Raw genomic sequence first — 72089 nt, 5'->3', positions numbered from 1 at the left:
GCGCTCAGATCCATCATCGAGTACGGCATAGGTGTCCAAACTCTGCCCGTTGTGCTCCAGGACAACCCTAACCACCTTCAAAAGGACTCGTTTAGAACTTGGGGGTCTGTCCAAGTGTAGTGGTTTTGTAGTAGAGCTCACCAGACAAGTACCCTCATTTGCTGTCTTAACGTTGACGTCGTGTAAGATTTGTAAGTGTTTGCCATTACACCTGTGGCAGGGCTTCTTTAAAGTACATTGCGCAGATCTATGTGAGCGTGCACACTTCCAGCATCTGTTGTTTGTCTTTATCCAGTCTATGATTTGGTCTTTAGTGAGTGCTTGGAATGTGGTGCACTGGCTCAGATAATGGTCTCTGTTATCACAGTATGGACAGAATGCATTACTCTTCCCAAATTTATTTGCTGGTTGCCGTATCATCTCAGCTGAAGTTGTCTGATCTGCTCCATGAAGGATTGTAGCTGGTCTGGACTTGAATCTGGGTTCTCTGCTTAAGTCAACTTTGTGCCTGACTCGGTCTCTCTGGGTTTTGTTTCCCCCAAAGCTATCATGGTCTTGACACCATGACTCAAACTTCAGCCACTTTGCCAGATCAATAAGTGTGTACACGGTACCAGGTTCATTGCTGATGCTCCTTCTAAAGGCTGCGCGTAGCTCTGAAGGTAATTTAGTGAGAAGTCGCGCCACGTGGGAACCACAGCGTAGTTCAACTTCTCCCTCTGACCCCAATGTCCTGAGGAGGCCTACTAGTGCTTGGACTTGGAGAGCAAAGCGTTCAAAGCTAACTGTGTCACCAGGCTGGATATCTGCAGAATCCATAACAGCTGCTATCTTGTTTAGAGCCAGTTGATGAGGACGGCCATATCTCTCAGTTAATGCCACCATGGTGTCTGTATATGGGGTAATCGAGTTCAGGAACGAGTCTGCTATCAGACGTGCCTCCATTAGTTTCAAGTGGTCAACGAGCACCTGATATTTAAACAGTTCAGTTGCATCCTCTGGCAACAAGTTACCCAAAGCTAACTTTAACCGGGTAAATTCACCTGGGTCTCGATGGATGAAGTCGGGTATGGATGGCTGTGGACCCCTATAAGTTGTCTCCTGTCTAGTTGAACTGGAATGCCACGCCACTGGGTTTGCTGGTGGTCCATAAGGTTGAGAATGGGAAGGAACAGTAGGCATTAGAGGTGTAGATGATGTCAGTTTTGTTTCCACCTGCCGTGACATCTGTTGGTTTCTAAAGGGGTTAGGCATGTTTGAAGGAACATGAGTCAATCCATCACTAGTAAAGCTGTCTGGGTAATGACTCCAGGCTGGGGATGAAACAAGGTGAGCCTCAATATCTGTAGCATCCAGATGTTCTTTCCTATGTGGGGTAGGAAGTCTGCGTGGGGCTGGTACCGGATGGACTTGAGGGACTGGTCTAGGAACAGATTGCTCAATCTCTCTGTAGACAGTTCTAGGTGAAGGTAATGGAGGTGTTGGAGCTAAGGGCTGTGGTTTAGGAAGTGGAGGAGCTAAACTGGTTTGGTTTCTCATTAGCATTTCTTGCATACCTTTCTGGATCTCCAACAGTTGTCCGATTTCCTCCTTCATTGTTTCCTGTGCTTGACGAAGCTGTCTGTTCTCTCTTTCAAGGTCATACAATCTTTCCCTGGATCCCCTGGGTATTGAATAGGTCTCCATCTGTGGTGAATACTCATCTCTTTCCCTCCACTGATCTTTGATGAGATACCAGGACTTTCTGTCTGGGTCTCCTGCATCTAACGAATCAGGTGTTCGGCTGCCAGGTTCCTCGTCTATACTTTGGTGACTGAAATCGTGCCCGTGTGCCATCCTTCTATCACTGTGCTGATAATTATCTTGCCCATGTGACTGCTGTGCCGTCATAGAAGCTCTAGTTTGATTTGGATACTGAACTTCAAATTCTTCCAAGTAGGCTGGATGGCGGACTGAACGTCTAGGACGTGCACCTTGAGTCTGATATTCATCCATTCTAGTCCAGTGTAAGCACAATCATCCGGCTCGAAGGACCAAATGTTAATTTGTTTACTTAGGACTGTATTGCACTGGTTCAAACTAGCTGTGCTCGCACTGGTGTGTCGGTCAGAACACAGAAGGCAGGAATCAGAAGTAACAATTTAATTAAGTCCAGCATGAATAATCAGCACAATGAACGGCACAGTCAGACCACAAGGCATTGCACAGAATTATCTTATCAGATGTGGTATCTGAGGTAGTATGTTGTGTGGTCTGAAACAGTGAATAATAAACAATAATTAGCTAATATCAAACATTTCCATCATCATTAACCACTGCCATTTATCCTAATATCGTTATATTATAAACATAACATTACTTACAGTAATACCGATTTTTACCACTAGGTGGCGCATAGCGCTCATAAACGGAATTATCCGAAATGTCCTTTGCTAAGTCATTACACAATAAGCTAACACATATATATAATTACAGAACGACGATCTATACATTATTCAAACATACATTTATACACAGGGAAAGCATTAATCAGTGATCAGTATTATACTGAACTAATATGTATTTGGAATATACATATTAAGTGAACATCTTAGGCTAGACTCTAGGATAGTCGTCACCTCAGAGACAAACGAACTCACGATGTTTTGATTATTCATCGTATGTAACACTCAATAGAAACACTCATTAAATTACTTACATGGTATCATTGACGCACAACTTAAACATATCCACTTTGACCATGACATTTAAGTTCAGCGCTGGAGGAACGCATTGTCGGCCCATCAGGAACAGAAAGTGACTGACGCAATTGAGTAACAACTGATCTGATTGGTTGTTCCTTCCCAACAATAATTATGTTTATTTTAATTTATTTGAGTAAAAACCATTGTTGCAATTACAAATGTTCTTTTTTTCTTTTTATATATTTTATTCATTAGTTGTAAAACAAGCACTTTTGGAATGTATACATGAAGTGATTTTTTTTTGTTTCACTGTTTTTGCTATTAGAATTGTTCAAAATAAAGAGTATTTTGTTAAAATGTTAAAATGTTGTGCTGAAATCATTTTTTCTTGTGTAGTTTGATAGGCAGAATAGTTCTGAATTGATATACATGCATGTAGTATGTAGTGTTTACTCCTTATGTCATTTGGTAACCAGGTGTCCATTTGGAGTCTCCAAGTGGCCTTTTGGAAAGGACGCCTAGACTTTTCTTGAATAAAAGCTTACAGGAACTACATTTTTGGGAGTATCATCCTCAAATTTGAATCAAAACATGGTCAGACATTCAGTTTTATCTTTATGGTGTTTTCAGGCCTTTAACATAAAATTCTGATAAATGTTTCCCTAAGTGAAGTTTATTCAAAGAAATCGTGAGTCACTTTCATGTATGTGTTACCTTGTTTTACTCTGTTCCTATGCTACTTTGAGTTATAATGACTCTTGGGTAACAAAGTTTCAAGTGTCTAGTTTAAAAAAATATCAGAGTTATGAATGTGGACCATAGAGTTCAAGAGCTACAGCCATTTGTATTTGGGTATGTCGTTTTCAGAAAATTCTCAAAAATAGGGGCGCTGGTTAAGAGGTTAAATGATGTAGACAACATAGTTTAGCCTTTTTTCACAGAATTTAATAAATTTAGTATTTATTGTATTGTTTGTTGAATATTGATTTGTATGGCAATAAATTAAAATCCAACAAACAGGTCAGATCTTAGTCTATTTGACTCTCTAAAACACATTTCATCAATTTAATTAGCAATATCTGTCTGTTTGTAAAGGTTGTTCCAGTGTTCGAAAGACCGACTTTTTGAAGAGTTTAATAGAAGCATTTCAGCAGGAAGTTGAAAGTGTTGCTCCATCTTCTCCTTACAGGTTAGAAACACACACATCGATTACAGTTGTTAGACATAAAGACAAGCAGATATTGAGTTATCAGAAGAAACGGTCACTCTTTCAACAGATGAATCAACAAGGTTTTGTTTAAATGTTTTCACATCTTTACGTGTTTTGTTAACCTTTACAACCATTCAGCATGAAACTTTCTTTCAGCATTAAAACAACACCTGTTTTTGTTGAAAAACCTGAAAACCTGAAAGTTGAAATACTTAAATTACTGAAACTCAAACAAAATATAAAATAAAGCTAAATCGAAAAAAAAAAAAAAAAAAAAATTCACATAAACAGGGCCTAAAACTAACAAGCGCACGATGGCCGGTAACATTTTTATGAATTCTAACAATGCATGAACATTAACAAATGTGAACGACACTTGGGACTGAGCTCTCTTTCACGTCTTCTTGCATTTGAGCGGACAATTTCACACAAAATTATGTAAAAAAAATTGCGAGTATACTAGTAAACGTTTTAAGTGAACGTTAACAGTTGAAAAAGTAAACGCATGTGTATCAGTATATTAGATCCGTGCATTCACTCTGTGTTTTTAATGTTAATCAAACAACAAAAGGACAAAGAAGAAAATCACACTGCTCTTGACTGAATAACCTTTGTTACTTTAATAAGGATTCATTAATAATGATGTTTAATTCATACAGTGAAGACAATGCAGTGCTATGTTACATTTGATCACTTTATTACATTTCTGTCGCTGAAAACTACTGTTAGACCTACCTGAAAAACCTGAAAAGCACTGTTTATTTCATTTGCATCTTTGTTATATTGTATTTATTTGTGCTGGTGCTTGTAATTTTATTATTTGTTCTTATTTTATTACGGACTGTCTTATGTTTTCCATTTATATTAGTTGGGCTAGTAGTTTTAGCTGTGGTATATTGGAATAGAGAATAGTGAAATTTCACTGGTATCTAAAATTTTGGTGTCATTACCGCCTGTTTTTGCAAAAACAGTTTCATGGCAGGTAAAAAATAATATTTATGGCTGGTAAATTTTAAGTCACGGACCATTTTCAGGTGTGGCAAAAAGTTAGTTTTAGGCCCTGCATAAGCACATAACAAAATTTCTAAAACTGAAAATATAAAAAAATAAAAGCTAATTCATTAGTATATAAATAATACTAAAATTACACTGCTTTAGAGAAATCGCTAAATGTTCATTCATTAATTTATGCATGCATTAATTTGATCTTTCTAATGATTATCAGTGTATTTCTACATTGTCATTTCTGTGGCGTTGATCCAGAGCTTCCATCATTGACTGATTCTTCTGGTCTTTCAGGACACCCGAGTCCCGTCTTCACGTCCCCACCTCTCCTCCCTCTGTTCACACTCTCCGTCTGTACTTTATGCTGCTGGACACAGATGGTGATGGTGTTCTCAGCGAGCGAGAAGCTCGTCCGTTACGGCTCCTGCTTCGCGGAAGTCTGCGTCCTCGCCGCTGTGCCAAGACATTCATGCAATCCTGTGATCGTAACGCAGACCGTCGCCTCAGCTCTCAAGAACTCACTTCCTGTCTTGGCATTTGAGGCCCAAATCCATAAATATTGTGCAGGATGAAGGATCTTTGGAAATGGTTTCAGACATCAGTTTGACCTTCATCTCTCCACAGCTCCTTTGAGTCTGTGACTGCAGCGTTCAATCACTTCACTCTGGGTTTTTGAATCTGTTTCAGCTCTCGCCGGCACTCTGACCTTTTCACTTATGCAAGTCCAAACGCTGTGCCTTTCAAATAAAGGACTCGTTATTGGTTTTGTAAAAATATCCACGGGTGAGCCTTTCTGACCGCTGGAGCTCTCAAGTGTGTGTGAGTGTATCTGAGTGTCTGAGAGTGAGTTTGGACACAGTACAGTACATGAACATTGTAACAATTCAGTATTATGATGACCAGGGTTATTGTAGTTAACTGAAACTAAAACCATACAAAAATGCTTGAAATAAGATAAATGTTAACTGAAATAAAATAAAATACAGAAAAACTTTAACTTGTTTTATTTCAGCTAGTTGCCAATGCAACATTTCACATGTTTGTTTGTTAACTTTTAAAACCACAATGTGAAAACTAAGTGCTGTACAGAAAGAATAAATAAAAGAATGAATACATAGAACTGATAAAACATATACCACACAACAACAACAAAAAATAACTAAAACTGAAATAAAAACTATATAGACATATTTAAAAAAAAAAAAAAACGTATAAAAATGACAAAAACATAAAATTTCTAAAACTCCAACTAAAATTAAAATGAGAAATTAAAATATAAAAGTAAAAACTATAATAGTATAAATGATACTAAAATAAAATGTAAATAAAAATTATTCATTTTCATTTAAACCCTGGAAATAACCAGATTTTAGGACCTAATACTACGTAATACAAAAGCAACACAAAAAAACCTACATCCTGATAGAAATCTACATGTTTTTAATTCATTCTTCAACCAAAATAGTTTTTCACTGATTTTCACTGATCTCAGATTTCGAACCTCATTTTATGTCAAAGTACTACTGTACCTTAGTAACAGATTTTGGTAACACTTTATTTTGCAGTGTCATTGTTATATCCAGGCTACATGTAGTTACTACCCTAATAAGTACATTAATATTATCATACTCAGCTACCTACTTAAATCTCTAATTACACTGTAACAACCACACCTTAAAAAATAAAGTGTAACCCAGATATTTTGTATTAAAGCAAAATAAAGCTGTTTCTCTCGAGTTTCGTGTTTCTTCAGTGCTGACAGGCCTTGAGAAGGTCTAATCTACAGTAAGTCCTTGAATATGAGAGTGAGTGTGAATGGAAGATTCATTATAATGTGGCCCAAACACCCTTGACAGGTGTAAAGAAGGGTTTAATCCACCTTTATTATACAGCAGTCAGATCACACCCCATTGACCCCAGTGTGTTTGTTTCACCTTGTAGCAACGCTGAAGTATGCTATTTTCTGTAGGCTTTGTGTGGTCACATCCAAATCTGCTGGTCTGGAAAATAACAAAATGCAGTCAAATAAGTTGTGCTACAAACCAGTGTGTTAATGATTACTAATTGAAATAATATGATAACAAATATCAAGCAGCAACAGTTTTTATAGAGCTAAAATAAACGGAATTGGATGAGACCGGAAGTTGCCCGCGCCCTCACTTACGTTGAGAATAGGGTGAATATAGTGCTCGTGTTTACATGTTGTTTGTGTGTTTGCTTGACTTAATGTGCTTCTTTTGATCTTAAACACCGTTTGACCTGCAAGCTTCTGCTTCTGTGGATAATATAACCACCAGCAACACCAAAGGACACCCCTAGGTGTCAGTGTAACTCCAATCCAGATCTGAGTGAATCTGCGTCGAACGGTTGGCGGTCTTTGGCTGTTGTTGACTATCAATTTACTTCTTCATACAACACAACTGCAATCATTCATTTTGAAGGTAGGTTTGTGTTAGACACGTAATAGTGCAGGAAGTGAGATATCATTGAGCACACTGTATATTTCACTTTGTTCTCACTTATATAGCCAACACTTTCCACAGATTGTTTTTTCCACAATTAGCCTATTAACATCGCACATCTAGGTAGACAGCAAAGGTTTTTATATTTTCTGTTTAATATATATTATATATATATATATTTATGACACAATATCCTAATTTGTGTTATGTTACGTTACGTTGGCTTTAAATGACACAACACTGCTGTGAGGCTGTTTCTAACTGCCGAGGGAGCCCTTGTGAAAAAGAAGTGCACTTAATTGTATTGAGTGTGCCTTTGTAGTCTTCAAATCTTAAATGTATATTTTTTAAATACTGTATTTGCAGATAATATAATATTAATGAACTAAAGGCCACTTAGGTGTGCTTAAAGAAAGTACACACTTGAGTGCATTTTGTAATGTCACATTTAAAATGTTACATTTACATTTTAAATCATTACGTTTTCACATCTTTTGTCATGCTTTTAAAAGAAGTACACTTGTTTTGATGTGTTGACTAACATACTAAAGCTCATGTAAAATAGGCTACTTGATTTACTGAGGTGTGTTATTTGATAAGTTAATATGTATTATTTTATTTTTTTTTATTATCATTTAGGCCAATTTATTCATTTATCATCATCATTATTATTATTATTATTGGAGCAATTAGAAACACAGGTTTACCCATCTATGAAGACTTATGCTTTTTACCGGCGGAAATGGGAAAAAGGTCCATTTCAGATTTACTGGCCCATAAACATTACATCACTTGACAAGTAGGCAGCTGTTGTACAGAATATGTTACAATCTCTGGTTAGAGGAGAACGTTTACTCAAGTTAGTGGATATACACTCACCTAAAGGATTATTAGGAACACCTGTTCAATTTCTCATTAATGCAATTATCTAATCAACCAATCACATGGCAGTTGCTTCAATGCATTTAGGGGTGTGGTCCTGGTCAAGACAATCTCCTGAACTCCAAACTGAATGTCAGAATGGGAAAGAAAGGGGATTTAAGCAATTTTGAGCGTGGCATGGTTGTTGGTGCCAGACAGGCCGGTCTGAGTATTTCACAATCTGCTCAGTTACTGGGATTTTCACGCACAACCATTTCTAGGGTTTACAAAGAATGGTGTGAAAAGGGAAAAACATCCAGTATGCGGCAGTCCTGTGGGCGAAAATGCCTTGTTGATGCTAGAGGTCAGAGGAGAATGGGCCGACTGATTCAAGCTGATAGAAGAGCAACTTTGACTGAAATAACCACTTGTTACAACCGAGGTATGCAGCAAAGCATTTGTGAAGCCACAACACGCACAACCTTGAGGCGGATGGGCTACAACAGCAGAAGACCCCACCGGGTACCACTCATCTCCACTACAAATAGGAAAAAGAGGCTACAATTTGCACGAGCTCACCAAAATTGGACAGTTGAAGACTGGAAAAATGTTGCCTGGTCTGATGAGTCTCGATTTCTGTTGAGACATTCAGATGGTAGAGTCAGAATTTGGCGTAAACAGAATGAGAACATGGATCCATCATGCCTTGTTACCACTGTGCAGGCTGGTGGTGGTGGTGTAATGGTGTGGGTGATGTATTCTTGGCACACTTTAGGCCCCTTAGTGCCAATTGGGCATCGTTTAAATGCCACGGCCTACCTGAGCATTGTTTCTGACCATGTCCATCCCTTTATGACCACATGCTTGATCCTCTGATGGCTACTTCCAGCAGGATAATGCTAGCCTGGTAATACCAGACTCTGCTACTTCACTTTGCTTCGTAGATAGAGTCTGGAATGGCATAATAGAGAAGTGTTTTCTCTCGCGCGGGGGGCGCTTGTCTGAAGTTTAAAATCATTGGTTACCCGTAAGCCAATCACATAACGTTTGGTTATGGCGTGTGTTATGCGCATGCTCAGCAGCATCTAACTTCCACTGTAAACACATGTATGATGCGAAAACAAAACCATCGAGCGAAATACCGGAGTGAACATGGCTGTGCGCGACTTTTGCAGATTATGTGAAGTAAAAATCTACGCATCCACGGTACAATCAGCATCTACGTCACGGCTCTCAGCCCGCCCTCTGTTCGTTGATTGGCCCGGCTGTTTTCAGGCCGGTGGAAAACTGAAAGATACGCTGCTATCTCAGACTGACTACAGAAGCGAAATGAAATTGAGCGGAAGTAGGAAGTCTGACGTAGTCAGGCTAGGATAATGCACCATGTCACAAAGCTCGAATCATTTCAAATTGGTTTCTTGAACATGACAATGAGTTCACTGTACTAAAATGGCCCCCACAGTCACCAGATCTCAACCCAATAGAGCATCTTTGGGATGTGGTGGAACGGGAGCTTCGTGCCCTGGATGTGCATCCCACAAATCTCCATCAACTGCAAGATGCTATCCTATCAATATGGGCCAACATTTCTAAAGAATGCTTTCAGCACCTTGTTGAATCAATGCCACGGAGAATTAAGGCAGTTCTGAAGGCGAAAGGGGGTCAAACACAGTATTAGTATGGTGTTCCTAATAATCCTTTAGGTGAGTGTACATAAATAATGTGTATTTGTTTGGATCCGGAGAATCATCTACTCTGTTTCTCCATCTACACTGTGAAATCCATCTCTCTCCGTCTCTATATCACCCCAACATTATTAGATCTGTCCTGTAGGTGTGCAGCGGGTAGAAATTGGACATTAATAAATCATAAATCTACTTCATTTCTGAAGATGGATTCAGTCTCTCCATTAGGATTAGGATAATAAGCGTGTTGAAGGAGTAAATTAAATCAAGTTTGTGATAAAGGGATTTTCAGCCATTCCTGTTGGAAAAACCAGTTTACTCCTGTGTAATGTGCTCAATTGGTTCTTGAAATTAGTAACAACCAATAACTGTTTCTGCTGCTTGGACACAACAGTTTGCAGTTTAGAGGAAGAACTAGTCACTGGTTTTGCCAGATCAGGGTAAACAGATCTTTGAAAAGTATAGTAACATGCAAAAAACTTTGCAAATGCTGTTGAACCATGTTTTATGTAGAATTGTAACTGTTCAATATATCCTCACTCTTTTCTTCTGACTTCTTTTGGAGGTCCATGGTTCGACCTAATTAATGTCCTCATTTGTCCAAACTAATTTAAAGTCACTGGCGGCATCCAAAATCGAAAACTTAAATAGTAGGCGAAAAATAGTATTTCCAAATTCACAATACTCATAAAAGAGTTGGCAAAAAGTACTCAGATGATTTACTACTTCCAGTGAGAATCTGAAGTATAGGATGGACACTTAACTATCCCATAAGGCCACAGGAAAGGATTTATGAATGACAGTGAAGCGACACAACTGAGGCTGAAAGGTTACATGATAATGACAACATGGCGTATGTAGTACGTCCGGATTACATTTGTACACACATTCGTACTATAGAGAATGTGCATTGTTAGTGGTCACCAAGTAAGTAGTTATTCAAAATAAGTACCTACTCAAGAGAGTATGCGATTTCCAACGCAGCCACTATAATCAGAGCAATAGCAATCCACAACGATCAAATCAATTCCACATGGACAAAATCAAGTCCCGCCCTACATTTATTCTTGTTCGAGAAGATGTTTCACTCATGGACTGTAAAAAAAAAAAAAAAAAGATGGACGATATGTCCCCAATTCCTTCCACTACAGAAAAACGGAGCAAAAATATCCCAGAAATGGTCATTGTCGATTACGTTATTTGAAGCCCAAATCTGTGCATTAGTGATCCTGAGGTGGAGCCGCGGCATCAATGTCCCGCCATCCTCTCACTCCCACAGACTCAATCGCTAGCACAGCTGTCAATCATGATAACACCCCATTTTATAGCATCATAACTAACTAAAACCAAACGTCTTGGAAAAACGAACACTTGAACATACGTCTGTGTGATAAGAACTACCTAAAATGACAGAAACCATCTTTGGAAAGAACTACCTAAAATGACAGAAACCATCTTTGGAAAAAACGTATTAGTGTAATTGGATTTTTGGCTTGCGTCCCATTCGATTACATGGAGAGGGAGGGGTTTATGACCTGCAGCCAGACAGCAGGGGGCGATTAAAATGCTTTGGCTTCACCTGCGTCTCAATCAGCTCACTAGTTCAGTAGTCAGGGCACTGATCAGGGAGTCAGCCATTTTAAGGGCTGTCTCAATCGGAAAATCCTTCCAGTGCACTGAAAGGACCCCGCGAAAACCAGGGAGCATTGATGCTCACTATGTTAGCTCTGAAGCGTGAAACGAAACATAAATTGCGTGAGGCAACTCACCACACAAAATTACTTATGATAGATGTTTTTAAAAAAAATAAACCATTATTTAGCCTAATTGCCATGTGGCAAATATCTATAGTCACCCAAAACTGCTCCATTATTCAAAAGGCAGTTTGAACAGCGTTCGACTTTCTAGTGGTCTTTTTCCTCCACTGTGGTCTCTGTTCAAAGGGAGAAGGAAAATGAAGTGGACTCACAAAGGCTTGTGATGGAAAAAAGAAGGGATTAAACAAGTGTCAAAGCACTTTTGCCGCTCAGTATTGGATGTGTTGACATGTCGTCACTGTCCTCAATTACGGCCTCTTTATGAAACCTCACTCTGTGTTGTGAGAGGATTTTAGCATAGGTCTTTAAAATCTGAAGTCATTTATGAATGGAAAGAATGAAGTACTATTGACGAGAGAGACATGAAATCTCTGCGGCATTGTGAGGCCTTAACTCTAAAAACCCGCTCAAGTATAGAAACGCGCCCACACACACACACACACACACACACACACACACACACTCTCCTCATGTGAATGGTGTGTGTATTGTCTGGCTAAATCCATCATCTTTTGTCACCTTCCCTTCATGCTTGATGCTTGAGTGGTTATGAAATTGGCTGTCAGTATTCCAGTGCAGGACTCGAAGTTTCTAATGGAATAAATTGGTTCCAAGGTGTTCAATTTAACTGTGACCTAACACCTCGGAAAGATGATTCATCTGATATGCAAACCAGAGCATGACCAACAGGCAAGAAACTGCAAATGAACTGCTCTCACTCTCTCTCTCTCTCTCTCACACACACGCACACACACACGAGCTCGCAGACGATGAGGTGGTTTAGTGTGTATACAGCTACATGGTTTCACTAATTTGCTGATTGGTCTCGGAAGAATATGAATGTCTTCAATGCATAGAAACAATGATGTTACTGATAGTTCACCTGCCGTAATATTGTTTACTGACCTAAATAAATGTAAACAGTCACTGGCCACTTTATTAGGTTCAGTGTGCTAGTACTGGGTTGCCTCTGGTTCACACAGGACGCCGAAGCGGCGCGGAAGCGGCGCGGAACGGAGGCCGCTTCCTTTCGGCGCCCATGTTAACCTATGGTGTCGTTCACACCAGACGCGGTGCGCCGCGGCGCGTCGCGGCCGGCCCGCGCCGTGAAGCGCCAGTTTCGGCGTCTGGTCTATTTTTTGCGCAAGCCGCGAGTGATCCGCGTCCATTCCGGCAGGAAGTCACACCAAGAAACACGAGACATCCGGTCAATTGTCAAAATATAAGCAATTTTCAAATTAAAATACCGCGAGTATTAACAAAAAGTATACAAGAAGTGTACAAACTTCTTGGTTACAGAAACATGGTGTATTCATTTTATGAAGTTATTTACTTACCCATGATGTAAAAAAATAGCTCTGAATAAACAACAACTGAGCAGAAGTGCTTGTCGACCGCCGCAGAGAATACGCGTCTAGTGTGAACAGGCAGGCGCCGGACCGCGCGTGATTTTCCGTTCCGCGCCGCTTCTGCATCCGGTGTGAACCAGGCGTTAGACCCCCTTTTGCCTTTAGAACTGCCTTAATTCTTTGTGTCATAGATTCAATAAGGTGGTGGAAACATTTATTTTTAGGTCCATATTGACATGAGAGTATCACACAGTTGCTGCAGATTTTTTCGGCTGCACATCCATGATCCGAATCTCCCGTTCCTCCACATCCCAAAGCTGCTCTATTGGATTGAGATCTGGTGACTGTGGAGCCATTTTAGTTTAGTGAACTCATTGTCATGATCAAGAAACCAGTTTGAGATGATTTGAGCTTTGTGGCGGCATGTTTTTCTGCTGGAAGTAGCCATCAGAAGATGATACACTGTGGTCATAAAGGGATGGACATGGTCAGCAACAATACTCAGGTAGACTGTGGTGTTTAAATGATGCTCAATTGGTATTAAGAGACACAAAGTGTGCCAAGAAAATATCCCACACACCATTACACCTGCAGCAGCCTAAACCATTGAGACGAGGCAGGATGATCAATGCTTTCATGCTGTTCACGTCAAATTCTGACCCTCCATCTGTATGTCACAGCAGAAATCGACACTCATCAGACCAGGCAACGTTTTTCCAATCTTCTATTGTCCAGATTTGGTTTGCCGTGTGAATTGTCTCGATCTGCAGACCTCGGTTGTATCGATTGGTTATATGAGTTACTTTCTATCAGCTGGAACCGGTCTGGCAGTTGTCCTCTGACCTCTGGCATCAACCAGGCATTTCACCCACAGAATGCTTTACGCTCACTGTAAACCATAGAGATGGTTGTGTGTGAAAATCCCAGTAGATCAGCAGTTTCTGAAATACTCAGACCAGCTCGTCCCCATTCTGACGCTCAGTCAGTCTGAACTTTGACCATGGCTGCATCCAAAATTATATATTCTCTTGAGTAGGTACTTATTTTGAATAAGCAATTACTTCACGATTGTTAAAAAATTGTTCTATATAAGGGGTGCCCAATCCTGCTCCTGCCGATCGACTGTCCTGCACAGTTCATCCAACCCTAATCAAACACAGCTGCCTTTCATTTTGAAGTGATCCTGAAGACCTTAATTGGTTCAGGTGTGTTTGATTAGGGTTGGAGATTAACTGTGCAGGGCTGCGTTCCAGTCCAAAATTGTCATGCCATTCACTCGCTAACTTCCCTCCGTCTCGTTCACTCGGATGTACGTCATTGCTTACGATGCACGAGTGCCCACTACTGGCGGAAACTGCAATGGGCTGAACTAGAACGCCCTAAGCCCTTGATCACTTGGAATCAGCTGTGGAGTTGATTTATTATTTACATTTTTTCCCTTTAAGAATTTGTTTAATGCAGCATCCAAATGTATATAGGTGTGTGTGGGTTGTTTTAAATTAAAAAAATATAATTTATTTATTATAGAGTTGTTTGTTGTGGTGGTGATTAGACGAGATTTGTGGTGACGTCACAATCGTACTGCATTGTGGGACATATAGGTGCCTGAAGTGTACATATGAAGTAGACTCACTCCCTCTGTCAAAATCGAGGGAGCGAGGGTCTGTCCATATAAACTTCCCTCGTCCACTTCACGAAGTGGAACGCACTTCAAAATGGCGGCGGGGATTACCCCGAGGGGAAGTGCTTAGGGAAGTTCGCAAGTGCGTGTCTAAAAGTGGACTGGAACGCAGCACAGGACAGGTGATCGGCAGGAGCAGGATTGGGCAAACCTGTTCTATATAGTATCTGGACGTACTACATCCGCCATGTTGTGTTTATCATGTGACCTTCCAGCGTCAGTTGCGTCACTTCACTGCCATTCATAAATCCTTTCCCGTGGCCTCATGGGATAGTAAAGTGTCCATCATATACACACTTCAGAATCTCACTTGAAGAAGTAGGTCATCCTCGGGTACTTTTTACCTACTTTTAGTCCTGTGAAGCCGGACATACTTCTTTTGTCACACACTGTTTTTCGCCTACTATATAGTATGGAAGTATGCAATTTCAGATGCAGCCCAATAAATGGTGGTGACGCGAAGCAACTGACGCTGGTAGGTCACAATGATGATGGCAACATGGTGAATGTAGTATCCAGATTACAGAACATACTTATTCAAAACATGTACCTACTTGAGAAAGTATGCGATTTCAGACGCGTGCCTAAATGCATTGAGTTGTTGGCATGTGATTGGCTGATTAGATATTTGCATTAACAAGTGTTGAACAAGTGTACCTAATAAAGTGGCCATTGAGTATGTGTGTGTGTTATCTTTTTGAATATCAATGTTAAAAGCAGTTGTGCTGCTTCATATTTTTGTGGAAACTGTGATATATATATATTTTTTAGGATTCTTTGATGAATAGAAAGAACAGCATTTATTTGAAATAGAAATCTTTTGCATTATAAAATGTCTTTACTGTCACTTTACTGTCAATTTAATGCATCCTTGCTGAATAAAGGTAATAATGTTAGTCTATGTTTAAGAGGTCAGGTATTGGTTCTGGTCTACAGTTGGTTTGGGGGGTTTGGTCTTGGCTCCAATTCTGCTATACGCTTATGAAAACTATAAATCATCACATTCTCAGGTGAACATTAATTTAGAGAATATAATGAGAATCATTACTGTAATAACTGCCAGTAATGATTACAGTCCTTCACTGTACCCGCATTTGTACGTACCCAATATGAACCTCCATAACACCCAGTTGCCAGCAATCGATAGTTGTTTCTGACCCCCAAATTTACAAATTCAAATACTGTACTTGTGCTGTCTTGATTTACCAAACCTGTCCGAGATTGATAAAGCCAAGAGATGTATGTTATGCTTTAGTTTTCTCTCTCTAATCGCGCTCGTATGGTCTGACCAGATGACTTATCGCCGGCTCGAGGAGAGGTGTTTTCTCCTGAATGAGGAATCAGAAGCACATTATTAAAGACAGAAACACAGCTGGGTCCAGACCATCACCTCTGCCCGTCCTCCAGCCGAACTGATGAGAACGCAGGAGGGAACAACACAAGAAAGGTCAAAGAAATTTAGTTTTTTTTTTCTGTCTCCATGCCCATCCTTCTTTCTCTCTCGCTGTCTGTCCTTCTGTCTCTCTGCACTGTCCCTTTCACTGAACGCTGCTCAGTTTAATCTTTCTCGTGAACGTCCTGGTGCTCCTGTGTTTCCAGTGAGGATTTATACTGGATTCCACTGATTGTTTGAATTGCAGATTTGGCATTTTTATTTCACCATCTGCCTGGCGTGCTTTGCCTCTCAGTTCATTAACTGTTCATTTACACACTCCCTTTTCATTCTGTCCGCTTCTCCCCAGTCTGTGAATGATTGTTTATTATCTCTGAATCAGTTTTTTTAATTAAAATACTCCTCTGCTGAAGCTGCGGAGAGAAGAACCCTGAGGGACATGCGCTGCTTATATCAGACAATCTACATTATATTACTTATTATTATTGGTTTATCCAAATGAAATGCAAAATTTGTGTTGTTTACATTTGTGTTTGTGGGTTAAGCCTCACATAGTCAGACTTTTCACAATAACCGTAATAGTTCAGCTTATTCTGGGTCAAGAAAACGTGTAAAGTGACCAAATACAGTTATGGTGTAATTTGTATGTGACATTTAGTGGTGTGAAACTATTTTATAAAACAGGTTTGTGAGTTGCTGAAGAGATAATAATTAAACAGAGCAATGAAAAGTATGTGACCATTAAACTGACATTAGACAACTGTGAACATGCAAATGTGTTAAGTTATTGAAATATTAATGTATTTTAAGTTATTTAAAGTATGTACTGTCAAAGGGCTTCAGCTATATAAAAGCTGAATTTTCAGCATCATTACTCCAGTCTTCAGTGTCACATGATCCTTCAGAAATCAGTATTATATGATGATTTGCTGCTCAAGAAACATTTACAAAGAAACATTATTCATGTTGAAAACAGTTGTGCTGCTTGTATTTTTGTGGAAAACATGATACATTTTTCAGAGTTCTTTAATAAGTAAAAAAATAAATAAAAAAAGTTAAGTAAAATTAACAAAGAAAATAAGTAACTTTAACTTGGCCAGTTAAAGTTTGTTGAGTAATTTCTACTTAGTTGAATTTTACTTTGCAAGTAGGCTACATTTTACTCAAACAATTTAACGCTGAATTAAGCCATGCTTTTAAAGTGTATGCTTTACTTAGAACAATAATACAGTAGATATTGTGTAGACAACATATCTACATAATAGAAGTAACATGGTACCCACCCGAACACAGAGATAACATCAATATTTGGTACACAATAACGGTAACATTCAATGGATCATTTTTGGAGTATGAATGTCATTTTGAGTAGGAAATGAACTCCAAATGTCACAAAAAAGCAAGTTACTAAACCTAACAACAAAAGCACTGATAAAACATTGCAAATACAGCTGGAAAAACATATTAATTATTCATGCCTAGGATTATCATAATCATAGACCAGCATGCAAAAACTTTAAATAGCTTGTGTATAACCTAATTAAATATTTCCACATGTTAATTCTTGGACGTGTTCAGTTTTTTAACTTGTAAGCATAACTTGTAATTGTGTAAAGTCAGCAAATCAGTTGATTTCCGTTAACTTTTGTCATTTATGTGCACAGTCCTTTGATGAACCACATGATCCTAATGGCCGTATCATCATCATGATTGTTTTTATGACCGGGCTGGAAGTGTATTATTTATGATTGTGAACATGACACTGTCTATTACTAATGTGAATTCATCAATTTGCCTGACCGAATTAAATCATGCTGATCTCACCGAGAGAAAGAGAGATAAATGATTGCCGCGTAGTTAATTAAAGCGTTTTAATAGTCAAACTGACAAAATCCATAAAGTCTGTCTGGGATAGAGCTGCGCGGGCGCCAGCGGCGCATAATAGTATTTTCCAGGCCACGACAGAAGATTAAATATCAGACGAGCATCTCAGAAGACCCGAGTCTTTGATAAAATGCCACTAGTAAAATAAAGCCCTGAAAATGACTGGAGACTCATTATCAGACGTTATCCTCAGAGCAGGAGGATTTACAGAGAGAATAAAGAGAGATCTGGGGAGGTGAGACGTCTTCCACATATGGCCTTTGTAAGACGCACAGCTGTTTGATGGAGGGACACTCTGGCATCTGTCCTGTTTTCTCCTGGTGTCACTCGTTTGATGCCCTGAGAGAATACTAGGCCAGATGTGCTGCATGTCTTCGCACAGCTGTCCTTCACCACCCAACGTCACAGACTATGATGGGACGCTGTTTCAAGTGTATAGGTTTATAGACCTTATGAATACCATCTTTAGAATATTGTCTTTGAACTTCCGACGGGTTGGCGACCCCTGTTTTAGATAATGACCCATGGCGTTAAACTGCATCTCTGTCAGCACGTGATGTGATTAACATTTATGTTTGATCCATTTCATACAATCTTCCTACACACCTTTGATGTGTCTGGGACAGTTTTAAATTGGTTTAAATCCTAATTTACTGACCGTTTATGTATATGGGTGGTTACTGGTCTGAATTAGGGGAATCCACTTGAAACATTTGTTCTGTTGAGCTGTTTCAATTACTTTTGTTTGATATGTTCACTGCAAACAGCTGAAAGTCTGTACATTTTGCCAGTAAACCTGATTTGCGATGCGATGAATTTTGATTACAACTGTATATAAATGTTTTTAAATCAACATCCATTGTGACATTATTGAGACTGCTTTTATCATTTCTGTGCATAAACTAGTGAGTATTTGATCGTTCAATTGACTACTTTATAGTCGTCTTTCCCAAGTGCAATGCATATCAAATATTTGTGAATGGTACAGGGCCGTACACACCGGGACGAATATCGGTGCACGTTATTCGCCAGCGTTTTTCAACGCGTTTTTTCTGTTCACACCCAAGCGATTTTCGCTGACGATGAGCCGAGTGAACATGCAAATTCATTCCCTGACATTAGACAGGCCTGTAAGTTACCAAAATTTTGCTAATCTAAGCCAATACCAATTCCTGATCTCATGAGAAAATGTATTTTACATGATGGTGCTATGCTATGAATGAAGGTTCCTAAGAAGGAAGGTTCATCATTAGCAACAAATTTGACTTTCCTTATATTTGAAACGGATATTCAGTAAAAAGAAGAAAAACAAATCTTGATATTATCCCTAAGGAATTGACTGAATGTAGACAAATATCTATCAGTGCAAAATGATTGGAGGTCTGAAAAAATTTGGTTTTGGGGACATCAACCAAATAGGATAGTTTAAGAGTTTAAGAGATTATACCAATAATGTGCACTGACGAATAATTCACAATACGAGCAGGAACATGCATTAGTGTTGATTTCATGCTGAATTTAATATGCATTGCTACAAACTACCTGGATGTGATTTCTCGCATTGCATGAACACAAGTGTGTGCCAAGAGAATCAAAGAGCATCCACGGATCAAAAGTCTAGTTTGTGCAAAAAAACTGAATCACTATTCAAAGAACATGGAGTTTCCATGGTTACACATCACCCCCCCCCCCCCCCCCCCCCACCCCACATGCCTCATACACCCCTAAAACACAGAGAAAATTGTTTTTTTTCTTCTTCTCATGATATAGGTCATATGACTGCAATTCATGCTGTGAAATCACAAACCCTCAACATTTCATCTACAATGTTCGATTTGAAATTCTTAGTTCAGACAACTGGGTTTGATTAGTTGGGAATCGACATTAGACGGAATTCTGTCTGACATTGGATTGTTTTATGTAGTTTACTTAATGTAGTTTACTTAGTTCACATCACTTAATATCTGTGACTCAAAGGGTCCCGTGAATTTTAAAATATGTAGATGCATTTTTACAGTATATGGCATATATTAGTAGCATGTAGTTTGAAATGTTTATCATTGCATTATGCATTCTGTTTCACTGCTATTGTTGTAGTAAACTTTCAAACATAAAGGTTCCAAGGGTTTTCATAGTGACACAATAGAAGAACCATTATATGCATATACACCGATGAGCCAAAAGATTACGAGCACAAGTCACAGGTGAAGTGAATATCGTTGATTATGTCCTAACTAGGACACATGTTAAGGTCTGTGTAGATTAGATGATCAGTTCTCATAATCAACATGTTTAATGCAGGAGAAATGCACAGGAATAAAGATCTGAGTGACTCTGACAAGGGCCAAATGCAAGGCGACTGGGTCGGAGGATCAATGAAACAGCAAGTCTTGTGTGTCTGAGGAGGGACAAATCCAGAAACTGGTGACAGGGTGTCATCGATGCATGAGGGCATGAAGGTCATCCCGTCTGGTCTGAGCCAACAGAAGGTCTGCTGTGGCACAAGTCATACAAATCTTGATGGCTATGGGAGGAATGTGTCACAACACACTTTGCTGCGTATGGGACTGATCCGAGTGCCTATAATGACCCCTGTCCACCGTCAAAAGTGCCTCAAATGGGCTTGAGTGCATCAGATCTGGATCTTGGAGCAGTGGAAGACGGTCGCTTGGTCCGATGAGTCTCGTTTTCCTTTACATCATGTGGATGGGCATGTATGTGTGCGCCGTTTACATGGGGAAGTTATGCACCAGGATGAACTGTGGGACGACGGGCCAGTGAGGGAGGGTGATGATCTGGGAAACCCTGGGTCCGGCCATTCATGTGGACGTCCATTTGACACGTGCCACACTAAGCATAGTTGCAGACCATGTCCACCCCTTCATGTCAATGGTGTTTCCTGATGGAAGAGGCTCTTTCAGCAGGATAATGTACTCACCTAGGGGTGTAACGAGACACTCATGTCACGATTCGATACATATCACGATACCATATTATTGCGATACTCCAAGACATATGATAAAAGGTTAACAAAAAATGTACTGTTGATTATAATGCTAAATTTGGTGTTACATTGTGGGTGTAAATGAATAGGCTTGGATTTGGTGCTGAAAACCAATGCACAGGATAATGGTGATACCAGAATATAAATATTTATGATTCTGAAACTTAAGATACAATACAAAATACAACTTAAAATTAAATAGATGAATATGCTTGCACTCTGTCACTGACTAGATAATGTAGGCCATTTTTTAATGGGAGCATCAGATATTTGGCATAATCAGGACCCATAAATTCAACATTATATATAGTAGTTTAATGTAGCACTGACACTAAAACTCTGTAAACTTGACATTTTTCATGCACAGTAATTTTCATTTTGGGTGAACTACTGTATACACAATACATATAGTCACTATCCATACTATCCACTATCCATATACATATTGTTGCAATTTTGTATTGTGACACGATATATTGTTACACCCTTAACTCACACTGCACACATTCTTCAGGAATGGTTTGAGGAGCATGATGAATAGTTCAAGGTGTTGCCCTGTCCTCCAAATTCACCAGATCTCAATCCAACTGAGCATCTGTGGGATTTGCGGGACCAACAAGTTCAATCCACAGTGGCTCCATTTCTCAACCTACAGGACTTGAAGGATCTGCTATTAATGTCTTACCACAGGACAGGGCTCTTATAGGGTCAATGCTGTTTTGGCTCATCAGTGAATATGTGACCCTGGATCACAAAACCAGTCACAAGTCGCACGGGTATATTTGTGGCAATAGCCAACAATACATTGTATGGGTCAAAATTATACATTTTTCTTTTATGCCAAAAATCATGAGGATATTAAGTAAAGATCACGTTCCATGAAGATATTTTGTAAATTTCCTACCGTAAACATATAAAACATTTATTTTTGTGAGTGAATCGCGAAAATAAATGCACAACTTTAAAGGAGATTTTCTCAATGTTTCCATTTTTTTGCACCCTCAGATTCCAGATTTTCAAATAGTTGTATCTCGGTCAAATATAGTCCTATCATAACAAACCATACATCAATGGAAAGCTTATTTATTCAGCTTCGATGTATACATCTCAATGTCCAAAAAATGACCCATGTGACTGGTTTTTTGGTCCAGGATCACATATATATATTCAATAATTTGAAGCACCTTGCAATGGAAAGGTTCCACGGATGCCGATAAGGAACCTTTATTTTTCTGAAGAATGTGATGTCTTGTTCAGTCTTGTCAGATTTCACCTGCAGCATTTATGACTTTGTCCACTATTGACCTACACGTGTGTGTGTGTGTGTGTGTGTGTGTGTGTGTGTGTGTGTGTGTGTGTGTGTGTGTGTGTGTGTGTGTGTGTGTGTGTCTGACAGACATTTGCTTGCTCATGGTTGATGTATTATGTACTGTCAGTAGTTGTTTGGGTAAAATGTGGGCTTCATTAGACTCCTGTCCTGCAGGGGGTCTTTCATATTTCCTGAAGTCGTCCTGTACATGTGTGTGTCATTACTCACAGATGTCACACTCACACAGGTGCAGGCTTTTCTCATTACTGGAGGTGTCAGAGATGCTTAAACTCCAGAAGAGTGATGACCTGCAGTCTACAGGTGCATGTGTGTGTGTGTGTGTGTGTGTGTGTGTGTGTGTGTGTGTGTGTGTGTGTGTGTGTGTGTGTGTGTGTGTGTGTGTCTCCAAAACAATCACACACACACATCTGCACGAGTAACATCATGACATGCATGCGTTTGTATGCATTTCAACAAATGCTTTAAATGCTGCATCACAAACTGCATCACTTTCGTTGTGAATGATTAATGAGTGAAAGCATTTATAACCACAGCTGTATAAATTCATTATCATTTGTCAGTTGTCCCTCTCTCTTTTTCATGCACACACACACGCGTTTTGTTTTAATTAAATGTCAAGCTATGTCAATTTTGATTTGATCTGCCACAAGTCATTGTCCTGCTTCTAAAGCGGCTCTTTTTCTTTCTCCAAATGGTGTATTTACAGATCATCTTTATTCCTACCATCCTTATTAAAGTTCTAATAGCCTAATCTGGATTTGGTCATTTGATCTCCTCACACTCTCTCTCTATCCATTAATCACAGATGACGTGGGTCTCGACGGCATTGGAAACATTTATCAGGCATTTGGCGAATTCGAAATCCACACGATCAGAAATGTTTGAAACACTATGTCTGTTCCTTTGATCACATTAACTATATTTTGCTGGCAAAAAGGTATAATGTCTATTGTCAGTATAGTGTAGCCATGTATTAAGTATAGCTGTTGGACATATTGCATTGTGGGATACAGTGCGCTCAGATGTACACTTTCGCTTGCTCATCGGGATAGTCTATGCATGTTAGGATTATGTTTGTTTTTGCCTTTGTGTTCAGTTTGTTCATTGGTTCAGTCATCCTGGTTTCCGCCCTGTTTGTCTCCATGATTTCTAACATGTGTCTCATTAGTTCTCTGTTTGCCATGTGCTTATATATCCTGTGTTCTCACCCATTCTCGCTTCATCCTCATTTGTGTTAGGTTTTTCCTTGCTCTTCTCCAAGTTTATTATTAAATATTGTTCCAAGTTATTATTATTCTTCTTCGTTGTGCACTCTCATTTCATTACACCAAACCGTAACAATGCATGTCTGTGCGTGTTATACATACTGCAAAAATAGCAATATTCTGCAGTATGTGGGCTATAATGTGCACAGATATGCATTCCCTAAAAAGTAGCCAGTATATTCTTATTAGGGCTGCACAATATATAGAAATTATCGAAATATCGCAAATGTATATATCGCAATATGTATATCGCAACGGCTTGCAATAACTGGAGCCATTAACAAAAGACAAAGAGAAAATCACTCACTGCTCTTGGCTGAATAACTATTGTAGCTTTTATAAGAATCAGTATATATTTAATTCTTACAGTGAAAAATAAGCAGTGTTTTATTTTTTACATTTGATTATTCAGTTTCTGTTGTTTAATAAACCTAATGTAGGCCTACCTGAAACCCTGAACCCTGTGGTTTACACTGATGTTAAAATAACACTTCTTATGCTACACTAAAACACTTTCAGAAGTTGTAGGGACTAACCCTAAAATTTACATAAACCCCGCCCCTGGGAACGCGATTTATAGATTATCAAGACAGAACATGCTAATCAATGACTAGAAGATAACTACACATAAGCTACATAAATTCATCAACTAACCATTCAGAAATGTTGTCACTTCTTCTCGAGTCTCTCCATCTTTCTGACTCCGGTTTGAACATAAAAGGCTAAAAGGTTTTGAAATTTTCAGTGCATGTCTGTGTGAGGTAAAAGGACAAAACCTGTTGAAGCTCCGCCCTCTGTGCCGGGAGCAGCAGCTCATTTGCATTTAAAGGGACAGACACAAAAACGCTGTGTTTTTGCTCACCCTCAAAAAGTGACAACTTTAACATGCTATATAAAAATATCTGTGGGGTATTTTGAGCTAAAACTTCACATACACACTCTGGGGACATCAGAGACTTATTTTACATCTTGTGAAAAGGGCATTATACCACCCCTTTAAGTTTATTTTACACACTTTAAGCATTATCGTATCAAATATCGCATTTTTTATGAGTTATCGCATATCGCATTTTTCTTAAATATCGTGCAGCCCTAATTATTATGTCTCTACAGTTGATGCTTCAATTTTTTCGACCGCTGAAAACTTTCAGTTAATTACAGAAAAGAAAAGGAAAAAGGCCAATAAAAAGAGGGCAAACCCTTTAAAGGAAAAGAGTAAAGAAGACAGAAAGACCTTATTCTCCTGTGGATTGTGACAGCCTGTCAGAGCCGAACAAGGTCTGGGATGATGTCAACCATACCCAGAATTCAATTCACCTCATTTAAAACATCTCAGAGAGAGAGAGAGAGAGAGAGAGAGAGAGAGAGAGAGAGAGAGAGAGAGAGAGAGAGAGAGAGAGAGAGAGAGAGAGAGAGAGATAGAGATTGTAATATGAACGATAGACTAAAACATCTCACAGTAATTGAGACCGAAAATGAATCTACTCTTTTCAATTCTGAGAAATTCAAACTGGTATTGCGCAAGATACAAGCTGAGAAATGGAAAATGAGGCAAACACGGAACCCTGATCTGAACGGCTTCTACACATCATAACTAGTATGCAAGATTAGGATTAATGCATCCCAAACTATAGTGTGCTGAAAAAATGGAAAAACTGAATGAATTCTAAGGAATAAAAGTAAACAGTGTGTGAGGTATTAAGATGCAAGGATGAGTCTATACTGTCATTTTTTTTGTTCAACTTAAAAAAGTAAGTTTATACTGCATTAAAATTGTAAGGTTAGTCAACTTGAAATGTGAACTTGGATATTTGAGTTATATCCGGAGATGTTATTCTAGTACTAATTTTGAAGTTGTGATAATTGCATCTATCATTTTTTTTTTTTAAGTGAGTATTGTCTTCATACTCTACAATGCTTTCCAATCACCACCAGCAAAGTACATATCAAAAATATTGAAAATATTTGAAAATATTTTAAGATTTATGTATTTAAATTGCACATAAAATTTCAACAATTTTATTTTGAATTACACAGTTTTAATGTAAACAAACTAACAAATCTAAAGTGCAATAATTGCTGTTCCAACAAATCCAGTCCCAGTGGGAAGGAAAAAAATGTGTTTGAGTGTATAATTCTGCATAATTTCGTTCATCACGTTTGGGTCAAAACAGACCAGAATGGAAAAGGTGTAACAATTTATTTTAAATGGTTATATCTCTTACATTTTTTTTTTTTTTTTTAAATCTGGAAACAAAAGTAAATGTGTATTTTTACAGTCTTAACACATATCCAAATTTTCATTTTGGTTCTAATAACTATGAGTTTATGGATTTATTAGTTTAACACAAACTAATTATGTTTAACAAAACATAATGCAATGCATATTTGTAAGTCAAACTAATATTAGTTTGACTTACAAATATGCATAGTTTGACTTACAAATATGCATCGCATTATGTTTATTAGTTTGTGTTAAATATGAATATTAAATTTTGGCCCCTCTCTCTCTCTCTCTCTCTCTTTATATATATATATATATAGATAGATAGATAGATAGATAGATAGATAGATAGATAGATAGATAGATAGATATGTGTGACCCTGGATGACAAAACCAGTCACATGGGTCAATTTTTTAAAATTGAGATGTACACATCACCTGAAAGCTGAATGTATGAGCTTTCCATTGATGTTTGGTTTGTTAGGATAGGACAATATTTGGCTGAGATACAACTATTTTAAAATCTGGAATCTGAGGGTGCAAAAAAAATCGAAACATTGAGAAAATCGTCTTTAAAGTTGTCAATTTATGTTTGCGATTGTGCTGCATTCACTCACAAAAATAAATGTTTTATATATTTACGGTAGGAAATTTACAAAATATCTTCATGGAACATGATCTTTACTTAATATCCTAATGATTTTGGGCATAAAAGAAAAATCTATAATTTTGACACATACAATGTATTGTTGGCTAGACTTGTGACTGGTTTTGTCATCCAGGGTCATATATATATATATATATATATATATATATATATATATATGTATATATATTTGGCATTTAAGGCATATGAATGAGTGGATTGGAATGCAGCCAAATGGGAAATAGTAGTGATGTTTACACTACAAAAAGGTTTGTAAAGTTTTCAGGGAAGGATGGAGAGAAGAAAATACATAAAGGAGATCTTACAGAATCATAACCAAATCATAATCATTAATTTAATGCAATAAAACCTTCACGAGATCCATGACTACAGCATGTGTATCATATCATCCCACCACACCAGAGAGAGAGAGTAAATTACTCATTACTCGTTGACCTATTGGTTACGCTCTAGTTTGCATATCAAATGAATCCTCTTGCCTGTGTGTGTCAGGTCAGAGCTAAATTGGCCTGGAATATCTCGGAACCAATTTATTTTATTAGGAGCCGTGAGAACGGGATCACATGGCCTGAGTGAACACACACAACGACATTTTCTGTAACTCAGTGGATACGACACAGTCCAGTTCAATGGCAAATTATACCACGAAAATCAATTAATAGTGTTTCACTCTCAACAAAAAATGTATTATTACTGTCTGCAAACATCCCTGCCCCAAACACAACACATACTTTCATTGTGACAATTCTTTTCTGGGGAATCAATACTCGAAAACAATTAATATATTTAGGCCTAAATTTAAGATTTGTGCATTTGAATTGCATATAATATTTCCAACCATTTGGATTACACAGTTTAAACATAAACTAATAAACCTGATGTATATTTGTGATGTATGTCACACACACAAATGAAACGGGTAAGAGTTAATTATTAACTATTTGCATCTATTTGATTTTATTTGGGCCTAAATAATCATATTTTCAAAATGCATTATTCAAATAGCTTAGAATCAACATAAATCTTTTCATTGTGAGAAAACGTACCTGTTTCTGACCTGCTTAAATTGCACATTAAAATGGAATCTAAAAAAAAAAAAAAGGATTTTTTTTTTATGGGGCTCTAAACATGTCATTTAAAAAAATAATTGTTGTTAAATTATATTTAAAGTTTCATGATTTAAATTAATTAGACATGCTTTTTGATTACTAAAAATAAATTTAACAATTAAAATGGAGTCCAAAAAAAAAAAAAAAATCCAGAAAAATTTAAATGCAAAAACAGAATTTAAAAAAAAAAAAAAAAAAAACAGATTTTGGGAAAAAATAAAACGGATTTTATAGGACCCTACATTTCATTGAACATGAACACATTCAAATCCCAGAAATACAAGCGCAGAGGGAACACATACACACTTGAGTTAAGATTATGTTTATTAATACTTTAACTCTGAACCGTTTTGCTGTATACTGGGTAAGTACAGGGGTATTTACATGACATCATCTCATATTCTCTATTAAAATACATATGTACTGTATGTGACACTCGATAAATAAAAAGAACCAATGTTGCGAGTTGATGGCACTGTAGTGTTTAAAACAAATGACAAACATTCTAAATAAGAACTTTTAGAATCATCCGTGTAACTGCACGTGTTCCGCACACCAGAAGTATTTAAATTCTGGAATATGTTCAAGGCCAGCATTTATAATTCATCAGTAGCAAAATATTAAGTTTCACTCAGTGCTCAGTGGGCAAAAAATAAAATGTTTTTAATTAGTTGGATTTGCCTATTCAGCCGATTTCAGTTGGACAATAAAAAAAACGAATTAACAGCAAAGCAGTAAAAATGTGAATCAAATGAAGGAACCTCAAATGCTCAAACTGGTCTTTGGGGTTTCGCATCCCGACGATTCAGCAGGAACTTCTCGTGGATTCTCACCGCTGCCTCTTTCTCCTGAAACGTTTTCTGCTCCGCAGAGTGTTCGATAAGTCTGTTACCATGGAAACCGAGACACGGTGGCGGCAGGGTTGCTGACACGGATAAACGGGAGGAAACGTGAGTGAGATGAGAGGAGAAGAACGGGAAGAGATGTGAGGATGGAGAAGAGTTCCCCTGGGACGTCCGGTCTGGATTTCAGGACTTCAGGACCTGAAACACGCTGAGCATGTTCCTCCTCGGATGGGCTCCTGCTGTGGAGAGATGGTTTCTGAAACCTCGGACTGCAGCAGATCGTTTTCATTAGATATAATGTGCTTCACTAGGCAGTGTGCCGCCTCATCTATATTAATATTCTCCTAGAGAGAGAGAGAGAGAGAGAGAGAGAGAGAGTCTTCACACACCTTGTCTCTGGCTGTGACTGCATTAATTAGCTTGTGAATATTCATGAGTCATCATGACACACTGTAACAGAAGGACTGTGAGTCAGCAGAAAGTGTTTGAGTGCTCTGATGAGACGATCACACTTCTCACACCCGATTCGCTGCACATAATCATCCGTAAAACAGCCTAGAAGGTCAGACAGCAAACGAATAGTTAAAGTTCTGTCATCATTTACTCAACCTTGTGTCATTCCAGGACCCTTTCCAAAGACTTCTTTTCATCAATGAAGCACAAAAGGAAGACTTTAACAGCGTTTCAGCTCACTCACTTTGCCGGTCAAAGGATTTAAAAAAAAAATACTTTTACTGAGCAAGGGCACATTGAATTGATCAAAAGTGACAGTTATATTCTACAAAAGATTATTTTAAATAAATGCTGCTCTTTTGAACTTTCTGTTCGGCAAAGAATCCTGAAAAATAAAAACGCATCATGGTTTCCACACAAATATAAAGGATAAAAACGGTTTTAAACATTGATAATAATTAGGGCTGTGAAAAGATTAATCGCGATTAATCGCATCCAAAATAAAAGTTTGTGTTTACATAATAAATGTGTGTGTACTGTGTATCATTATGTTGTATATATATAAATACACACACTTGCCTGTATATATTTAAGAAAAATGTGTTATTTATATATACAAATATTTATATTTATATATAATATAAATTATATTTAAATATATACAGTATATACATGCAAATATTTCTTAAATAAATACATGCATGTGTGTGTATTTATATATACAAAATAATGATACACAGTACACACACATTTATTATGTAAACACAAACTTTTATTTTGGATGCGATTAATCGCGATTAATCTTTTCACAGCCCTAATAATAATCATAAATGTCTCTTGAGCAGCAAATCATCATATTATACTGATTTCTGAAGGATCATGTGATGCTGAAGACTGGAGTAAGTCTTGATGAACAGAAGAGACTTCTTTCAAAAACATCAAATTGTACCTATCCCAAATGTTTAAACGGTAGTGTATATTCAGATATGATGCAAGTTAGTTTAAACATGCATATAAATTAGTTTTGATCACTTAAAGGTGCAGTATGTAATATTAACAGCTAGTGGTTGAAATGGGTACTGCAGTCCACATTCAAAATATTAGAGAGAGTTGTTTGTCCCCGCCTCCTCCTCCTCAGACTTGCCAGATTGAGGAGATGCAACAGGAAAAAAGCGCAATTGACAATGGAAGACGACGAGCCTTAAACTGAAGGTTGAGTTGATTTATTCATGTTTTAATAAACCTCTGTTCATAGAGATTTTTTGATGGATGCTGCGGCTTTTTAGTTTGTGTAGAATCTGCGATCTCTGACCCAGTTCGTTTGCTGGCTTCCATCACAGTGTTTTCCGCCAACTGGCAACCCGATATGTTGAAATACTATTGGGTTAAAGTGGGAGTGGGCGGAGTCACACAGACCAAAACAAAAATGGACATTCCAACACAGAAAAAACATTTCAAAGTAGAATAACTTGCTGTAGAATTGCAGAGAAACAAGTGAAGTAAACATGTTTCCTAAATTTCTGCTAACTTTACTACATTCAAAAAAAATTACATACAGCACCTTTAAACCTTTCTTGTCATTAAAAGGGTTAGTTCACCCAAAAATTAACCCATAATTTACTCACCCTCAAGCCATCCTAGCTGTATATGACATTCTTCTTTCAGCCAAACACAATCAGAGTTATATAAAAAAATATCCTGACTCATCCAAGCTTTATAATGGGAGTGAATCGTAACTTGCAATTTGAAACCCAAAAAGTGCATCCATCCATCATAAAAGTAATCCTTACGACCCCAGGGGGTTAATTAAGGCCTTCTGAAGCGAAGCAATGCATTTGTGTAAGAAAAATATCCATATTTATAACTTTATCAAATATTCATTCACTCCCATTATGAAGCTTGGAAGAGCCAGGATATCTTTTAATATAACTCTGATTTTGTTTGGCTGAAAGAAGAAAGTCATTTACACCTAAGATGGCTTGAGGGTGAGTGAATTATGGCATAATTTCATTTTTGGGTGAACTAACTTTTTAAGGAGTTTACACATTCATAATGAATGAGGATGAGTAAATGACATGAGGATGAGTAAATGATGACAGAACTTTAATTTTTGGCGAATGAACAATGTCTGAGATTCTTGACCCAATGAGTGTGCACTGTGATATAAATGAGTCTTTCAATTAAACCACAAACAGAATAGAAGCTAGATCACATTTTTTCTAGTATCCTAATTAAATTGATCTTGAATCATCTCAAATCAGTGTTTATATCATTAGCAGCTGTCTATAAATAAGCTCAGGGTCTTCAGATGTTCATTACATACCTTGGCTGAAGTTTCAAACCATCCCACGAAGCCATTCTCCTGGCAGAACTGCTCCATCTTGATGCCGTTGTTTGTGAGAACGTCTCTGCCCTGATCACACTTGTTGGCGAGCAACACGGCCGCCACGTGTTTCCCGTTGGATAAACTCAGCTTGGCGTCGAGATCCTCCTTCCATTTCGTTACCGCCTCGAACGTCGACGGCCGAGTGACGTCAAAAACGATGAAAGCTCCCATGGCCTCTCGGTAATACACCCGCGTCATGTTCCCAAAACGCTCCTGGCCTGTGAGAGCGATGGAGTCGGAAAAAAACACATGAGAGAGACAGTCTTCTGTAACAAGCATATACACACATTCAGTGACTACAAAGACAACAATGAGATGTTTATTATCAGTTGAAGCCTTGGGTGAGTGTGAGAGAATTTCAGTCTCTCCCTGATCCACGTGATCGCACTTTGGGATTCTTGTACATATTTTTTCTGGGTCCGAGCTAAAGCCTGGATATCATTAATGAGGAAAAGCACATTCCAGCAGCTCATATTGATCAACTCCACTGAGCTCCAGCCTCACGCCGTTGAACTTAAAGCTCTGATCTGGGCCACGACTCAATGCTCAGGATTAGTGTCAGAAGATACTGGAGTGAAGTCTGAGAAACACTGAAGAAAGCAGAACTGAGAAAGACGAGTCTTGCAATGGAAACTAATGCAGAAACCATCCTTAATGAGAAATAAATAGTTGCCACATTTACAACAGAAGAAAAAAAAAATGCTGTCTTCACAATAAATGCCACTTGATATCTAATCTAATGAAATGACATTTAATTGACCAAATATATCTAAAATCGAGTTGGTGTTCATTTTTAATTTTGGTGTGAAGTCAGTCCCCTGTAGTCAATCCCTTAAAATTCATCTTTGATCACCAAAAAGATAAAAGCATATTAAAAACACCATATAGATATATATATAAACAACATTAAAAGCTTTATTTTCACCACTGGGGGACTTTAAAGACTCTGTTTGTCTGAATCAGTTTCTGGGTCAAACATACAGTATTATGGCTGAATTAAACCAGTATTTCCACTTGCCATTGTGCAGCGTTTACTGTAAAGTTAACTGAGTGGATCGGTATTCTGAGCTCATGTGATTGAGTGGAGGCGGAGCTAATTTGCATATAATTTAGATTTGTTTATTCTAATGAAGCAAGGGTGTAGACTAGGGACAAGTGTCGTGAATTAGCTTTAGCTAAAAACACTATGATACATACATCGGATGACTGTTAAGCTTATCTATGTTATTTGTATCTGTCCCTATCTAAATAAACAAATAAATAAATAGACTAGGTTGTCAAACATAAGTCTCTCGGGCCGAATACAGTAGAGCGGTAAACTAGGAAACGCTATATTGCTGCTGTTCCATAAGCGCCACCTACTGACAGAGGGTGAATTTGCATTTTCATTCAGTCCGTGCTGTTTTTGTTTTGTGTAGGTGTCTTCTAGCATAATTATAGGACAATTTTAGAAAACAAAAGTCAGAACACTCTGTTTTTGCTTTAAATCTTGAAATTATACAATCTAATTTAAATTAAAAAACAACTCAATCTACATGTGTGTAGCATCATTGTTTGCATCATGATTAAAATGTAGTGGTTGCTTCTAACTCCAAATGGCTACAGATATTTTTTGTTTCTGTTATAGTGCAAATAAACAACAAATAAATTTGCTTAAACAAAGAAGAAAAAAATCGGAATTTGCTTGTAAAAAACCGGAACATCCCTAATAAAAAAAACATCCCTAATAAAAAATGTTAAATAAAATCATTATTTTACTAATTTAAAGTCCCCCTGTGGTGAAAATCAAGGTTTTAATATTTTTTATATGCCTATGTGGTGCTTTAAAGCAAACCATGTGTGAATTCATAAGTCGACACCATTGCTGAGTATTTTCTCCTTAAAACTGCAGTGAATCAAAGACAGTCTCAAAAACACAGTTTAAATCGCTGGTGTTTCTGACGTCACAAACTACCTTGAAACCAATCAGATCAACGCGTGATCGTCAACCAGTGGATCGCTGCGCTGGAGTGAGTGAGTGGAGGCGGGGCTCATTTTCATATTCATAGAACCGCATATACTAAATGGAGAAAGGGTGTAGAGTTCAGGGGTGTGATTCTTCCGGATAAATCCGGAAATCCGGCTTTTCCGACCTGAAAATTATGCTCTCGTAAATCATGCAAATCCGCTTCTCTTTTTTTTTTGCGGGTCGCGCCCAAAGCACGGTTCGGGTATTGGTAAACATAATGACCGCTCACCGCTTTTTTGTGATGCCTCTGATTCATGTCTTCATGTCACTCCGCAAGTAGTCCATTCATTTGTCACGATGGAACTTAAAGCAGAGCTCCACCAAAGAGATATAATAAATGTAGAAATAAATGTAAAGAGAGACATAGTGGAGTTCCTGTTTTCGTTTTGACAAGTATAATAAATTCTGTAATCTACCCCTTACATGACCTGGCAAGTGACATTATTCTAAAACGCATACGCATAAAACTCCCCCGACATGGTTAGAAAATACAGCCCTAGAGCCAGCTGCACAACGAGAAAATGTCATAGCATGATCAGAATCGCCTATGGAAGCCCTGAACCGCAACGAAAGAAAGAAAGAAATCCGTAAAAAAAAGAAAGAAAATGTAGCATTTCGAGATTAAAGTCGAAACATTTCGAGAATAAAGTCGAAACAGGACGAGAATACAGTCTTCCGTAGAAGTTGCGTGTGTGCTTGCCTTTGGAGTTACATTCAAGCTATTTTGATGATCAAAGATGAGTTTTAAAGGATAAAATTATGGACAACTGGAGGACTTTAATAAAGTCTTTTCACTGTAAAAATCCAGTTTTCACAGAGCAGTGTGATTTTTTTCTAGTGTTCTTGAAAATTAATTTGTAGTTTGTAATGTTAATATTAATGTAGCCTATATAAAAAAAGTTTTAAAAAAGGTCATTTGGCCTGCACATGGTCACATTTTTTTTCCCCACCCGGCCCTCAACCTAAAATGAGTTAGACACCCCTACTGTAGAGTGACATTCAAGCTATTTTAGCCTACTATTTCACAGGAAAAACGTTTTTTTTTAAATATGTCATTTTGGTGATCAAATAAGAGTTTTAAGGGATACAATGATTGACTACAGGGGAACTTTAAGATGTATGATTAAAACGTCAACATAGCCTATAATGTTTTTCTGTAGGCTAAAGCTGCTTTAAAACAATGTGTATTGTGAAAAGTGCTACACATGCATTTGAATTACATTACTTGAATTACATGACAAATCATGCTCCTGTCTGATGTCCCTGTGCATTTCATCTGCTATTTACAATGACGTTCCTGTTTTCCTTCTTTTGAAAATCTCCCTCACATGAGCGGCGAACACATGACCGCGCAGAGCGCGCGCGTGAGGAAAGTTTTTCAAAAGAGACTTGAATAAAACAATGCGGCATCGTAATTAGATTACAACATATTTGAATCGGCCCACATAGCAATATTAGACCAAAATATTATAAAGTTCCTTTAAATGTGTAGAAATAATGTGTCTGTTTATCTATAATACGTAGAAAATATTATATAAGTTCTTCACAGCTTTTTGTGACAAGTCAAGAATAAAAATAAAAACTTTTTGTTTTTAAACCACGCATGGCCAAGGCAGTATATAAATAAATACAATTTATATGAATATATTGTGATTTAAATTAATTTTAAACAAACTTTGGCAGAGAAGAAAAGAGTAAATAATTAAAATTATGATATTAAAATTAAATTAAAAATAATGTTAAATTACCGGCGATGTCCCAGAGCTGCAGTCGGACGGTCTCCTGCTCGAGGTTCAGGACTTTGAGCGCGAAATCCACGCCGATCGTCGCGCGGTAGTTTGGTGAGAAGTTCTGGTGCACGTAGCGCTTGATGATGCTGGTTTTCCCCACACCCAGATCTCCGATCACCAGGATTTTATACAGGTGTTCCTTCAGGTGATGGTTCTGCATGGTTGTGTGAGATGGAGCCGAACATGGACGCGTGTGATCTTCAGTGAGACTCTGAGGGAAGAAACAGAAACGCCCCGCGGAGAGAAAAAATCAAACTTGTGACTCGTCAGTCGAGCATGAGACCAGAGACGTGAGGTGATGGAGGGGTCGAGGACTCGAGGAGGGCCTGGTGAAACTGCATTAGAAACTCAGAATGGTACAGTTGTCGAAAAAAAGATAGTAAGTAGGCTACTACTAAAGTTTGACTAAACAGAAAAAGCACCAAAACATACAATCGTTCTGAAATGAGCCTGGTAAATGTTTGTAAGGGTGTGAGGATCGTCCACGCCCCCAAGAACTGATTAGCTTTCTTTACTAAATACAGTGATATGAGTCTCCAAATGTGCAAAGACTGAAGTGTAGGCCCTATTATAAGTTTACACCGACTACTACCCTAAAATATCAAATCAAATTTTATTTATAAAGCCTATTTAAAATCAACCTTGCATGGCCAAAGTTGCTGTACATGAAAGAAAAACAGAAAAGACAAAAATGGATAAAAAATATAGCATGGGTATCCGTACTGCTGCCTGTTAAACAAGCTAATAACGCATGCTTTGGACATATTATCATGGTACCATGGTATTTTTTAAAGTACTTCTCAATAAAGCATATAATAATTATTCAGTACTATGGTACCAACACACTACAGTACATTTTTGTAAGAGGTTGCAATTATAGTAAATTTAAATATGATCTCCTTACCAGATACGAATTTGGATTCAAGACAAGAGATTGTGGAGATTGTGCCGTGAAGCAGTACATGTAAACTGCTAAATTATAATTCATGTAATGCCTCCTCAAAACCAAATCTCTCCAGCAAGTGGCTCCTTTTTAAGCTCTAAACAAGAGCTGTTCCCAGAGAGATCATTGAGGCTAGACGTGACGTAAGGAATACCATTTCCGGATCCAAGTGAGAATAAGTTTAGAGTAAAATCTCAACAGCTGTTCATGAACACTGTTTATTTATATTACACTTTTAAGATATAAACTTTTAATAACTCATTGAGTGCACTATAGTGTCCAGGCTGACGCCATCCCGGACACCAATGGGGGTTATGTGCAACAAACTTCTGTATTCGGCAATCCTATAAGATCATTACAAATCACACTGTGCAACACTGATCTGATAAACTTGGGTACGACATGTATAGACAGTATGATGATGACACCTATTGAATCGTAGGCTACGATGCAAGTTACTGTAGAAGAATAAAACGTCATTGGCATGAGCTAGTGGTGAAAACAGAGTCAAATGAATCACATTTTGGCAATTGTGGTTTTTATGTGCGCTGAAAAAAATAGAATGAAGCAAAACGGTCATGGCTTGGGAAAAGAGGCCATCTTGGCATGGTGATTTTGCAAATGGAGCTTGAGGAAAGTAGTTTTAAGTTTTAGCGCAGTGTCGTGTTGATCAATACGGTATTTCATGTTGCATTGGCCAGTCAGTAGAGGTAGTTCATGGCAGCAAACACACTGAGATGATCATGCTAAATTTATGACTGTCAGAAAATGAACGTTGGCTATCTTTGGTTGCAAGACCACGACAACAGCCATCTTTGAACTTCTCTCACTGTACGATGTAGCAGTTTCGCCTCGATTGGTCATCTTTCATCTGGGACAGCCCAAAATCGTACCGGGCATAAAACAGGTTTTGCAAGTCGTTTGCAAAATCGTTTTGAAAGACAGAGCCGTTTTACTCAAAATGTCGTCAAAGGAGCTACTAAAGATTGATATCTAAAAGCTTAAATTTTGTCTTCTCATTGACATTTGAATATTAAAATTGAATAACACACCAACAAGTGTCCATAGACTGTCAGTTTATACTGCAGTAAACACTTTCTCTGACAAGCGGATGCGATGAGACCGTGAACTCTTGTTCATGTGACTCTCGACAAAGCCTATATTCTAACAATTCATAAAAGAAACTTTAACATAAAAAGCTGAAATTTTATGAAGATAAAGGTTAGGATCATGGCTTTTCAGTAGTATTACAGCACACGTGAGTGTATATTAGCACAGTTTGCTGTTTGCCATCTGATAGATTGGACCTGGAAAGGCGATGCGTGACGTCAGACTTTGATAAATGTCAGTTGCATATTATATCCTGAATTACCAAAACCCTCTTAAATTCTGAACAGAGTCTATTTGAATTGGATTTGATATCATTTATGGCTGTAATTTATACAAGTCTGATCTCATGTATTAAGCATTGAGGCAACACAAAGTCAAGTACACCTGAAGTCAAACGTATCATTAAAAGCAAATTTATTAAAGATCATGAAACAGACACAGATACAAAGGCAAAATATTAAAAAAGTCCTGAGCAGCTTATCTTTTGGCAAATACCCTGACAGGACTCAAAATATAATGCACATCCCTTTAGTCTATTGATATTCGAGTGATTGTTCATTAAACCAGAAGTATGGATTTTCCTGAGGACAATTGCCAACTTGATATTCTCAGAATACAAAATGACCTCTTGTCCAATTAAAAAAGTGGTGCAAAAATGTATACAGAAAGTGCAAATGTGACATTCAGAGCTCACACGGATCAACCAAAATCTAAAATCCCTTTTTTTTTTCTTCTAAAAACACACTTTAAGCAGTTGAGAATTAAATTGCCAATTTCTATCACACTGTCCTTTTGGAAATCCTCGCTAACAGAACAACGACACAAGGTCTCTTTCTCTCAGGAGGTCAGTTGCAACAAAACACCGCAAAATGCATGTAGGTCATGCCTCTAGATTAAAATGATTACATCAATTTAAAGCCATAACTAGACTCTAGACAGGGTTGCTTTTGGCTGACAGCAACAATTGGAAGTGCAGGTGACCCAAGACAAAAACATGACAGACTGAATCAGAGCAAGAGTTTTTCCAGGTATTCAGAGGAAAAGAGGAAGATGGCATCTTGGGGACTTTCAAGCTCTAAGATTCATTCTCATGTGGATCTGAGCAAGAAGAATATCTTGACTAGATGCTTCAAGTTGAAGGGACGGAAACCGAGTGGCTCCACTATTGTTCTGTAAAAGGGCTGCTGGCAACAGAAGGCATAGAAGTAAAAGGCACAGAAGATGAGCAAATTCCCTAGAGGTCAGCGACAGGAAAAGTCAACGCTCTGGAGACAGAGTTGACGTCAAATGTCACATGGAACCAGACCAAAGAGGAGAACCTCGAAGCTAAAAAAAAAACAAAACAAAAAAACCTAAACCTGCTTCAAAGCGTTTTTGTTATTTAATGTTTGAGAAGTGAGACCGAATCAAGTCTATCAGGTCTTGTAATTTCACACCGTTTGCTATTAAAACGAACCTGAAAGAGAGAAAAGATGAATTACAAGACTGTGAAGTTACTATTCTACATGGCTTCTTTCATCACCTAACCTTCAGGTCATGGAGAAAAAGAAACAGGTTTAAGTTTTCAACTAGGCAACAAAGTTAAAATGAAATGAAAAGAAGCACGGTTTTCCCTTTTTTAGGCTGCAGAATTGCAATTATAAAAATGCTCAGAAACATGACTCTGACTGTGCTTGTTTTAACTGACCCATTCATCTACACGCGCTCAAAGTTTGGAGATTGGCGTAGCCGCTACAGCAATGCTCTCAATGGCACACTCATCCGTTCCACGGCGGATTTTGAAAAACCCGTTCTCGCCCCAGTTGGATCCCCAGCTGTTCTTCACGATCCAGTATTTCTCCCCGGTCTTATGGCACTTCCCGTATCCCACCAACAACACGGCATGATTGGTCAGCTCAAAGGGATTGTTGGAGTCGCGGAGGAAGGTGTGATGGTAGATGCCCTCTTTATAGTTCATGAAATCTGGGTACACCTCCAGTGCCACTCCCATGGGGCCGTTCTTGACCAGCTCCAGCATCATGGCCTCCTCGCTGCATCCCCCGTAAAAACCACCCACGTAGTGATACTCGGAGGCATACCACCGTGTGCATTTCTCAGGGACTTTGCAGGGAGAATCATCTCCGGTGTACGGGAAACAGTTCTCCTCCACAATGCCGAAGTCCTGGATGTATTTACCAATCAGGTATGGAAAACCTCCATCACAACCTGTACAGAAGACAAAACACTTAGAAATCCAAAACTTGAACTGCAGAACATCCATTTAATTGCACAATTATGAAAAAAAAAACAAAAAAAAAAACATTTTAAATGTTATATATTTGATTATGACAATTGCAACAAATTTTTTAAAATAACTTGTATGGTATAAAACAAATAACAGAATTGTTGCTATTAATAATAATGGATGATGATATCCATTATTATTAAAAACGATAGCATGCAGAAACTAAATCTAAAAAACGTATATAAACATCCTTTCAAGCATAGTTTGTTCATTCCTCTCAATTTTAATGTAGTTAAAAAAAAAAAACAAAAAAAAAAAACAGCATTTATCCTGAAACTTTACAAACCTGAACAATGTTTTATTTTTATTAAAGCTTTGCAATGTATAAAAGCATACATGTCTATATCCCTAAAAAAAAATAATAATAATTATGCATTTAAATATGGAGCAATATCAACAAACATGTACTTACTAGTTTAGGATAAGGTTTAGTTGCATGTAATAATGCATAAATTACTGTTGTTACTATAGTAAGTACATGAAGGGCACTGTAAAATAAAGAGTTAATGATTTTTTCTTTTCTTACAAAACCTACAGGGGGAGGGGGAGAGGGGGCACCAAGTCAAACATTTACGCAATGAATCCATTTTGATCTCAATCGGATTGTGTAACCATAATCCTGAGGGTATTGGAAAAGCAAACATTCACAGTTTTATAACTGCAAATACACAGACAGGCCCTCTGAAGTTCGGCACAGATACGGGTCATATTAAACATTTGCCTCAGGGCATCAACACATGCTTTTACCCTGAGAATACTGGGAGCAGGACACCACTTGCTGAGGACTGAACACTGGCTGCTGGGTGTTGTTCGTCTGGATCCGGACTCGGGCTTCAAGCATTCCCATAGTGGCAAAAGAGTAACAGCTGCCGCATTGAGCTTGAGAAAGAAAGAAGAGAAGAAATCATTTACAGGTGAAAAAGGCCAATTCACAACCTCATTTCCCCATCCTACAGAAACCTCCTTTAATCCGCTCTCCTTCCTTCTCTAATGTATCCCGAGCTTCTGAAGGAGCTCTTAAAAGGCAGACGCTATCGGACTCTGAAAGGGAAGAGCCACTCCAGACACGGCAACCAGCGCCTGAAGAGCCGATCATCCACTCGCACTTATTTCAGAGAGAAGACATGAGAAATATGCGTCTGTTTCTCTTCGGCTGTACAAGACGGACTAGGGAAGATGAGACCGTAAACCCAAGAGCAAGTGGAAACATACAAATCCAAAACAGACTGTCAGTGTGATGAGAACCGTTCCAGGGTCAAAAATGGTCAGATATCTTACGAAAAAGTCAGGTTTTAAATACACAAATTATTGACAAGACCCAACCAACTTACTCAAAGGACCGCAATATTTTTCAGTACAAAATATTTCACATTTCCAAGCTGGTAAAAAGTTACACCCTAGTATCCAAAAGTAATAAAACAAAAATTAAAATACAAGCTAATTCAAAGTATTATGCACTATAATAGACATTATAATACTGAAGTAAGACAGATCATAGACATTAAAAAACATCCCTGCACTTTTTATGAGGGCAAATAGAAATGGTGGCCTCTCCAGAAACTTAAATTCAATCATTTTTATACACTTAAATTTTAAAATAAATAAAATATTAAACGTTATAAATAAAGTTTGCTGGGGAAACGCATGAGAAACAGCCAAACACAATAGAGGAAGAGCTTGTAATTTCCTGGTAGTGTTTCTAGCATCATTTGTCAGGTTCCAGTAAGAACTGTCAATAACACACACACTCCCAGGATTTCAGATTGAACACAATCAATAGTAGCATATTGATGTTAATCCCAGGACTGACTCAACTGAAGGTGGTAAAGCACTGCATTGAAGACTTTTTTTATATGTTCAGCTCTGAGCAAACACTGACTGAGGCAACTGTTTTGGTTGCAGTATTTCCCCTCTCACACACACACACACCTTGGTTGCGGACAGGGCTGACATAACTGAGTCCGTTCACGTTTCTCCAGTCCCATTGTTCTGGAAGACCAGCTGCCATCTTACTGTCTGCAGCAACGGTCACAGGCCTGACACGTCTGAGAGAGGGAGAGGGAGAGGGGGAGATTTTTATAAATATTTTTATTCCATACAATCAATTTGACAAATTCCACACAAAAAAAAAAAAAAAAAAAAAAAAAAATCCCCTTCCAGAATATTTTTATAGCACCATTCCATTTCAAAAGATGTCATAGCATTCATTAGTTTATAGTACTTAACAACTCTAGACTTGACAGACTTTAAATAGAATAGAGAATAGACCTGGCCAATATATTGTCTATTTTATCTACTTGTTTAGAATAGAAGTGCGAGCGAGAAATCTCATTAATTGACCATTTATCTTAATAAAATTTTGCTGCTATTATTATTATTTTGTAATATGGTAGCTTGTTTCAGCCACAGAATACATAAAATAAATATAAAAAGTAATTGAGAGTTTGCATCTCACAGTTCTGACTTCTTTTCTCAGAGTTACGTGATATAAAACTCGCAATTCTTAGAAAAAAAAAGTCTATTTCCTCAAAATTGGACTTTATAACTCACAATTACGAGTTTATATCTCACAAGAAAAAAAAAAAAAAAAGGTCAGAATTTGCGAGATAAGTCGCAATTACCTTTTAAATTGTTTTACTCTGTGGCGAAAACAAGCCTCTATTCTGTAACCAATCAATTCATTTGGAGATATATTTTGTTCAGTCAGTTTAGTGGAGTTTTGTTCATGCATTAACTGAAATCAGCATGGACTAAAAGATTTTTTTGAGATTTAAAAACAGCGGTTAAACATTAACAACATCAGGTGATCAAAATGAAAATAGATTTAAAAAAAATAAATAAAAAAGATATTGTGAGCTTGAAATCAGTTTTAAAGGCATCCATTATTCATTTACACACAGAAGCCTGACTGGGCCAATGAAAGTGTGTGTACCGTGGGATCTTGGAGGCACGTCCTCCTGATCTTCTCAGCATCTCCTGTATAGTGAAGGTCTCATGGAGACTGTACGACGCCGCTTTCCAAGACTTCTGGACGGAGTTTATCTGATCCACAAACTCCATGTTGTTTGTGTATGGCAACTTCATGAGCCTAGAGATCATACAAGATGTTTGTTACTAATAAACATCAATCATTCATGCAGCACAGGGGAGATGAAATCACATGAGATCTTATCAAGGTAGACAGCGAGATAAGAGACAATCACAAACACAGCTGACACAATCAAACACTCACAGCTGGTGATCGAATCCAAGCATGTGATTGCGGTCGATTCGGGGTGGGATGGGCTGCACCTTCTTCCCAGTGAAACAGGCCCAGTTATTCCCCAAAACATCATGAACCCAACCAGGCAGCGTCTGATCGCAGTAACTGGTCACCTCTGAGCCCTGCTGGGTATACTAGACACACAGAGAAAGAAAAATAAGGTAACACTTTCATTTAGGGTCCAATTGATAGTTTTATTTTACAAAATTATTTTAAAAAAAAGTTATTGTGAGCAATAAACGCGCAATAATAATCAGTATTTCAGCAGAAATTAATATAAACGTGCGATTGCTTAAATAAAAAAAGACTACTAGTCGACTAGAAAAATCTTTAGTTTACAGCAACTCTAATCAATACACTTACTATAGTTGACATTAATTAGTAATAAGTATCCAGCTCTTTACATTAAATTAGTTGAGTTAACAATTAGTTACTGAACTAATAAAACAAAGATTAAATTAAGATGCTAACTATATATTTCTATATAGCATTGCTTGTTCCACCACGCAAATGACTGTTTTTAAAGGTGACAATCTGTTACACATTTGAAGATTTATTGTATCTTGAAGATTGTTGTAATGTATCTTCTGTTATAAAGATGAAGATTGACATTTTGTTAATTAAAAAAATAAGCACATAATGTTGTAAAAATTAAACTTATGTTCTGTGTTTTGACTACTTTTTGAATTTTGTATGATAATATCTCTAGGTAATGAAGATATTTTAACAAAAAAAAAAAAAAATCATATATATATATATATATATATATATATATATATATATATATATATATATATATATATATATATATATATATATATATATATATATATATATATATATATATATATATATATATATATATATATATATATATATATATATCACATACATATTCAGTGCCTCTGGTCATGCCACATTTAAGTCGAGACCAGTGCTACACAAAAGAGCTGATGTCAGACTTTCCCTTGTGATGTGAAACCCCAGTCATCTGATCAGTCATGTGGTGTCATCTGAGACTAAATGTGTCTCATCACGCTTACCTTGAAAAACCCGAACCATTTGTAGTCATTGATCACCACTTCAAACCCCTGGTTATAGATGAGCGTGAAGAACCCAGTGTGTCCGAGATCATCCACAGATACAGACAACTTCTGCAGGTCCACAGTCACCGTGTTCACCGGCTTCCCTGTTCAACAGTCAGCCAAGTTTATTTTAGAGCATTGAATGTAGAGAACATATGTAGATAATAGCAAAAGTTGGTTTGTTACCTTTAGGTCTAACAGTGTTGTAGTTTAATGGATTTAAAAGGGTTCAGTAATATAACACCAGATTAATAATCTAGTAAGTTTGATAGCTTTAGGTCAAACAGTGTTGTATAGTTTCATGGACTTACAGTATTTCATACACTTAAAAGTTCCAAAATTATTATAAAACATAAAAAGCGAATTCCAAAAACAGCCCTGTGCAATAAAAGGGATATTTTTCTTAACATTTACCTATTAGTTTGCAATCACAATATCATACATTTAAATTGTTTTATATGGCTAATATACATTTTATTTCTTGAAATTAAGCCTTGTGCTATGAAAAGGGTAAATGTTTATGGACATCTGAGTTGGTTTGGGCTGCAAACCGATGAATGAAACCCAATGTCAACTTTACTCTCACAGCCTCGCTTTCATTCCCGTTAAAAATCAAAGATGGCGCTGCTGTGAATAAGGTCTAGTATATAACGTTAGTCAAATCATGGTAAAAATGTAGCAGTAGCATGGTAGACTACATATCAAATTATTGATGATCTAATCACTGTACCATGGTATCAAAACAGTAGGCTAGCAGAGTTGTGTTGTGTTGTTGTATAGTATACAAAACAATAGGGCAATTATATGAAAAAGATACACACAGGAGGGGAAACCCTCAACATGAAACCGAAAGTAAACATTAGTAAACTTCCTTGTTAATGAGAACTGGTGAACAATGGTTGTCTGATCTGACCTGTGCTGGAGCAGTCGATGGTCCGATCCTGACCCACATCAGACACACTGAAGATCCAGGTGCCCAGCAGGTCCTCATAGGTGCAGTTAGCAGGAGTATCGGCCGCGGACCCGCCGAGAAACACAAACAAGACAATGACGGAGAGCGCGCGCATCCTTACGACGGCCCGACAGCTGATATAACGGAGTAACGTTAAATGACTTAACGATGCAGCGCGCGGGGGTTTTAATAATGATCGGACGCAAGGAAACAGGTGTGTGTCCTTCTCGCCCTTCCGCGCATCTGCAGGACTGAAACTCTATGTTGTTGACCAGCCGCGTGCTCCTGAACTTATACAGCAATGATCATATGACACGAGTCATGTGACATGCCAGTAAGCGCGCGCTCTGAAGTAATTATATCACTTCCACAGAAACCCATTCATCATCATACAAACAGACGCATTTGATTATATCACACACATAATAATTATCATGACACACACAATCACATAAGTATGCACACACATGTTAACGTATTCATCCCATGAAGAGACAAACACATTTATTTGGTCATGTGTCACTGACATAATCACAACAATTTACTCACAAAAACAACAACCCTATTTCAGTCTGAAATAATCACACTACTGAAGTAAAGTTAATTGCAAATGTTGTTTCGTGTTGAATTTGAATGTTTTCACCAAATGTCTTCGAATTAAAAACATGCAAAGACTCAGAGGCAGATCTTTCGTGAAGTGAAAATGCATGACCTTTGAAACCTGAGTCACACACTTCTGATTTTATAACCGATTTATCAGCAAAACAACCAAAGGACATGTCAGGATTTCACACGTTTCACTTCTCACTTATTTCAAATGTTTGAAGGGTCACTAACTGTTTTGGGCCCTGTGAATGAAAGTTTCAGCTCTTTGCTTAAACATTTCATTTTTTAAGGGTACGTTTACACGACAACGATGTACTAAAAACTGAAGCATTTTTTCTTTGTTCCTTTGTGCATTTTTTCCTTTGTACAGGCGACATTGTCAAAACAATCCGCAAAAAAATGACTAAAAACACTGTATTATGCTGCCAGGCCAGTAGGTGGCAATGTCACTTTGTAAGGACACAGCCTATAGACAGAACACTTAATATTAGGGGTGTAATGGTACGTGTATTCGTCCTGAACCGTCACATCTTACAGTCAGACGATGAATACAGTCAGACACAGGCGATCCACACTCCAATCCAGAAGAGGGCGCATGTGCTAATGCAACATTGTTTGCTATGCTAACCATAATTGCCACAACAGGAAAAAGAGCAGAAGAAGAAGACATTAGACGTAAAATATAAGAGTTCAGATGGGACGCAAGAGCTTGCTAGTAGCCTAAACGCTTCGTTTCCATTCATTGCTGTGACGCTCTCCACAAACTTCACGAAAGGAAACTGGGATGGCGGAAAGCGGCATCATGATTGTTTTCTTTATTTTACAAAAGCACAATGTTTTTTTATTGTGAGTGTACACAAATAAAATAGATGAGGATCTGTATGACCGTAAATGACGGAGTATCTCAAGTTGTTTCCGCTGTTATAATGAGTTTCTTGCTCATCTTTCCGTGATTTCTTGAAAAAGTGTAATATTGAACTTTGTGCATCCGCCATTGTTACCGCATGTTAATGAATCTAATCTCTGCACAAGTTTTATTTTTCCATTTATTTTGTAGCCTTTTGATATAATAATACCTTTTAATTTGTATCAGCCCTACAACAATTTTTAAAATAACTGCAAGAGTTCATTCTGTTTATTGATTAGTGCTACACTAAAGGAGGCTGTACTGTAGGTGGAACAAACTGTAATTTGCACTACTTTCTGCTCAAAATGAATGAAAGGAAACATAGCATTGAGGATTTTTTTCTGTTGTAACAAACTCGTATGGAACCGTGACTTCAGTGTACTGTTACACCCCTACTTAATACGCATGTGCACGACGTCACCGTTTTCACAAATGTGCGTTTTTTAGTGTACACGCAGACAATAATGGTATTTATTTTAAAAACTTGCACTTTGAAACCATTTTTTAAAAGTTTTCAGGCCCACAAAAAGCCGCTGTCGTGTAAAGGACCGGCTAAAATGCATAAAAGGTTTTCAGTTTTTAGATGAAAATGTTGTGGTATAAACAGCCTCTATAGGCCACTGATCATGATACCATTTAATGCAAACAAAAATCAGCACACTGCCACTGCGGCGTACCAAAAAACATTTAAAAACATTCAGGGTTTTTAAAAAACTAATAATAATTTATTAAAGGGCACCTATTATGCAAAATTCACTTTTACATGGTGTTTGAACATAAATGTGTGTTGGCAGTGTGTGAGCAAAACCACCCTAGAATGATAAAAATCCACCCAGTAGTTTTTTTACTATCTCAATAAATCATAAGCACTGTCTCAGAACACCCTGTTCTAGATTTTCCTCACTGTGACGTAGAAATGAGCTAAGCCCCGCCGACGTGATTTGATTGACATCTGGTTTTGGCATAGACCCCGCCCTCGGTGATCTGCATCCTCCATTGTTTCAACGACAGCCGGTAATGTCTCCTAAGAAGTGTGTTGTGGGATGTAAGAATGGACATACTAGTCTTCACTGACATCAGAGCCACTGAAAACGCAGCGGATGGATTTTATTTATGAAGAAAAGGCACCACTTAAACGTCCTAAATACGAGATTCATTTTCTGACTGACTGTTAACGAGGGTCAAAGTTATTAATCCTAGAGTGTGGATCGTTGCCTAATTCGCGATCCAACGTCACCTCCAGAAAAAGTAAGTGTATTTTATGATTTTTGAGCAAATAGTCATTTCAATCGATGTCAGCCAGTTCAACAACAAATGCGTCTAAAGCTATTTATTGTCGTCGTCATAGGATGTCTCAACAAACAAGGTCAGACAGTTTTATGTCACGTATCATTTTTTTTGCAGCAATAACAAATGTAAATAAATTAAGGGCTGCTCTATCTCCATAGACAGTAGGCTATATAAACGTCTATCTCCCTCCCCTTAAGAAATAAATACAAAAATTCGTTTGTACTTCACAGTAGTGTGTGTGTGTGTGTGTGTGTGTGTGTGTGTGTAGTTTCAAAAAATTGTTATCACAGTTCGTATGTGTGTGTGTGTGTGTGTTGCACATCCATAATGGCAAAAGGGACGCGATTAAAACTTTGTAAGTACATAAATGTATCAAATAACCATTCCGAGACGTTTAGTCCATTCTCTTTCGTGTTTATTCTGTGCCGGACTCTCTTCATCATCTGGGTCCAGCAGCAGGGCGGGGATATGCAGCTCATTTACATTTAAAGTGGTAGACGCCAAAACAGCTCTTTTTAAAACAGGCCCCAAAAATGACATTTTCAAATGGTTATAATAAATTAACTGGGGTATTTTGTGCTGAAACTTCACAAATACATTCTGGGGACACCCAAGACCAATATTACATCTTCTAAAAAGGGGCATAATAGGTGCCCTTTAAATAATAAATAATGATTTTATAAATACATTTGTTTATTCTTTAGCGAAGTGCTTTATCTGATCGTGCACCTGCCTAAAGTTTTTGGATGTGTGCATAATACAACTTCAAAACTATTTTATGCAAAACCAACACTAAATTTTGTGCTTATTACAAAGTTTATTGAAATGAAAATGTAAAAAAAAAAAAATTAGTAAACAGAAAAGACCATTCAGTTCCAACGCTGATGTAATTTCAAACACTTAACCCTTGGTTAACAATTATTTTAAATCCACATTCTCCATTATCGTCCTGTAAAGGTCAGTTCCACGTCAATAAATGGAGTTCTGGAAAAACAAACACTTTAGCATCATAAGCAGCGTAAACTTCTGATGGCAAATTTGGAATTGAGATAAAAGTTTGTTAGACATTGTGTGAGTTGCAACAGCTTTTCTTCAGTAGATGGTTTGATTGTATTGCGCAAATCACTTCCTTAGACTCTCATTTCCTCAATTTGATGAGTAATGTTGCAGTTTCTACTGAAGACAGTGACAGCCAATCATAAACGTGTCAATGCTTGCCCCATTAAATATTCATGTGCTTTGAACAGTTACAGGAACAATCAGATGCAAGTTTTCAGCACCTGAGGGTTGAAAAACATCCAAGAGAATTTCATTAGGATGAGAAAACAAAAAACAGGCTCGTTCCGTCGGGTGCATAAAGCACACACACATTCATTTATTATAAGATTTTTAGCAGCATTGCACACATTTTGACCTTTGGGAACAATAATGTGCCCCGCTGCTGTATGAAGGAAAACTTCCTCGGGCCATTAGTGCTTTAAACATGTAATGATGCAGTAAACAAACTTAATGTATGAAGTGCTATTTTTTCCTAAATGCTATTGGCTGATTAAATTTAGAGCTGGTTAAGACAGAAAAGGCCATCTGACGTCCCCCTCTGAGCTCAGCTGTCTCTTCTACTGAATGAACAAGCTGGGGCTTTTAACGAGCCTCATTAACCAATCAGAACAGAGCAGGGTGGGGGAAGACAAAGAGGAGCAATTACCACAACGACTATGATTCACACACTCCATCCTAACAGCCCAGAATAGACAGCGCAGAGTGCTCAAATGCACAGGAATTAGTCACTCGGGCTATTTAGATGTACAGCACTGCCAGTGTGTGTGTGTGTGTGTGTGTGTGTGTGTGTGTGTGTGTGTGGAAGACAGTGAGAAACAGAAGGAAGCGAGAGTTTGAGTGTGTCCACTTTAAAACAGCTGTTTTATTTGGAGTCCTGGTGTGGCACTAGGGTTTCGTGTGCCAGAATATTGTTTTCAGTCGTCGCCGTATCAGTGACACTAATGAGAAGATGATTTCAGAACAGTTTCCTGTCGCTGTGAAATATAAAGAGAAGAGATCACAGTACTAGCATACTGCACTATTATTTATCAAATAGTACATCAAACAGAATGCTGGCAGTAGTATGCAACACTGTTGTCACATGACATAATTATTTAGCATTTTTAAATATATTAACTTTTGGCGGCCGGATCAAATAATGAGGTGAAAGAGATGTCACCTTTGGTTCAGTCGTCACACTGGATATGATTGCCTTGTGGGATGCATTGGGACGGGATTCCCATCGCAGCATGCTCTATTGTATACTGCACATATTGGTAAATGTGGTACATTTACATTCATGCATTCAGTGTGAAAAAGTTGTTAGTGTGCTTATTTGTATCGAATGTGCACTTGTAGTGTACTTCAAATCATAAAAGTATATTTAAAAAAAACAGTACTTGCAGATAATATAATATTAATGAAATAAACGGCCATTGAAGTGTACTTAAAGTGAGTACACTATCATGACTATGGGCCCTATTTTAACGATCTAAGCACGTGGTCTAAAGTGCAGGGCGCAAGTGCACTTAGTGTGTCCGAATCCACTTTTGCTAGTTTAATGACGGGAAAAATGGTCGGCGTGCGCGGTGCATGGTCTAAAAGGGTTGTCCCTGTTCTCTTAATGAGTAAAGGGTGTGTTTTGGGCATAACGTGCAATAAACCAATCAGAGTCTCATCTCCCATTCCCTTTTAAAGCCAGTTGCACTCGCGCCATGGCGGATTCGCTATTTGCATGACGGAATTTGCAAGAGGAAAAACTGAACGCTTCTCTAGTGAGGAAACGGATCTGTGAGTGAGTAGAGGCGGGGCTCATTTGCATATTCATAGAACTAAATGAGGCACGGGTGTAGAGTTACATTCAAGCTATTTTAAGGTGTGAAGAATTTTTTTAAAGGAAAAAACTTTAAATATGTCATTTTGTGATCAAAGATGAGTTTTAAGGGGATAAGATTATTGACTACAGGGGGACTTTAATTTAAGTTTAAACCACAATACGTTTCCCCCTGTAGTCAATCATTTTATTCCTTTAATTCTATAGACCATGCAGTTTCATATCTGAAAACAATACATTTAGTTCACAATACAGTTTACTCTTTTAAAGTATATTATTTCCATAATAAGTACTCTTTTTAAAAGTATGCTAAATTATACATCTTTTTCACAAGGGCAAGGCAACTTAGTATATTCAAGGTATACATTTTGCAAATATATGCATCAATCACGTGACCTTGGTATTGTTAGTGCACCTTATAGGGGTAGATAATATACAAGATAATGTGCAGTTTTTCTGACAGTGTGTGTAGGCACAGAATACATACTTTATACTGCAGAAATAGTGTGGTAGCATGCATTTGAACAAAGCCATTATTATTATTCAGTAATGTTCTGCTGTTACAGATGAGCACATATAGTGCAAGTTAAATTACACAGATGAAACAGGAAGCAAGCAGCATTTAAGACAAATGCAACATTACACACTCGTCTGGAGGAGCTTCAAGTGTGGGGGCACTTCAAATTAACAGCTGTGTGTGTGTGTGTGTTTCTGAAGTGGTCTTATATGTGATTAGTGTGATCACCACACATTTTCCTGGTGCGTGTGCGTTTGAATGACATGTGATCTCGGGGTCTTGAATTGAAACGTGTTGCTGTTCGTTGCTCTCGCCCACACGTAATTACATAAGCTTGCCATCTGCTGTCACACACATGCCTGCATGTATATTTAAGAAATATTTGCATGTATATACTGTATATACATTTATACATACTTTATATATAAACAAAATTTTCTTAAATACATACATGCATGTGTGTATAAATATTTTGTATATATAAATACACACAGCACGCACACATATATTATGTAAACAAACTTTTATATGGGATGCGATTAATCGCGATCGGATTGACTAGACTGCCAAAAGTAAATACTTTTGTACTCTAAATGCAGTTTTAAAATGCAAAGAACTGTATTTATAACTTGCTCAGTCAGGTCATGTGACCTCCACACTGGTTTATTTTTACATACTACATATATAGTATATATAGTAAGCAGTATGCTAGTACTATATATTGAACATATGTTCAGTCACATGCTCGCTCACATGAGTTTGCCGTGTGTGTGTGCGCTGATAAATGAGCTGGGAAGTGAAACACACATCTGAAATGATGGAGTGCACGGCTGGTCTGTTGGTTAATGATCTGGGCTGGTAAAATAAAGGTCTCATGCAGGGCAAGAGTTGCTGAGATACGATCGTGAGTGAGAAACAAAAGCTCCAGGGAAGCTGTTTTTGCAGCACATGCAGCGCTTTAGAGCAGAAGACCTCTACTGCATGACAAATCCTCAAAATAACTAATACATTAGCAGCTGAAAATGTCTTTTGTTCTTCAGTATCGTTGAAACTAGTGGAACAGAAATGAAACTCAGAGTATTCGTCCCCAAGGCCAGACTCTTCCATTTAAAGATCAGGGCCTCATTTATAACCGTTGTGTCGCACAAAACAGGCCCTGAAAGAGGCGTACGCCACTTCCCACGCATAAGTTGTGATTTATAAAAACTAACTTGACGGGAAAATTTGTGCACTTGCACGCAAACTCTGACCAATGCGTACAAATATTTTGGAGACGGAGTAGTTTGGCGACACCGACGGTGAGCTGAGGGACTGACGACACGACAGATGAAGGAAAGACACTTTAAGGGCCCTATCATACATCCGGCACAATGCAGCTATTTTGCTAGTTTCAGCCTGACGCAGTTATCATTTTTACGTCCTGCGCTACGTTGTTTAAATAGCAAATGCATTTGCACCCATCTTTTCGCCCATGGGCTGCTGGTCTGAAAACGATGTGTGTTCAGGCGCATTGTTGGCGCGTTGCTATTTTGAGGCAACTGAAATAGACTGATACTAAGCAAATATTGCTGGAACTGAGATAACGTGACGACACATCCGTATCTCATATTTTCCTAATGTCTTGTACCGTTAAACATGGTATCACGTGGATGAATATGCATATGCAAATGATATGCAGATGAGGATATGCATGGTAAAACGAGGCGTTGTAAGCTCCATATATAGTTATTTTGGGGTGGAGATGCATGTGCACACAATCTTCCGCTGACTGGGATTTATAAAGGGAATTTTGTGCAGGTTCTGGCGTACAATCGGTTTTATAAGTCTATATTTTTTGGCATATGCCATTTTTGGCTTTCGGGCGCACGTACACTTCCTACGAACAGTTTTATAAATGAGACCCCTGGGCAATAACATCTGAGCAATATTTGTGTTTATAAAGCTCAAATCCATTGACAGTGTTCAATCTTTTCGATTGGCTGCAGGCGACGTCCTTCACATCAATACACTTTCAATCCTCTCCACAGAGAGAGATTTATTCTCTTAGATATCGTCCCCTGCTTTCTTTCTCTCTGCATTTTTGTTTATTTATATATTTCATGAATGCTTTGGATTTGTCAAGTCATAAGGGCACAGAGTGGGAAAAAAAACCTATATGGCATTGCACTGCTCTACATGAGAGGAGAGGAGCCAGGGGTATTTATGATGCCAAGTCTTTAAAAGAGAATGAAAACTGGATAATGGAAACTACCGCCCACTTCTACACAAGCCATGGCCTGTGTATGTGTGGGGGTGAGAGCAAGACATTTGTTTGAGTGATGGGAAATTATACTGACGCACTTTCATTCATATGTTTATCAGTCTGTTGCTGCTTCAGAGTTTGAATATTTTTCTCCTGAACCAAAACTATTCTTACGTAAATTGTAAAATTCAATTCAATGCGACGATTTACGTAAGAATGGTTGCTTGAACGATTCGCACACAAGCTCATTCTGCTCGTGTGTGATGAATGAGGCTCATTGTGGAGTCTGGTGGATGTTATGAGCTCTGATATGGAGAAATACAATTACAGTCTTTATTCAATAGCGTCATATTTAACCAGTCAACCAATAATAACAGGTTACAGTGAATTTATGATTCAGATAAAGTGCAATATCTCAGACGGTCGTCCATAAGACGGAAGATGTGTAAAGAAACGAAACGGTCCGCGATTAGAAGATCACTTACTGTTTTACACATTCTTTAGATGTTTGTTAAACAGGTTTGATTATCATACAATATAGGAACATTGACTTATTGACGTTTTTATTTGTTTAAAAGACACAATTAAACCAGCTTTCCTGTAGCTCAAACAGAAGAGCATGCGGTGTCAGGGTCATGGGTTCGAATCCCAGTGAATGCATGATAATATGCATGCCTTGAATGCACTGTTAAATGCACTGATAAAAGCAGCTACCAATTTTGAAGCCCAAAAAAGCACATCCATCCATCATAAAAGTAATCCATACGACCCCAGGGGGTTAATAAAGACTATAATTTATATTAGACTATTATTTATAACTTTATAAACTATAATCACTGGCTTCCGGTAACATCCGTACACAAGTCTGGAGAATCGTGAACCGTCGACGCGTCTTGTGGTTGGGTTGGGTTAGGGTTAGGGCTGGGCAACAAACTGCTGGGTTTGTTAGGGTTAAACAAACAGGGCTGGGCAACAAACTCAAGCTCCTCTCACATTTCTCTTTAAATACTCTCGTTTTAGACTTCTAATTTATGCCGGTTTTGTTTCGCTCTTTCCTCTGTGCTTCTGCATTCATCAATACGTCATGCGTCGGGTCAGAGGTCACTCTTACGCCTGTACTCGACTCGTGTACGGCTGTTACGAAAACCAGTGATTATTTTTCTTACAAAACGCATCGCTTTGCTTCAGAAGGTCTTTATTAAACCCCTGGAGCTTTATGGATTACTTTATGATGGATGGATGCACTTTTTCTGGACTTCAAAATCCCAGTTAACATTCACTCCCATTATAAAGCTTGGAAGAGGCAGGATATTTATTAATATAACTCTGATTGTATTCGTCTGAAAGAAGAAGTCATTTACACCTAGGATGGCTTGAGGGTGAGTAAACTATAGGATCATTTAAATTTTTGGGTGAACTAACCCTTTAAGTTCTGCTTTTCCAAGTAGGAAAAGTCAAGAGTCATTAATTCTCAGAGACGGGTGGACTTATTCCATATTTTTAATAATGACTGGAAAGATTTAATACCACACCACAATGGTTTCCAAGTCAAGAAAAAGGGAGAAACAAAAAATTTTGTACAGCTGTAAGCATTTTCTCACATTTTTATTTTCCCCACAAAGCGGCAAGAAACTGGAATATCAACAAATGTCAACAAAAGTAATCTTCAGTACCACATCAATGATGATCAACAATCCACAGAATCTCTACATCAGAGAATCAGCAAACACAAGTCCCAATATATAGATATAGATATAACAAAAATATAACCACTCACTTGAGAGTAAAGAATTATACACAAAAAGATGTTAGCACTTGAGATGGAGTCACAGAGTTGGTTTCGTCCTTCAGTCACGAACCTGTGCGAACGCTAAACGATTGTGTTTCACACAGTAGCACTAATAAAAGATCTCATGTACTCCAGCAAGCATCATGAAGTAGCAAAATGTAAACATCAATGTGAGTCTAATATAGGCAGCAACATTGACATTCAACCCAGAGCTCCTACAAATGTATCTGCCATGCTCATAAACTCACTTAATGAAGAGAAAACCGCAAACAGAAACTGAGAAAATGAAGAAATCGCCTTCCAGGGGTAGATTTATCAATATTTCACAAGGTCTTTCAAGCTTCTTTTTTTTTTTATCTCGCCGAATGAAATTTAAGCCTTTCCTGACAAACCGCAGCTGCTTCCTAATGTACCGCAATAAATCTGAATAATCTCTCCGGCTGCTTCTGTGTACCTGACGCAAAAACACTGAAGCTTATTACCAAAATGACACACGTGTTATATATCATCTGGAATATTACACACAGGTTTATGATTTAATACGACCCCTGATTTATGTTATTACAGTAGACAAAAACAAATAGAAAGAATGAATTACGCTGACCACAGTATTTTCTCACAGTAATAAGATGACGGTTCAGCCAACCGAGTTTAACGAGATTTTAAAACCTTATTCTGTCGATCATCTTAAAAAAATCGCCCAGCTAGCAAAATGTCGTCGTTGAAAAGACGTAAATCTTCAACGTATAATTACGACTTTTCAACGTTGAAAATCTTCAATGTCTTGATGGAATGTGTAAAACTCTTTAAATTTATTTGAGATAATGGTTTGGTAGTTTGTTTTTCTCCGTTATTTTAGCATGTAGCCTATAACAGACTTATCCTGTCTTAGATGATCAGTTGAAAACACGTAGTCAAACAGTCGTAAACCAGTCCAAGGCGGACCGGCTTATTTTCAACCATATTTCAACCGTTGAAAGACGGTAATTGTTTACTGGGCGTTACTTAGAAAACAGCATCACCCGCACAGCGTCCGTTGATACTTCAGCAGATCGCTCATCTAACAAACACTATCCTAATCAGTTTCAAACGACAAACAATGTGTTTGCTCACACTGATCTGCTGCACAATCATAGAAGATATTTGATTCCTAATATACAGTTATGCGTAGCAGCATTTTCGGACCAGTGAGATCCCAGATAGCACACTTACATCACGGAGACGTCTATTTAATGTGCGTGTTTACATCTGGAAGACGTATTTTTTTGTGTTTGCTCATCTGCTATACGTCTATAGGACGTTTCCTGTCAGATGTCAAATAGACGTTTAGAAAATGTCTTTAAGATGTAATGATTTAGAATGTATGTTAAACTGACATCTTAAAGATGTCTATCAGATGTTAATAAACAGCAGATGCTTTCCAGATGAAGTGATCTTTAACAGACATCTTGCAGATGTACATGCGCTATCTGGGATGTGGCAACACTGCAGAAAAACACTTACCGGAAGAGATCGCTTTATCGTGTCGTGCCCGATTTAGGAGACTGTTTACACTGGAAGTGACTGTCATGGACTTAGCATCATATACTCATTATTATAATGTTAAAGTATTGCTACAACATATAGTTAGCTGGTCAGTACTTAATTAAATATATAACAAAAATTAATTCACAAAACAGCAAGTAATTCAAATGCACGATATTTTTAAATAAAATTAAATAATTGTATTTTTAGGAGAAAATAAAAACTGCTGGCGTTGGCCTGGATATGCAGATTATGGACGCTTGTTTCTGCCACGAAAAAAAAGAAAAGAAGATAATTGCAACTTTAATCACGAATTCTGATTTCATTTCTCGCAATTCTCGAGTTTATATTTTACAGTCTTCTGACTTTTTTTCTCAGAATTGCACGTTTTTTTGTGAGATGTGAATTGCGAGATGTTAACTATAGCAATAGCGAGAGAATGAAAGTCTTAAAGGGAACCTTTTATGCCTCTTTTCACAAGATGTAATATAATTCTCTGGAGTCCCCAGAATGTGTCTGTGAAGATCATTATAGCTTGTCAAATCTGCCCGTTTGGGTGTGAGAAAAAACACGTCGTTTTGTGTGTGTCCCTTTAAATGTAAAAGAGTTGCTGCTCTGTTTATGATTTATGGGGATTGTAAAAAAGGAGTGGGTGTATTACCATTATAGGCTGCTTGTTTACACACTCTGTGGACACTCATCTCTGTTCAAACACCTTATAAAAGTGAATTTTGCATATTTGGTCCCCTTTAAAAATACTTTATTTTTTTATTCCGTGGCGGAAACAAGCTTTCATGGTTTTTAGTGTAGACAGAAGCATTGATTTAAATGCGAGCGATCTGGTTTTGAAACACGTGTCTGGTGCGTAGATGCGGCCTGAATCCCCGAAATATGACGTATTGAGACGGAGGAAGATTTCTCATTCACAGAAAGAAGTTTCAGATTGATTAGAAAACTTCTAAAGCCGATGTGCTTTGTATATGCGTATGGTTTGTATTGCTTTGAGTCCCAAAGTCTGGTATATTTATAATATATATTTATAAAAAGAATACTCATCACCATAAAAACGATTCATATCATCATGTTACGAAAAACACACATTTCGCCACACCTTCTCCCTCCCCCTCCCCCCTTTGGCACTAAAAGCTCTATTAGGATAAATATTACTTGTAAATTTCTCTTTTTGTTTTTCATATAATTGCTAGACACTTGAGTAGCCTCACATTCATCTAAGCACGTTCTGTACACAAGGGAATGGTAAGAAAAGACATCTTTAGACTCGTAAAATCTTCTGTTATTTCGTCCTCGTGTAATCCGTGTAAAATGACTGCAATTGTTCAGCTTTAACAATAAGACACTGTCAAAACTTTACTAGACTTGTTGCTGTCCGCATGCCCTTGTTATTTACACAATCAATAGGAATGATCAATCAAAATGATTAGAATGGCTTCATGGTGAACACAACACATAAATAGATAGATAGATAGATAGATAGATAGATAGATAGATGCTCAGGAAAAGAAGCTGTTTAAGATTACATAATAAAAGCCCTTCTGATAGAGAAAAGTATAATTTAAAGTCAACATGAAATGGAGTTTGCTGCTCATTATAGGCCTACTTCTGTAATGTGACATAATTTATACATTGTTCAATTAATTTTCTTTTTGACTAACGTGCACAGATACATTTGTTCAAAATAACACCAGAAATGTGTTTCAAGAAAGTAAACATTTTCATTTCATGTTGACTTTGACTGGACCAAAACGTTGTTGACTGAATGATCTGATTTGATACAGATCAATGATATGAACCACAGTGAACTGGTTTGATAGGGGCGATATGATGTCACTTCACCCACTACCATCTTACACAATTGAATTTGTGTCTGTGTAGTTCATGTTCAGAGTTTCATTCACTAGTTTGCCATTAACAAAAAAGTAAATAAAAAAGTACTGTGGTATTCTTGGAGTACCATGGTATTACCATCTGATACCATCACTATAACATGGTACCACAACGTTTTGGCAAGGTGTGTTACAGGATCTGGCTCCAGAGTTTGGTCCCACAATTAAATCAACAAAAATAATAATATAAAAAAACAAAATGCAGGTAAATATTATGAAAACATGTCCAGGTCACAGTTCACCCCAAAATTAAATACAATTAATATGATTGACTAAATTAAATTAATGAATGTATTTTAAAATAAATATACTGAATAAATACAAATAAATACATCTATTTGTTTATTAATGAAGGATCTAAGGATTCCCAATAACAATCTGTGTGTGTGTGTGTGTTACTTTAAGAGAGCAAACATTTAACACAACGTGTTGTTTTACTTTGTTTTTTTCATGATTACATTTTATAATCATTTATGTAGTTGTCATTAGATTTATCATTTAATAATTTATTAATAATATTATTTGATTTATATAATTTATGTTTTAATATTTATTCATAATTTTATTCTTATTATTAAATTATGTCTTTTTATATGTTATATTACTTATTTTACTTATTTCCGTGCTCTTGCGAGGCTCACAGGGATTCGGCGTCCGGGGTCAGATCTGATTTGTCTGATTTTTCTGACGTGGAGATCCATTCAATCTAACAATGCATAAAATCTATTTATTTAAATTTGTACAAATAAATCTATATTTATTTTTATAAATAAACCTAAATGAATAAATGGCTGTGGCTATTGCTTATTAGGACAATAAAGCCCTCCCTACACCTTCCCCAAACCCTAACTGAAAAACACTTTATTATTAAACATACGTTAGACACTTTATTTCCACTTTTTGAATATTTTCTACATGTTTATTGAAAATAAATGCCTTTCCGATCTGGTATGAGATGGGAAAAGGGAGATTCGAATTCGCGTCGATTTGCGTCAAAACTTTCTATCATGCGTCTTAATATTGCTACAATTGACAATCCAGCATCTTCCGTAGTTTTGTCTGGCCCAATCAGACGTCATTGGGCGGAGTTAGTGTAAATAGCCTCTGCCAACAAGGCGTGTAAATAGACACTCCATTAATAAATATATTTTAGCCAAAAGAAATTAAGCCTGTTAATCATTAAGCCTAAAATCATTGCATTGTGACATTATTTTCAAAAATGATCACCTATGATCCTATAATAGGTTTATGAATTTTGGGGTGAAATATGTGACCCTGGACCACAAAACCAGTCACATGGGTCAATTTTTTTAAAATTGAGATTTATACATCACTTGAAAGCTGAATAAATAAGCTTTCCATTGATGTATGGTTTGTTAGAATAGGACAATATTTGACCGAGATACAATTATTAGAAAATTGGAATCTGAGGGTGCAAAACAATCGAAATATTGAGAAAATCACCTTTAAAGTTGTCCATTTTTGTTCGCAATTGTGCTGCATTCACTCACAAAAATAAATGTTTTATATATTTGTGGTAGGAAATTTACAAAATGTCTTCATGGAACATGATCTTTACTTAATATCCTAATGATTTTTGGCATAAAATAAAAATCGATAATTTTGACCCATACAATGTATTGTTGACTATTGCCACAAATACACCAGTGCGACTCGTGACTGGTTTTGTGATCCAGGGTCACATATAATCTGGACAGGTTTCATTAGATTCACCCATATATGCTCTGTTCCTGAAAAAGGCAGGTAGAAAAATGGGGGAAAAACTGGAAGAATTAAGAGAAAAGGAAGAGAAAAAGGAGAAGAGAAAATCATGGACAATGACTGATGTGTCTGAATATCTGTTTCTATCTGAACATCTGTCTGTTTGCTCTCTCACACCGTCCTGTGGTACATCAAACAAAGCACTTTGTTCAAAGATTGCGTTTGAATCTTGGAAAGCATCGGAGACGTCACCTCGGACTCTTTAATTATTACAGTGTACCAGCAGTCGGGTACGAGCGAAGCAACATGTAATTAAACAGGCTTTTCCCTTTGCTGCCGTGTCTTTTTCCAGCCCTTAATAATCTCATTGTTTGATGATGAAAGGAACAAAAAAAGGCTTGTAATGTCCGTGTACGGGAACATCCCCATGACGCAGGTGGATCTCCCTGTGTGTTCGTCCACCAACACCCTTTTGGGGGGACACCAACATATCGTAGTCATAGAAACAGCACTAATTAGATGAAAGCCATGTTTGTTTAAGGCCACTACCAAAACAGACCAACGGAACGCCAAACTAGACGAACGACTGAGAAACTACTGCAGGTCTGATGTTGGAGATATTTCTCTGCAGGGGCGGCAGAGCCCGGTTTTGCATTGGTCCGAAGGTGAGAACATGTAAACACACACACTCAAGCCGTGTCCTTCTCCGGCAACATTATTCACGCCATTTAGCGCTCCATTCTTCATTGTGTTGTCCGCCATGCTGGTCCTCATAATGAAGACGAACTCTGGCTGTAGTGTCGGAGCACCAGGCAATCGTATTTCGGGACAAGCGGAAGTGCGGACATTTCGGCATCCGAAGCGGGAGAACTTGGCGAGGCGCTTCCCGACCCGACGGAGTCCCTGAAGGGGGAGGGCGGAGTCAGCGCTAGCAGTTCCTCAAGCTCAAGCTGATTGGATGGCGACTCCATAACCGTGGACACGCTCACTTTAAGCTCCTTCCCACTGGTCGTTGGTGACGTTTTGAGCCGCGATGAACCGGAAAGATGGCAGGAGGGTGCGGGTCGACCCACGTTAGGCTCCACCGGTGGGAGGGGCTGTATTTCGGCATAGGTCGTCATGGTGGACGGCATGGAAATCTCTCGGGACAGGCGGTAGGCCGGAGGGCAGCAGGGTTCCTGTGCGTGAGCGTGAGCAGAAGCGCTGGTGGATAAAACCGCGGTGCTTCCCGGAGGAGAACTGGTGAGCATCATGCTGTTGAGCTCGCTGATGTTAGCGGTGAAACGGTTCACCACGCAGCTAATCTGCTCCATTAGCGAGCCCTGCGACGCACTTCCGCCGCACGAAACGTTACCGCGATGCTGAGGCTGACACATGTACGTGGAGACGCTCATGACCTGGGAGTCATTGCTTTGCGCTAAAGAAATACTCGCTCTTTGGGTCACGGTGCTGATCGGCGAGGGTGTCTGGGGCCGGTAGGTGACGGGGTAGCGCTCCTCCGCTTCGGTGACCTCGTAGAGCATCTTGTTGTTACTGTTGTCGGTGTTGATGTCGCTGCCGCCGCAGTAGCGTCCCTCAGACGTTTTGGAGAAAGGTTTGATCACGGCCGTCTGATTGTTTTCGCGCTTCTTGATGTGGAACGAGAGACGCTGCCACAGGTGGTTGCCTTTGGAACTGCACTCATTCTGGGCCCAAGTCACCGACTTCCCATTAGAGCTGAAACAACAATTAAAATAATATTTACTGTTAAATATGGTTGCAAAAATCTATCTATCTATCTATCTATCTATCTATCTATCTATCTATCTATCTATCTATCTATGCATGTGGTAAACTATCAGGTAGTGTTGTCAAAAGTACAGACTTCGGTGCCAACTCAGTAATGAAATTTAAAAAATGTGATTTTTGCATTTCCCTATAGCATTTTGAGCGCTGTTGAATGGATTCTTAAACACCTCTGATTGGCCATTGTGTTGACGAGCTCAATATATATGTCTCTGAAAAAGAACTCAATTTAGTCCTGAGAGGCGGCTTTACGGCTGTGAGCACTTTGGGGTCCCACGCCGAAATTCAGGCCCTGTAACAGCAACATTATTCATCCGGAGCGAAATAAACGAGTGATTGAAGGGAGGCGGGTTTGTGCGTAGCTCGCTGTCTGACAGATGAGAGAGAGAAAGCACAGCTGCTATCATGTATCTATTCTGTGGAAAATGAGTGTTGGAAGCGTTTCAGATATTTCAGTATCGAAATGTATCGCTATTTTTGACAACACTACATTGCACTTAGTTTTATTATTTCAGATGCTTTTTTTAAAAGACTACAATTGAAAACCTCCAAAGTGGCTAGTAGGAGTGACTGAGTTACACGCCACGGCTGAAATAGACCTGTATTTGGGGGGTGTTAATGTCAAGCCCTGCGTGTACATGAATGTGGGGGCGGAGGCATCAAGATAGGGGTGTGGTCAGTTTGGGTAGGGGTGTGGTCAGTTTGGGTAGGGGCGTGTTTGTTTTGGCGATTTCAAATATCAACAGCGTTTACCAGAAATCTCTACCTACACCTTTAAAACATTTGTACATTCATTTCTATAATCACAGGTTGTCTAAGGTAATCACTCTCTTTTTATGGATGTCAATAACTTAACAGCCCTATCATTACCGCACAAACAAGACGTGCACTGAGTGTCATTACAACAGCAGAGCAACTCAATTCATTTCCACAGAGCCAATGCATAAAACCTGAAATTTTAACACTACTCTTTTCTTGCTACCCAGCAAGCAATAGCTTTCATTTCACCGTCTAGGTTAACTATAACCCCGATATAGTCCGGCTTTGAGTAACCCACTTCTAGCCAAAGTAACCTTGAATTTGGTTACATGTCGTTTTTCCCTAAATAACTTGCGAGATAAACAGTGATTAAAAGGTGTTTTGGTTTCATTTCTTCAAGGGTGTAACGATACCCTCATGTCACAATACAATATTATTGCAAGACATATGATAAAAGGTTAACAAAAAATGTACTGTTGATTAAAATGCTAAATTTGGTGTTACATTGTGGGTGTAAATGAATAGGCTTTGACTTGGTGCTGGAAACACAGGACAATAGAGACACCAGAATATAAATATTCATGATTCTGAAGCTGAAAATACTGAATTATTTTAGATGAATATGCTACTCCTTTACTGATTAGATATATTTAAAATAATATAGGTCACTTTTTACTGGTAACATAAGACATTTGGCATCACCAGGACCAACAAATATTCCCCCATTGGATTATTATACATTATATCCAACATTGTATATAGTAGTTTAATGTAGCACTGACACTTAAACTCTGAAAATGTAATTTTTTTTCTCACACAGTAATTTTTACTTTGGGTGAACTATACACAATAAATATTGTCACATATTGTTGCATTTTTGTATTGCGATATATTGTGACAGGATTTATTGTTACACCCCTACATTTTTTGTTATCTAATTGATGACTAGTCTAATCTTGGGCTATGGTTTAGACGTCTACTGACAGCCCAAATCTTTCCTTGTTTTAGCCTAGACGTCTGGGCTGCGTTTGGACGGCTATTAGATGTCTTTTAAACGCAACATTGCTTGCTGGGTATGAACGCACCTCTTTTCTTTACGAAATGCAAATCTAGTATTTAATTGCTGCACAATTGAACACACACCTGAGCGTCTCTCCCGACGAGCCTCGTCTCTTCCATAGGTTGACCAGGCTGCTGGACCGGCTGGCCGCGGATGATGATTTCCCGTCTCCCACGTGCATCCGCACAACCGTCGACGTAGTGAACGCGCTGCGGACGTTCCTCTCCGGTTTAGCGAGGATAATGTAAACCTTCGGCGCAAACATGCAACACAGAGCCACGGTGGCGCTCAGACTGACGGAGAAGCACATGGTGATGGTCTTGTAGTTGGAGCCGAAGTAAATGGGTACGAAGGCCAGCCAGATGATGCAGGTGGTGTACATGGTGAAGGCGATGTACTTCGCTTCGTTAAAATTGGCCGGGACGTTGCGCGTCTTGAAGGCGTAGAAGGTGCAGCTCATGATGAGGAGGCCGTTGTAGCCCAATGGCGCCACCACACCCAAGTTAGTGGTATTGCAGATGAGGTTGACCTCGCGGATTGAGGGATAAGCGTGGACGACGTCGGGAGGCTCCATCAAGAAAAGAGCCACGATGATGCCCAACTGCAGGAGGATAAGAAGAAAGGCGATCACTAGCTGGGCGCACGCGCTCATGAAACGAGGTTTCTTGGTGCAGATCTTCTTTTTGCTGCCGGCCAGAATCCGAGCGATGCGATTGGTCTTGGTGACGAGGGCCGAGTAGCTCATGGCGGGCGATAGGCCGATGCCCAGCCGCTGCAAGTAGCAGTAGATCACGTGAGGTTTCGCGATGAGACAGAAGGTGCAGAGGTATCCCAGACAGATCCCCGCCAGGATGATGTAGCACAGCTCACGACTCGACGACTTCACCACGGGAGTGTCACGATAGATGATGAAGATGGAGGTGACGAAGAACGTGGCCATCAGACCCAAGCAGGAGAAGACCACGGCTGCGATGGGCTCAGGGTCGCCCCACCTCAGGAACTCCACCGGGATCGGGTCACATCCTAAAACAAGTCGAGAGAAAGAGAATTGGTACTATTTTTTCCAAAAGATTGTGATTATTGGATACGAATTTTTAAAAATCATTATAAAATTATATAATGGATGGTTCACCCAAAAATGTAAATTCTGTTAGCATTTACTCACCCTCAAGTTGTTCCTAATCTGTATGATTTTCTATCTTGAAGAATATGGGTAACCAAACTGTTCATTTTCCTTACTTTGAAAGTCAATGGGGTCCATCAACACTTTGGTTACTGACATTCTTCAAGATTGAAAATTCTTTTGTGTTCAGCAGAAGAAAGAAACTCGTATAAGTTTGGAAGAACTTCAGGGAGAGTAAATTATGACAGAGTTTCATTTTTGGATGAACTAACTCTAACATTTTTTGGTTGAAATGTTTTAGGGAAAAAAAGAAATAAAAGTAAATAATAAACATACTATAAAATTCAACATACAGTAACATATTTATTATATAAATATTTACTATAAAAACAAAATGTTTAAAATATCTGATCCTTTAATTTATATAATATAATACAGTATATAATATTACACTTGATTATTGATTTTTTTTTATCTTTTTATAGAAACTGCACTTAAAATGAGCAATTTCTAGTTAATGAAATATTTTAGAAAACAAATAATAATTTTAGTAGATAATTCAATAGAATATTTATATTTATTATATAAATAGTTACAATAAAAAATATATATTTGTATTTTCTAAAATATAAGTTTAATATCATAAATTATATTAGATAAAATATTATAAGCAAATATTTTTAAGATTTGTTAAAATAAATATGTTATACCTTTAAGAATGGCACTTTTCCATTGCCAGACAACTGTATAGTATATATTGACTTGCTATAACTTACCCACAATGCCCTAATATTATGGAGGAGGGTGTTGCACTGGCATACATTAATTAAAAAAAAGTGTAAAAATGGACAGTACTTGGTTATATTTGCTATATGATTCATCTCATTCTATCTGATGGTATAAATAGATGGTATTAAAGTGTGTGGGCTGATCACAGCGAGACAGATTTGATAAGTTCAACTCAGACGATTTTGATGCTGTTAACCTTTTAGCTCAATGACTGTGTGTATTCGTTTTCTCCTGAAATTATTTATTGAAATGCATTTGCTTTCTATGGCACAAATGTCTCTCTTTCTTTTTTCCCCTTTCTATTATAGGCAATGTGAGAGAGATGCAAACACGCATGTGGCAAATAAGTCGTTTTGGTGGTGATTTGGGATCCCAAACGACACTCCATGAAATGTTAGATTTGTGTTTGAGTATCCGTGTGCGTCCGGGGCTCGAGCACTTTACAGAATTAGATTTGCTAAACTGAATAGAGGCGGATAAAGTGTGTTATTGAACCCTCAACAGGCACAATCACGAGCAGTGAATTCATGAGAATTGGGCTCAGAATTGTCATCGATCTGATCTTTGCAGTGGGTTTATGTGTCTGTAGACTCACCGGTGAGGTCATGGGTGGGCCAAGATCCCAGTTCACACGCGCGACACGTGTACTCGTCGAAAACAAACTCGTTCTCCTTACAGGGAGTGCATGTCCAACAGCAGCTGACCTCTCCTTTACGGATCACCTGCAGATGAGAGAGAGTCACGTGACATGCCATCATAATCTCATCAGGTGGTAAAGCAGCGATTCTCAGCTGGCGGGTCGTGACCCTGAAAGGTTGCAGTCCGGGGGGAAAAAACAGTGCTAAATGCAAATAGTACAATTTAGGAGAGCAAAACTAATCAAATTTTACTTTTGCCATTTTATGATCCACCGGATGATGATAGTAAGTAATTTTATGCTTTACAACTACGATATTTCAGGCCATGGAAAATGGATAAGTTGTGTATAGAATATTTTTTATATATTAAATAAAATATGTATATTTAGATGAGATTATGATATATATATATATATATATATATATATATATATATATATATATATATATATATATATATAAAATAAAATATATATATACATACATATGTACATATTTTAATTAATATATTAAATACAGAATTTAATAATAATATAATTATATTTTACAAAATTAAATATTTATGTAGTAAATATAAATTTTATATTTACTTTTATAGTATGTTTATTTACTATAAATATCTGCATATATTTTAAATGCATTGGATGATATTAATTAAAATATTAAATTAATATTCAGTAATTTATTCAATATTTTTATTAATATTAATTTAAAACATTTGAAAACTATATATCTATATATATATATGTGTGTGTGTGTGTGTGTGTTAACATTAAATATACATATTTTAATTAATATATTAAATACAGAATTTATAATATACTTATTTTTATTATGTAGTAAATATAAATATTATAGTATGTTTATTTACTATTAAATATTTATTTCTAAAATATTTACATATATTTGAAATGTATTGTATAATATTAATTAAAAGATTACATTAATATTTATTATTTGATTCTTTATTTTAAATTAATATTACTTAAAACATTTGGGGGGAAAATAATATATATTTATATAGAATATATAATAAACGCCTTTTTTATTGACATAAAAAACAACAACAAAAGTTGTTCTCAACTTTTTTTTACTTCAGGACTCCAATTTCAAGTGGTGACAATACAAAACCAAAAAAATAAAAATATTTGTAAAAATTGTTGCAATAAGTAAACAAAAGGTCCTTTTATATCATTATTATTATTAAGATTACGTTGATGTTGAAATTTTGGGGTTTCCAAATGTAAGGATCTCATTCTAAAAATAATGAGTAAAACTAAAAGGTAAATCAAATATGCCATATCCAGACATTAAATACAAGTTCACATGCAACTATAAATGTGGTTTGAGCCTTTATGCTTGGAATTATTAGATACAGAAAGCATGAAACCATCAAAAATTCATTTAAGAAATCACTCAAATTATAAAGACCCAAGTCATGTGGTTTGGCCTCTCCAGTAAAGTATAGTATTAACCTCTCAATTTCTCTGTTTGATTTTCAATTTGATTTTTAGTTTTTTTGCTGACTCACAACTTGACTTTCAATGTAAAACCAGTTGAGTTTTACTTCTCACTCCAATACATGCCCACACGCATTTTGACAAATACATGATTACTGAGAATGAAACATTGCGAGTGTGACTGTTTCCTGACCTTGATTTGACCTTTATCGCAGGGTTCACTGCACACCGATTTGATGATGTCCTCTTTGTTGGGCCAGATCTCGTCGTCATTGATCTGCAGTCCACTGATGTCCCAGCTGCCCACGTTTGTGTAGTCGAAATAATCTTTCCCCATCTTCTTGAAGTTCATGATCACGTAACTATGAGCCGTCAAACACAAAAAGCGCTATTGATTTAGTGGAACGGAATGAAGATGAAGGGTGAATTCATCAAAATGACTGATCCACTCATTGACTTAACTGTCGGCTTGATGGATTGATTATCTTATTAATTGGTGGATTGGCTGATTGGTTTGGTCGTGGATGAATGAACGGAAGCTCATACCTCCCTGGCGAATCTCCGTTCTCGTCAAAGTAAATGTTTTCCCCGGTCACTCCGGTGAAGTTGGTCTTCATGAGGAACTCGAGGAGCTTGGCGCCGTCGATGGGCCTCATGGCATCACACAGTCCCACCACACCGGGACACAGAGATTTCTGCATGTTGTGAAGGCCGTGGGCCATGCTGTAGATGGCGTTGATCACGAAACCCATCTTGGTGTCCTGAGCGTATTGCTGCCGCAGAGAATCGCGCTCTGAGAGAGGAAGAGATTGGGGTTAATGACAGATAACTCGTCTTTTCCTGCTCGTACCCTGTAGGCCGGTCAAATGATGAACTGTGCTAATTTGCTTATGTTCTGTGAAACTGATTTCATGCAGTGGAGAGACCCATATTTCCATCTCAGAGGGTGTCTTTACCAGGCTGAGAGATGTACCGTTCAAGCGTTTTCGATTGAATGCTAATGCATTGCATTCTGGCTAAGGCTACGTTCACACTGCGAGTCTTTGTTCTTAGTTGTTTTTTTGTACAGCTGTTCACATTGTTGTTTTAAATGTGGCCAATATCAGATTCCAGTGTGAACAGATAATGGTCCTGAACTGGCACGCATGCGCAAAAGAACAATAAAAAGACTATAAAATAATAAAATGAGCCATAATATAGGTGAGTATACAGTGCTTTAGTCTTGTTTCGAGATTCTTACTACAAATCGAATCACAAAACACACTTCACCTTGTTTACACCGGTATTTCGTGATTTGAGAGGCAAGGCAAGTTTATTTATATAGCACATTTCATACACAATGGTAATTCAACGTGCTCTAAATTAAAACAAATAATCACACCAAATGCATAAGAAATAAAAATAGCAATAAAAAGCAAAACATTTATTAAAAGTTTAATATTTCAAATTTAAAGAGGAGACGATGTAAGAAGCAGTTGGACTACTCAAAGAAAAGACTAGGAATAAACGAGGCCTAAAGCCCGAAGTGCACTTCAGTTTTTAAACGTATAGTAGAGTAGGCACACAGCGAACGTCACGTACATTTCATCAGCAGGACAGCATGCGCATACTAGAGTCAACTGATAACTACCGATAACTATAACCAGTTGGGCCCACGCTGGCCGATAATGATTAATCAACCGATAGTTTTTAAAATGGATACTGTGATATACATAAAATACATAAACATAAAATAGTGCTGAACTTTATTACAAAAGTGTAAAAACAGTACTGAACCATGAAAATATACTGTACTTTGTTCCAGCAATCGGTTATCGGTGCCGATTAATCAGCAAAACCGATTAATCAACCGATAGTTTTTAAAATAAGGCGCGTTTCCATTACAGATTTGCGCAAAACTTTTGCGATTTTTTTCTAAATGTCTACAAAAAACTATTGCGAAATGGTGGCGTTTCCATTAACCGATGTTATGCGACTAAAACTTCATTTTTTCCTTTCGCGATAACTAAAATCATTCCAAAAACCATGGCAACTGATATTGTTAGGTTTATGTACTATATCCCAGCCCTGCACTAGCCATTATTATTAATAGAAGGAGATGTATGTGTGTTTTCCAAGCATTAATGGCAAGGAATGACCCTTATTATACGTGTTTCTGGGTGTTTCTCCCTCATATCTGCGTCGAGGTCTTGATTGTGGCATTTTTGAGGTTTAGAATCCATTATTCCTGTAATTATTTTGTCATATATGAATTTAATGAAGAACTCTGTCTTGTATACTGTCCAAACATACCACATCATCTACGTCAGGTGACTGTAAATGCGCAAAAACTGTTTCCATTGAAGTTTTGCGAAATATTTCTTTTTCGAATTGCCTGAAAAAGGCAATACCTCATGTGAGCGTAAAAACTTTTTTGCGATAAATGGGAGTTTTCGCGAAATTAACGTGTTTCCATTGGGCGTATTTTCAATTTGCAATTTCAGTTGGCGCAATTTGAAGGGTATTGGAAACGCGGCTATAGATACTGAATGAAAATAAACATAAAATGGTGCTGAACTTTATTACAAAAGTGTAAAAACATCACTGACCCATGAAAATATACTGTACTTTGTTCCAGCAATCGGTTATCGGTGCCGATTAATCAGCAAAACCGATTAATCGGTCGACCTTTAGCGCATACTGTATGCATTCAGCATGATTTTTCTACTATTTACGCTCAGTTTTTGCATGCATTTTGCATTTTTACTGCATTAACAATGCCCCGTTGTTTCAAAATTAAAGAAACTGAAATATGAAAAAACAGCTTTCACTACTACTACTTTTACTACTATCAATATCAAACCTGCTTTGTTCCATACAACAAAAATGCATGTTCAATGTCTGTTAAACTACTTGACAAGAGTACAAAGACATTTTTATCTTGTCACACCGAACAAAGATGGAACTTTCCAGCATGTGTGTCGACTGTCTGCTATCAAATGAAGTATAGTGTACATTGAAAGGCTAAACGCGCTTGTCGAAACTGAAGCATACTTTGGGCTTTAGTCTGTTTGTGATTGTGTATTGTAGTTGAAAGTCTTGTTTTCACGCCAAATTTAATTTCATTCAAAACTGTTTGATCCCCTCAGCACGCTCTGATTGAAAAACGAGGCTTTGAACTGACATTAAAAACATCATTTCTCTCCTATCTGTTGCTCCTGTTGGTTTATATGCAAGCAGTTTTGATTCAGGATTCAGAGGGAAGTTGTGGTTGTTCTTTTCTTCTTTTTTTCTTAAATAGGACCAAGTTTTTCAAGTTTCTTTGAACTCAAGCAGGAGCCCGGATAAAGACAGCGAGACTAATGGAAGATGTGATATCAGAAGAGGAAGTCTGGATGAAAGGACATAATCATTCATTCCTGTCTGTTCTTAGACTATTGTTACTCGTAAAAGGTTACGGCTTTACTCAGTCCCATCTAGACGTCTAGACGTCATCGTGGGAGCACATGAGGACACACACACACACACACACACACGTAGTTGTTTTAATATTGTAGTCACTTGTCATCATTTGTAAACAAACAAGTATTCATTACTTCAATGAGTTCATTGTTTCTGCCTTAAATTATTACATTGTTTAAATTAATACATTTTTAGCTATACAGATAAATGTAAATTGAATTGAATTAAATTGAGTTGAATTGAGTTGAGTTGAATGGACTTACTGCCGCAGGTTCTGTTGTATTTGTTGTTGTCCTGCGGGTGTCCTTTCAGCCGGCAGTGGAACCGGTGCTGCCAGAACTCGGGGAACCAGGGATTTCGTGGGTTGTTGTCGGGACGTAGTTTCAGGTAGTAATCGTCAAACCACTTGACGTCTGCGGACTGCAGTTTAATCGTGATCCCGCCGGCGGCCTCGCGCACGTACCCGTCAGTGACATCATAGCGGTCCGCCCACCCGTCACTGAGGAGAGAGAGCAACAACATCAGTGTGAGGAGGATCACATGCATGTTCTGCTGTCAGTCATCATGAGTGTGTGTGTGTGTGTGTGTGTGTGTGTGTGTGTGTGTGTGTGTGTGTGTGTGTGAGAGAGAGTGTGTGAGTGTGTATGTGTGTGTTTGTTAGCATGTACGTGTGAGTGTGTGTGTGAGAGAGTGTGTGATTGTGTGTGTGAGTCTGTGAGTGTGTGTACGTGTGAGTGTGTGTATGTGTGCGTCTGTGAGTGTGAGTGTGTGTGTGTGTGTGTTTGTTAGTGTGTATGTGTGTGTGTGCTTGTTAGTGTGCATGTGTATGTGTGAGTGCGTGTGTGTGTGAGAGAGTGTGTGATTGTGTATGTGAGTGTCTGTGAGTGTGTGTGTGTGTGTGTGTGTGTGTTTG

The 72089-nt window shown here is 37.9% G+C and overlaps 4 protein-coding genes across 9 annotated transcripts in view; 1 reads left to right on the top strand and 3 right to left on the bottom strand.

Moving 5' to 3' along the window:
- The window catches only part of LOC307167594 (SPARC-related modular calcium-binding protein 1-like), a 20050-nt gene extending 13465 nt beyond the window's left edge, over nt 1–6585 (top strand). The window contains exons 11-12 of one of the 2 annotated variants that reach the window (XM_079886816.1): nt 3780–3873; nt 5194–6585. In XM_079886816.1, the coding sequence (XP_079742942.1) occupies nt 3780–3873; nt 5194–5440 (341 nt within the window). In that variant the 3' untranslated portion in view covers nt 5441–6585. The remainder of the gene's footprint in view (nt 1–3779; nt 3874–5193) is intronic. The other variant, XM_079886817.1, reaches the window with a different exon arrangement.
- A 21352-nt stretch (nt 6586–27937) lies between these two features.
- Nucleotides 27938–36113, bottom strand: rab38a (RAB38a, member RAS oncogene family). Of its 2 annotated transcripts, XM_079886885.1 has the most exons (4): nt 36017–36113; nt 35071–35323; nt 31252–31532; nt 27938–28819 (listed from the first exon to the last, which is right to left on the bottom strand). In XM_079886885.1, the coding sequence occupies exons 1-4, from the start codon at nt 36098–36100 to the stop codon at nt 28667–28669; spliced, it is 771 nt and encodes a 256-aa protein (XP_079743011.1). In that variant the 5' UTR covers nt 36101–36113; the 3' UTR covers nt 27938–28666. The 2 variants fall into 2 exon arrangements, with proteins under 2 accessions (XP_079743011.1, XP_079743012.1); XM_079886886.1 differs by lacking the exon at nt 36017–36113 and having other exon boundaries at nt 31252–31580; nt 35071–35420.
- A 2423-nt stretch (nt 36114–38536) lies between these two features.
- ctsc (cathepsin C) lies at nt 38537–45080 on the bottom strand. The gene is made up of 7 exons (XM_079886801.1): nt 44710–45080; nt 43755–43900; nt 42682–42845; nt 42382–42537; nt 41379–41494; nt 40197–40328; nt 38537–39370 (listed from the first exon to the last, which is right to left on the bottom strand). The coding sequence occupies exons 1-7, from the start codon at nt 44861–44863 to the stop codon at nt 38871–38873; spliced, it is 1368 nt and encodes a 455-aa protein (XP_079742927.1). The 5' UTR covers nt 44864–45080; the 3' UTR covers nt 38537–38870.
- Nucleotides 45081–60047: 14967 nt separating this feature from the next.
- The window catches only part of grm5b (glutamate receptor, metabotropic 5b), a 74520-nt gene continuing 62478 nt past the window's right edge, over nt 60048–72089 (bottom strand). For all 4 annotated transcript variants that reach the window (XM_079886706.1, XM_079886705.1, XM_079886707.1 and 1 more), the window contains exons 4-9: nt 71440–71675; nt 68282–68528; nt 67929–68097; nt 66233–66359; nt 63809–64748; nt 60048–61837 (exon numbers count right to left, since the gene is read on the bottom strand). In XM_079886706.1, coding sequence (XP_079742832.1) covers nt 60892–61837; nt 63809–64748; nt 66233–66359; nt 67929–68097; nt 68282–68528; nt 71440–71675 — 2665 coding nt within the window. In that variant the 3' untranslated portion in view covers nt 60048–60891. The remainder of the gene's footprint in view (nt 61838–63808; nt 64749–66232; nt 66360–67928; nt 68098–68281; nt 68529–71439; nt 71676–72089) is intronic.

Source organism: Squalius cephalus (genome assembly GCF_949319135.1).
Source record: "Squalius cephalus genome assembly, chromosome: 11".
NCBI lineage: Eukaryota > Metazoa > Chordata > Actinopteri > Cypriniformes > Leuciscidae > Squalius > Squalius cephalus.
This window is presented reverse-complemented; position numbering and strand designations above follow the sequence as displayed.

Bases quoted from the DNA above. Each gene is read 5' to 3' on its own strand.
- rab38a (XM_079886885.1), bottom strand. From the start codon at position 36,100: ATGAATTATAATTTAGCAGTTTACATGTACTGCTTCACGGCACAATCT. The intron at 31,533-35,070 runs GTAATTTAACAT...TCGCTCTCACAG, and splicing joins GCAGCTCTGGGACATCGCCG to GCCAGGAGCGTTTTGGGAAC. The intron at 28,820-31,251 runs GTATGTAATGAA...CTCTCTCTCTAG, and splicing joins GGTTTGAAACTTCAGCCAAG to GAGAATATTAATATAGATGA.
- ctsc (XM_079886801.1), bottom strand. From the start codon at position 44,863: ATGCGCGCGCTCTCCGTCATTGTCTTGTTTGTGTTTCTCGGCGGGTCC. The intron at 42,538-42,681 runs GTGAGTGTTTGA...TATGATCTCTAG, and splicing joins CTTGGATTCGATCACCAGCT to GCTCATGAAGTTGCCATACA. The intron at 40,329-41,378 runs GTGTGTGTGTGT...TTCTTTCTCAAG, and splicing joins CAGCCCTGTCCGCAACCAAG to CTCAATGCGGCAGCTGTTAC.